Below are 72,089 nucleotides of genomic sequence, written 5' to 3' on the forward strand. Positions count from 1 at the left end.
GTAAATCAAATAGTATAAAAAAATATATAGTAAGATAAATTAAAATAAAATAAATCAACTCAAACAATATATATATATAATTAAAATGAATAAAATCTGATAATAAATATATATAAAAAAATCAAACCAAATCAAGATAAGATAAAATAATAATAATAATAATAATAATAATAATAATAATAATAATAATAATAATAAATCAATCAATTGAATTAATTACAAAATTAATGATAATAATTAATAATAATAATGAAATTAGTCAAATCAGATCAAATAATAATAATAATAATAATAATAATAATAATAATAATAATAATAATAGTGATAACAAAATAAATAAACAAATAGACAATAATAATATTAAAAATATATATATATATATATATATATATATATATATATATATATAAAATAAAAAAATCACCTGAGATAAAGATCATGTAAAAAAAATCATCGGTAAAAAAATTATATATATACATATTTAGTTCAGATAAATTTAATATAAATAATAACAATAATAATAATAATAATAATAATAATAATAATAATAATAATAATTTTAAAAAAATAAAATATTATTAATTAAAAAAAATGAATTGATTAAATGAATTTAAAAAAAAATTTTGTTGGACATGGATGGTGCTCGTCGTGGTTCTCCACGATCAATGTAACTGCCCACCTACTATTGACCATGACGAAGTTTGGTATGTCTTTAAAAAGGCAACCAATCGAACCAGCAAGAGCGAAGGAGGAAGAACGAGCGAGAGAAAGAAACAAGAAGAAGACGGTAAAAAGAAACGAAGGAAAAGAAAAGGAAGAAGACGAAGGAACAGAGAGAAAGAAAAGAGGAACGAACTAGAGTGAAGGAGAAAGAACAAAGGAGAGAAAGAAAGAAGCGAAGGAGAAGAAAGAAAAAAAAGAAGGTGCTCTCTCTAATAAATGTATATATATATATATATATATAAGGTTGTTGCATTCGCCTACACCGCTGCTGTCTGTTGTCGCTGTTGCCTGATGCCGTTACTGTCGCGGATGCCATCGTTGCTGCTGCTGCCTGATGCCGTTGTTGTCACTACTACTATATGATGTCGTCACTGCTGTTGCGTCTCCCAATCACCATAGATGGACAAAGAAACAAGAATCAAGGTTATCTTGCCGTCACAAGTGGTCGTTGATGGTGATGCGCATGGCTGGCTGGAGTAAGGAGGATGGAAATGCTACACCGGAAGGCCATCATGTTACTAGCCGTTAATAAGCCACTCGATTAGTGGATATTCCGACAAGCTATGCCGGTTCCAATGGTGCAACCAACTCTCACCGAACGTGGAGCGCCGCCTATTCACCCCTCATGAGGACATCATCACCGTCCTCGTTCATGCTCGATTTGGTGTCTGATGGGTGACGATCGCATGACTACTCTCTGGCCGAACTGTCGACGACGCCGGCGAGATGATGACATACCTATTTCTGCAGCCCCCAGAGAAAACATCGTTGGAGAGTGTGAAGAACGCCGCCGTGAAACGTGTGGAATTCACAAAGATGTATGGGAGAATGAGCTTTTAAAAGAGAATGACACCGGTGAAGAAGAGAATGCTCGAGCCACTTGTTTTTAATTGAGTTCTTCCCGTTGTCGACTCTACTCAAGTCCGAGGCCGGAAAGCGAAGAAATAAACAAGCAATGGAAATCTCTATGCCGACAACCAAGATGGGGATGATGGATTCAGTTTACTTCGTTGGAAGGAACAAGATCCTTGCCTGTATAAACGCCACCCTCCAACTCAATTTAATTATCCAAAGTCAAGGAGTCGTTATCGGAGTCTGTACACTACTGCCAAGCCTCATGAGTAAAAAAATTGGAACCAGAAGTGATGAAGTACCTTCTTCGTGCATGGGTGCAATTGTTGCAATATCAAGCGTACCAGCAAGTGGAATTGGAGGATACGGATTTGGAAGTGAAAGAATGAGGCAAAACATTCCAATATCTATATCTTGGGGTGCAATTGTGCTAGTTGAGGTGCATGAAAACAAAATATGATGAAGAGCATACTAATGAAGCCAACATCCGTTGTGTGGGTAAGTGCCTGTTAAAGTCATGCTAATGTGGATCTTAACGAGTTGCAACTAAACAGATTGATGGATCATATACACTGTTATAAGGTGTTGGATGAGTGTGAGGAAATTACACTGCATGATGTGAATATTGAGAAGGCTGAATAAGAAGATGACAGTGATCAAGATCTCATGAAATTTCAAAAGAAAGTGATGATGAGGATAATGATGGTGATGGTGATAATTTGCAAATACTGATGAACATCAACAATGGGCATGTCCATATACAATCTTCTCATATGCCACTCCTATTCGCTTCAGATGATATTTACCATATGAAGGAGCATAAAGATGTGAAAATTATGATTATTGATGTCACTTTTATTTTTATTTTTTATTTTTTTTGAGAAAAATCAATTTTAATTTCTGTTAAGATTTTCCATGGTTTGACATTTAAAACAAGAGTGCTTGAAGGAATATCATTGGAATTAATGAATTTTATAAAGAAATTTAGTTTGCCAAGTAACCATTAAGTTTACAGAAAGCTCTTTTATAGCCGGTTGCATTCATGCATAAATCGAGTAACTGATAAAAGGATTCGTGGCACCTTGTTAATTTTATTTATTAAAACAAATGGTATTTATGGCCATGCATAACATGGATTATGCAAGCCATGTACACACTACCATCCGCATGAAGTTATTACACTTTATGAAAAGTTAATGCTCAGAAAGTGTTATCTTTACCATCATTTAATCTTTAATACCTTGGAGAACATCTTCATGTTTCTTGGATTTTCATTCTATTTATGGATCTAAATTCTTGTTAAAAAAAAAGGGGGCCCACCATGAAAGAGATACAAATGGAATTTTCAAAATGAGATGCATGTATGTATGCATGCTCACGTACCTAAGAGGCCGGTCCCACCGAAAAAAATAAAAAAAATAAAAAAAAAATCATCATGTAATGATTTGCATGCATTGTCACGTGCATTGTTTATTTCGTAACAAGAAGCGGGTCTGGCCTTTTAAGCTTGGATGTTAATTTGATACATAGCATTTTACAAGGCATAAATATGTGGTTGATGAAGACTCGATAAAATATTCATTCTGAAGCCATGATAAGCATGTTCACACGAATCACACCAAAGCGATTATGAAGTAACCTTTAAACATGTTCATACCAAAGCAATGTCAAGAATGCATATTTTGGGGCAGTGACAAATTCTTTTAAAAAGTATACAAATTTCAAGGCAATAATGATGTATTAAAAAAATCGAATAAGGTTAAATGAACTAGATGGTGATAATGATGATGGTCATGCATGGCATATGGAGGGACCTGCCATTGCTTATTCATGGAAAAAATATATATATATATATATGAGAAGTATGCATACTCACCACTATTATGTATGATCATGTATACCTTTAGTCATGCATGGCATGTATGAAGCTGTGAGTTGAATCAAGGAACATGGGACCCACCATTGCCCATGCATGCATGTGAAAGGAAATAAAATGAAATAAAGAAAACCACGAAAATGAGGAGCATGCTATTGTGTATGCATGCGTACGTGAACTAAAGAGAAGAATTTAAAAGTGGGCTCCACCATTCAAAAGATGCACATGGGATAAGCATGAATTAATATATATATATATATATTGAGAAATGATAATCATTTTAGGATGTATGAACCGGTTGACTCTTTCATTTATATTCATGGACTACATTTAATGTTGCACATGCATTGCAACTTTCAAGCTTACCAAATATGGACCCAAATTAAGATTGGAGTTATGTAAAATGAATGCATCAATCCAATGCGGTGAATTCATTTCAAAGCAATGGCAGGAAACTTATCTCGAGGCAGCGGCAATTTCTAATGAGATATATATTTTATAGCGACAACAAGGCATGTAATGCAATGACAAGGCACATGCATCTACAGTGATATATATATATATATATATATATATTATATGTTTATATCTAAAGGATGTAATGAATATAAATATATATATTAAATAATAAAATTTATAATTCGCAAATTTTCTTGCCTTACTTGTACTTGAGCCCTTAATCGGAGGTTCCTAAGACTTCAGTCTAGGGTAATTAATAATGGAGGCTTGCCTCTATTAGGAATGCAAGAGCCTACAAAGATAAAAATAAAATGAAATAACATTTGTGATTCGACGTATCGCCTGGTGTCACTTCACCTACATGATGCCAGAGCGCGTATTTTCGATCCCACAAGGTACAAATCAAGACTCCCATTAGGCATGAATTCATAGACCAAAAGGAGGTCTTCATTCCGTTTGCACCACCCCTTGAAGATAAACCAAGTGTCTATGCCTTAGGCGGCCTAAACTCAATATCTCCTGGATGAACTCTCGTACACCTTGTTGAGAACTATTCGATATCCTTTTCACTGCAACTTCTTCACCGGTGACTCGGATGTTAGGAAAATCAGAGAAAAGCACACAAAGAACACTCAAAAAGAAGAGAATATTTTTTGACGCGGTCAACCAAAATTCACGTCCTTTCTATCTTTTATATTGATACTAATAACTGGATTCAAACTACATTTCTTCTCCACCAAGAAACTAAAATAATTTTAAACTAACAAGCTTATCTAAACATAATTCTAAATGCAAATGCAAATTTCAAAATAACAAGGGTTATAACTGCAAACATAAATGCATAAATGCAATAATATCTAAATGTAAAATATAAATAACATAGGGTCATATATGTACTAACAAGATTAATTCTATCATTTAATCCCTTAATCTTGTTGATTTTTCTTCACATCTCGCAACCCAATCTTCTGGCATATCTCCAAGAATTTGACACTCCCAAGTGACTTGGTCAGTATGTCGGCGAGCTGGTCATCTGAATTTACGTACTTTGCTGCTATTTTGCAACTCTTGACGCATTCCCGGATGAAATGGTATCGTGTATCAATGTGCTTGCTCCTATCATGATGGACAGGATTCTTGCAAAGGGAAATTGCAGATTTGTTGTCCACCTTAAGAACCACTGAGCTCAACTCTTGCTTCATCAAATCAGCTATTAAACGATTTAGCCATATACCTTGACAAGTAGCCGTTGTTGCAGCAATATACTCCGCCTCGCAAGATGATAGTGCTACTACCTTCTACTTCTGTGACACCCAAGTGATAAGATTTGAACCAAGAAAGTACACAACTCCAGTAGTACTCTTGCAATCATCAACATCGCCGGCCAAGTCACTATCACTATACCCAACTAGTTGCAGTTTCTCATCCTTTTTCTTTGTATAGTGACATCCAAAATTCAATGTACCACTCACATACCTAAGTATATGCACAGCAGCCATATGTTGAGTGGTAGGACCTTCCATGAATCGGCTTGCAATCCCGACAGCAGATGCTATGTCCGGCCTTGTATTAACAAGATACCTCAAACTCCCAACAATGCTCCTATATAGAGTAGCATCAACTGGTGGATTTGTACTCAGTTTGCTCAGCTTCAACCTAGATTCCATGGGAGTTTGGGTCAGATTACACCCACTCATGCCACATTTTCTAGTATCTTGGCTGCATAGGCTGATTGACACAGTGTTATTCCTTGAGATGTCTATTGAACTTCTATCCCCAAATAGTAACTCAATAGATCTAGATCACTCATATTGAATAATTTCTTCATCTGTGTCTTAAATTTGGCGATGTCAGCAGTACTGGAACCTGTAATGATCAAGTCATCGACATACACTCAAACCAAAAAACTTGACTCACCTAGCCTTCTTTTGTAGACGGCATGCTCAAGTGGACATCTCTCAAACCCAAGTGACAAAAGACTCTTATTAAGCTTGGAATTCCGTGCCTTAGGCACCTATCAAAGTCCATAATGTGTCTTCCTTAATTTCAGCACCTTATGCTCATGGTTCTTCTCAACAAAACCAGGCGGTTGCGACACATATACTTCCTCGCTAAGATCCCCATTGAGGAATGCCGATTTAACATCCATGTGATGCACCTCCCAACCATCTTGAGCAGCCATGGCAATGAGTAATCTCACTATCTCAAGCTTTGCAACAGGTGCAAAGACTTCATCAAAGTCCACTCCCTGTTTTTGCATATACCCCTTTGCAACAAGACGTGCTTTGTGTTTCACTATTGCACCTTGTGAATCCTTCTTCAGTTCTTCATTTTGTACACCCACTTCAATCCAATGGGTTTATTCCCACTTGGTAAGTTTACTAGCTCCCATGTGTCATTATCTTCAATAGCTTTTAACTCCTCTTGCATTGCACATCTCCAACTTTCTTCTTTCTAGGCTTCTTCAAAGCTTATTGGCACATCTCCAACTTTCTTCTTTCTATTCCAACATATTCTAGCTCCACCTCAAATGTGGCATCATACACCTCCTGGAGAGATCGAAAATGACTTGGCCCCTCCACAGAAGATGATGAAGAAGCACTCGATGAGATCGTTGTGGCCAAGGTGGGTGTTGCGCCCATTGTGAGTGACATTGGAATATCTAGTCCACGGCTCTCATCTTCTCCTACAACATGGTCAATTTCAAGCATTGCTATAAATGTGTTACCTTGATTAGACAAAGTGGTGTCATGTCCAAAACATGACTCCCAATCCCATTGCTTCTCCTCATTGAAAAACATAGCTAATGTGCAACTTTCTTGTCTTAGGATCATAAACGCGATAGGCCTTGGGCCTATGTTCATAGCCAAGAAACACCATGGGAGTACTCCGATCTTCTAACTTCTTGAGGTGTGTGTTCGCTGTTTTAACATGTACCACACAACCAAAGATACAAAGATGTTGCACCTTTGGTTTCTTCTGATACCAAGCTTCATACGGTGTCTTCCAGACTACACTTTATGTTGGGGCACGATTAAGAAGGTACACTGCCGTCGCCACTGCCTCTTCCCAGAATGTTCCTTGCACATTCTTGCTCTTGAGCAAACTCCTTGTCATTACCATAATGGTTTGGTTTCTCCACTCAACAACACCATTTTGCTGTGGAGAATATGGTGCAGTGAGAAACCGTTTTACCCCAAAGTCTTCATAATATTGGCTGAGCTTCTTAGACATGAACTCTCCTCCACTATCAGTTCGCAAGGCCTTCTTCATCTTGTGACCTACCTCCATCTCAGCACTCGTTTTGATTTTCTTAAAAACACTCAAAGCTTCATCTTTAGTCTTGAGCATCACTATCTACATGTATCTACTGAAATCATCAACAACCAGTAAAAAGAATTTATTACCTCCAGGGATTGTTGGTGAAATTGGTCCACACAAATCACCATGAACAAGTTGCAGTTGCTTCTATGCACGATAATTTGAGTCATGGAAAAATGGTGTACGCCGTTATTTACCCACCAAGCAACCATCACAAAGTTGGTCTACATGTTCCAGAACTGGCAGACCTTCCACCATCTTCTTGTGTGCCAGACTTCTCAATGCTTGGAAGTTCAGGTGCCCATATCGTGCATGCCACACCCATGCATCTTCTTTGTAGCTTGCCAACATGCTCACCGGCTGGGTTAGGCTGAGGTTAAGCATGTACAACTTATTTCTTGACCTCCTTACTTTCACCAGTAACTTTCCTTGCATGTCGAAAATACACATGTAGTACACATCATTCGATACCCTGTGCTCACCATTTTGGCATTTGAACAAAACCGATCCACGGCCACATATGTCAACAATCGTTCCATCTCCAAACTTCACCGTGCCTTTCACAATTCCATCAAGCTCGTTGAATTTATCTCTGCACCCGGTCATGTGATTGCCCGCCCCTATGTCCAAGTACCATACATCACTCTCATACTTCTCATCACTTGCCAAAGTTGGCTTCATCTTTTTATTCATTGAGCTTTACCTCTTCGGTTATCTCTTTAACAGATTGTAAGAGCTCACATGCCTCGACCATAAGCAATACTGGTTCATCATCTTTTTTCTTATTCGCAACAAGAACGCCATTCATAGGCAAAGTATCCAAAATAGTTACAATTGTAACACTTCACCTTTGACTTGTCGAACTTCTTCTCTTGATGATTGTTGTCACTCCCGCGGCCACCATCATTACACCCACGTCCACAACCATGGCCATAGACACGGCCACGCCAGTTGCTTCCTCCTCGTCCTCTTGATGAGTTTGATGTACCTTTGCCTTCTTCCTTCACCTTCCATCTGGCCTTTGTCAGTAGAACATGCTCATCGTCCTTATCGTCGTAACCCCACAGTCGCTCTTCATGGGCTTTAAGCGATCTGATGACCTCCTCCATGGTCATCGTTTGGAGATTGCCAAACTGCTAAATCGTCAATGCAATCTAAATAAACTTGGAAGGGACAGCGCGCAAGAGCTTCTTGACGACGTAGGCCTCATCTACCTTGTTGCCCAATGTACGAATTTTGTTAACAATTGTGGTCAACTTTATGGCAAAGTCATCAATCATCTCCGCTTCACGCATGCGTAGATCTTTAAACTCACTTCTCAGAGTCTGGATCTTTGCCTCCTTGACGTGCTCGGGGCCCATATGCATTGTCTTCAACATCTCCCATGCCTCCTTCGCCATCTCCTTCTCAGCCAACACAAGGAGCGTCTCCTCGCTAATACCCTGATAGATGGCAGCAAGGACCATCTGATCTACCCGCGTCTCTATCTTCTCATTCAGATTAATAAGCTCAATGGCATTCCACACGCCTTGCACATGCATGTACACCTTCATCTTGAGCGCCCATGCCGAGTAGTTGCTCTTCGTGAGCAACGGATACTGGAGGGTCACCGTCCCATCTTTTGTTGAAGCCTTCAATGTTACCGTGCCGACGGTAGTTTTACTCTTTTATGATGAACTTGACATGATCTTTGGTATCTACTCTGAACCTTGCTCTGGTACCAAATGTTAGGAAAATCAGAGAAAAACACACAAAGAACACTAAAAAAGAAGAGAATATTTTTGACGCAGTCAACCAAAACTCACGTCCTTTCTATCTTTTATATTAATATTAATAATTGAATTCAAACTACATTTCTACTCCACCAAGAAACTAAACAAATTTTAAACTAACAAGCTTACCTAAACATAATTCTAAATGCAAATGGAATTTTCAAAATAACAAAGAGTTATAACTGCAAACATAAATGTATAAATGCAATAATATCTAAATGTAAAATATAAATAACATAGGGTCATATATACACTAACAAGATTAATTCTACCATCGGAGAACACCTTTATAACATGACCAAAACCGCCTTTCCAAGTAATTCTGCTTCCATGAATATCTTGGTAGCTTTATTGTATAGCTCCTTGTAAGGGAACCTATGAGGGTAATACAGCTCCCATGCTTCAATTGTCTTTGCTAGTCTTGCTCTTTGCCTTAGGTACAAGATTACCATGGTTACTGTTGCCACAATAATGATTGTAATGGAGAAAGTGATGCTGATGATTGCAGCATTGCTTAGTTTTGAGCTCGATGAGCCTCCGGTGGAAAGTCACTGAGGGAATGGAAGCGAAGAGAGATCTAGAGCTTGTGCTTCTCCATTCACATGAAAACTCCAACCGGAGATATAATGCGAGTTCGGTTGTGTGCCGATGGAAGCAGAGAAGCCAACATACATATTTTCTTTGAAGACATTAGACAAATCGGTGGCATAAGATATCAACGGTTTTGAAGGTTTAGCGACATTCAATGAAGCTAACATCACATTTAAATCCTTCGAAACACCATCATATTCAATCCATGCTTCCAAAGGATCACCCTGCAAGAAATCAAGATTGACATTGCTATTGGTGGTGTTGTCATAGTAAGAAGGGCTAGCGGAGGAGACCGATACGATGCTGTTGATGTCGATGCCAACATGGATTTCATCAGTGAAGAAGCCAAAGCCACGGGCAGTGTTAAACTCGACTGCGAATACATGGTTGGAGAAGTTTCCATTGTTTTCCCTACCTGAACAAATATTATTGCATTACTCCACAAATTAACTCAGCTAAAATTCATGTTAAAATTAGAAACAAAGCAAGATATGTGATTTTGTAGCAATACCGAAAAGGCCAAGATAAGGGCAACAGCCGGGTGAGGGAGTGATTTTAGTAGGAGAGAAGGTGAAGCCGAGGCCGTGGCTGCCGCTGGAGCTGGTGGCGGACTTTAGGATTTGAAAGACGAGGGTAGTGCTAAAGGAGATGGTTTTGTTGACGGGTAGAAGAGAAGGAATGGAAGAAGGGAAAAACGCATGGCAGATGACGTTGGTGGAGGTGTTAGTTAGTTGGAGAACACCGAAGGTGGTGACTGCGGCGGCGCCCTCCATCGTTAAGTTGGAAACTCCGGCGAAGCCATTGAAGATGAAGTTAGTACTAGTGTTTTAAGCTATGACTTTGGTGATTATAAGAATGAGTGTTAGGTATAGTAAGAAAATAGTGGCCATGGATGAGAGCTTTGTCTAATTGTCTCTGGTGAAGGTAATAAGGATCAGAAAAACAAACATAAGAACAACTCAATCACACGAAGAAGAAGAACAGTAACACTACTTCTGCTGAGATTCATACATCCCATCATATCTCACCCACACCACACTCGTTCACTATATATTGATTCACCATATATCTCATCCCATCATATCTGGCAAGACTGTTAAGCGTAGCTCCGGTCTCGGCTATTCAACGAAAACCACGGCCATCGGACTTCAGGGAGATGCTCCCCATCCTCCTTCCGATGAACGGCTGTTCGCCGGCAATTCCGTGGTCCTGCAGACCGGGAATTCCGTGGCCCCGGTGGCCAGAATTTCCGTGGCCCCGCTGTCACCTTGTGAGAGTTCCGAGGTTGGAGACAAATTGTTGCCATGCAGTGGCGACATAGTAGCTGGACTCTCCTCAGCCGTCTCTCTGCCTCGTGATATGATTTCTCCTATCATCTTTGGCACCATGCATGCGTCCCTTATACATCGAGATAATAAATCCCTGGATTCCAGCAAAATCTCGAATGCTCAGTCTTTGCCTCATGATAACACCGCTGTTATTGATTCCTCTCCTCGTGATCAACATTCTAACATTTTACCTATCAATTGCACTGATAATTTGCACCGAGATAAACACTCATCTTCATCCATCTTAGCACATGATCAGATGCATCGTGATAAGAATTTGGCATTTATTTCAAATCCCTCTTATCTAAAGGATGATCTACATCGAGATAAGCCCACTCCTGATTCTCCTTCTGATGTTATTTTATTGCCTCAAGATAAGCATCATCAAGATTTATTTAATTCAACTCATGATAAGGTTCTCTTGCCTTGTGATGATCACCCTCCATCATCAAATTCTGAAATTGATCACCCTCCTTTAGATGCACCACCTGCATCTACTATTCAGGGGATCTTGCCTACACATCTCAAACCTCTCCCCCCGACAATCTCAATTCCAGATGGTTACAGCCGGATTTTCATTCATGGAGGGTGGACCTTGATCCCTAGTATTAACTCTGGAAAATTCTACTCTCTTGATCCTTCGCCCCAGAACACTCCATTAGATGATCACTCGGACGAAGAACTCCTAGACTGGGGTGAAGAGGATGATTTACTTGAGAACGAATTGGCAGATGACGAACCCTATCTTGCAGAAGATAGTCTCACTCTTTTTTATCAAGATCCATCTCCTGCAATTGAAGGAAATGCCCAGATGATCGATGCTATTCCGGACTCACCTACAACACACACCGCGGTGCTTGAAGAATCAAGTTCTTTGGAAAATATTCCTAAACAACTTCCCCCTGATATTAAACAAATCAGAAGAAGCGACAAGCCCAAAAAACCATCTGGACGATGGAATGAAGAAGCTGGATTGGTTTCTCTTCCTCCACGCTCCTCCAAGAAAAGAATACCAGAGGATCCTAGAGAAGGTACGCCTTTCCCCTCTAATTCTGTATTTTTTTTCTTGGAATGATGCTCAAATACTTAATTACAGTTATTCATGTGGCATTAAATTTCTAGATTCACCTACTCATAAATCTAAATGCCTAGATAAAATTCGCTCTCTTGAAGCTGAAAGAGCTTCCAAGGCTCCTCAATCCCATGGATCTCCCTCGAGATATAATTATTAGACCATAATTGTTTCTCATGAAAATTTTAAGTTGGAATGTTAGAGGTCTGGGCAGACCCTCTAAATGCCACCTTGTCAAAGATGTTATTTTAAATCCCCATGTAGACATTATTTGCCTTCAAGAATCTAAACTTCAAGAACTCCATCGTTCTTACTGGAGATTAATTGGAGGCAAATGATTTGATTCTTTCAAATATTTACCGGCACAAGGTACCGCAGGAGGCATTATCCTCGCCTGGGATAGTTCTCAAATCATTGGTACTTTAATTCATCTGGGATCCTTTTCCATCTCCATTAAATTCTCAAATAGATTTAACAGTTCTTCTTGGGCTTGCACTAATGTTTATGGCCCAAATACTCGGTCCATTAGACTTGATTTTTGGAACGAACTTAGACATTTAAGAAACCTCATCTCCATCCCATGGGTTATTTGTGGAGACTTCAACACCGTGTTTTCCTTAGAAGACAAAAATAATGGTTTATTTAATCCAAGAGATATTTCTACATCTCAAAACCATCTAAGTGAACTTGACCTAATTGATCCCCCTATTAGTGGGAGAAGATTTACTTGGACCAACGGTCAATCTAATCCAATTTGGGTACGCCTTGACCGTTTCCTTTATTCCCACAATTGGATCTCTTTATTCCCCAGATCTACTCAACTTGTCCTCGCAACATTTTGCTCGGACCATTCTCCCATTTGCCTTGATTTTGGAGATCATTCTTCACGTCCCCGTTCTTTTAAGTTTGAGAAATTTTGGTACAGCGACCCCCAACTTGTCTCCCTTATACAAGATTGGTGGACGGAAACTAATACTATTGGCTGTGGTGCCTTCATTTTCTCCAAAAAAACTTGCTTACCTGAAATCTAAACTTCGCTTTTGGTCCAAGAACACCTTTGGAGCATCCAAACTTCTTAAATCCAGTCTCCTCTCTGAACTTAATGCCATTGACGTCATTGGTGAATGTAGACCCCTCACTGAGGACAAATCCTCTCGTCTATCTCAAATCCGATCTGAGCTCTACACTATCTTAAATCAGGAGGAAATATATTGGAAGCAACGTTCTAGAATTACTTGGCTTAAAGAAAGGGATTCGAATACAAAATTTTTTCATCATGTTGCAAATGGCAGGAGAAATCTAAACCTTATTTCTCTCATCTTTCATAATGATAATTGGATTACTGGCAATGATCAAATTGGTAGGATCTTCACTGATCATTACCATTCTCTCTTTGGCTCTCCCTATCCTAACAGATTCCTTCTCGTCTGGCACTTTCTTTTTGACTATAAAGAAAGAGTTGACCTCTCCCATCTTGATTCACCTTTCACTCTTATTGAAATTAAACAAGCTGTTTTCGATCTCAACCCTGACAAAGCTCCTGGCTCGGATGGTTTCCCTATCCTCTTCTTCCAAATACACTGGACCATCCTTCAGGACACTATTGTTAAATTATGCGAAGATTTTTTTGCGGGATCTATTAACCTTGAACGTATTAACTGGATCAATATCATTCTTATCGCAAAAAATAACATGCCAGGAAATGTTGCTGATTTTCGACACATCAGTCTTATCAACTCTACCTGTATAATTATTTCTAAGATTCTTGCTAATCGGCTTAGCACAGTTATCAGTAACCTGGTGGACGAGTCTCAGTCTGGCTTTATTAAAGGGAGATACATCGCGGAAAACATTGTTGGCGCCCAAGAAGCATCTTTAATTTACAGAAACGGAAAATTCTAGGATATGCCTTCAAAGTGGACTTTGCTAAAGCCTTTGACTCCCTCGACTGGAACTTTCTCCTCAATATTCTTGCGGTTAGAGGATTTGGGCCTAAATGGATCTCTTGGATTCATACTATCCTTAGCTCTGCCAAGATTCAATTCCTCATTAATGGTACCACTCAAGGCTATGTCAGATGCAAAAGAGGTCTGAGGCAAGATGATCCTCTTTCCCCCTTACTCTTTGCCCTTGCTGCAGATGCCCTGAGCGCAATGTTCTTTCATGTACTAAGATCCAAAGTACTTGTGGGTGTACCTTTGAATCATTTGGTTAACTTTTGCCACTTTCAATACGCTGATGACCTCTTAATCTTCTCTGCTGGAGGTCAAGAAGATCTTCTTATCATTAAATTAATTCTGTCACTTTTTGAGGGGTCTTCTGGCTTATCCATAAATTACTCAAAAAAGTTGCTTGTACTCTACAAACTACAGATTCCAACCACACACTCTTCTGCCAGAATCCTAAACTGCTCTAGAAACTTTCTACCAATTACTTATTTAGGGATTCCTCTTTCTGGTCGAAGACCAAGGCGTATTGACTGGGCAAAACGCACTGGCATGGTCCGCTCTAGACTCACTTCTTAGAAAGCAAATTACTTATCTCTGGGTGGATGTCTAACCCTTGTGAACTCTGTACTTTCCACCATTCCAGTTTACTGGATGTCTGTCTTTTAGCTACCTATCTGGGTGATCAAAGATATTGATAAAATCCGAAGAGATTTCCTTTGGAAGGGCCCTGATCTGGGCCCTAAAGGAATCAGGCTGATCGCCTGGAATAGGATCAATAGACCACGTGACATGGGAGTCTGGGGAATTCTCAACCTTCAGGAATTTAATATAGCTTTACTTGGAAAGTGGTGGTGGAAATTATCTTGCAACCCTAACAGTGGGTGGGCTAAAATCATTCAATCAAACTACTCCTTCAACATTGCAAACAGTTTGTTGTACCACACTCCTCCTAGAAATAAATCCTTTTTTTGGGCCGGAGTGACCTCCACTTTATTACCCTTCTTCTCTTGCCTAAACAAAACTATCAGAAGTGGTTCTAACACATCCCTTTGGTTTGATAGTTGGCATGCTGGGCTTGTTCTTAAAGATATCTGGCCAACTCTCTTCTCGCAATGTACTTCTCCTGGGATAACCATTCGACAATTTTCTCAACATCTAAATAATCCTGAGACGATATTTGCTTCTGTCTCACGTGACATGTTATCTCCTCTTCTGGAAATTATCCCTGATTGATCCTCTATTCAGGACAACACTCCTACCTGGGCTCTAGAAAAAAATGGAAATTTCACGGTCAAATCTTTTTACAAATTTCTTATTGATGGTGGCTTGCGCAGCTTGCATCACTCTCTCTTCTGGAAAATTCGTTGTCCAAGAAAAATTACCCTTTTCTGTTGGCTTGCTGGAGAAGACAAAATTCTTACTCTCACAAATCTTTTCAAGAAAGGGTGCAATACTCTATTTTCCTCAGATACCTGTGTCCTTTGTCATAACGCCTCTGAGAGCCTGAATCATCTTTTTCTCAACTGTGATTATTCTAAGCGTATTTGGGCATTTTATTCTCAGACTTTAGATTTAAATCCTTCACCTCAGTCAATTACTTCAATTACTTTATTGTGGAACACTTGGTTACCAACCCTCACCCCTGAGCACCGTATCCTCTGGGACCTTATCTCCCATGCAATCTTGTGGAACATTTGGATTGAACGAAATACGCATATTTTTCGCTTGAATGCGTTACCGCCTTACAACATTATGTTTAAAAGTGCTAATATGCTTCTCTCTTGGTTCTCAACAGCTGCTGATAGCCACCAGCAATCTCTCAACGAAGCTTCTCTGAAGATCAAGCGCTCTCTCAACTTCCTCAGCGCTAGAGGTCCAAACCCTACAGGAGACTCCGACCCTGATGCTGCTCAGGAGTAGTTGCTCCTGATGTCTTTCTAGGAAGGCCTGAGATGCCAGACGGTGCCTTCCGCCTACCTAAATCTTTTTCCTCGTTTTCTTACTTCCTTTTGCTGTATTCCGTTTCTCCTCACCCCTGGTGAGAGGAGTTTCTTACTTTGTACTGTCTTTTCCTATTCAACAAATCTGTGGTTTATCCACATTTATTTTAAAAAAAATCATGAAATGATTAAAATTCATATATGTATTGGGCCCTGACCAAACAACCACTTCATGAATGGAGACAAAAACACTTTTTTTGTGTTTAATTATGAGGAGATTCAATGCACTTGCATTTGCTTTTATTTTAGGTGTTGAGACGGAGTAAAATTTAAAATAAATAAATAAAAATAAATAAAGAGAAACATGTAAAAAGGAACTGTAAGTGAGACATTTTCAAAAGATATATATATATATATATATTGGATGATAATATATAATTTTTCAATATTGTTGTGCCTTTGGTTAGAACCAGCCCCATATCATCAAGACTTTGAAGTACAGTATAGTTATTCAAAACTCAATTGATATATAGACACATTTTTCATTTATTAATATTATTTTACTATAACAATTTGTATTTTAGAATTACATTTTAGGGTTGAGATTTATAGTTTAGAGTTTATAAAAAGAACTAGCATTTCATTTAAGATTTATTGGATATATATTAAAAGAGTAAGTAGGGTTTAAGGTTTAGAGTTCATATTTTAGTAGATGCATAAAGACCTAGTTAGGTTTAGACTTTTTATACTTTATAATGAATTTGGATGTACATTTCCTGGTTACAGTTTAGGGTTTAGAGAAAATGGTTTAATATTTAGACTTTTAGAGTTAATAGTTAGGGTTCTTATTTAATAGACGATCAAAGGTTAAAGTATGTTGTGTAGTAAACGGTATAGGATAACCAAAATTATATGAGAGATTTTGTCAATTACCAATAAAAATAATTGAAGTTAATAGATTTTTTATATTTACAGTTTTATATAAAATTTTAAGAATAATGCTTTACTAATTATTAACTACATAAATACTAAAGTAGAGGTTAAAAAAAATAAATAAATGAATAAATAAAAACAATAAACTGAAAAAGAGACAATTTTAAAAATAGTTTTTTCCTCGAGAACTTTTGTTCTATGAATTTTATTTCAGTAAAAATATGGTAGATCATGAGCATTATAAGCAATATTGTTAATATTTAAAATATTTTGTCAATGGATATAAACACAAAAAAAGAAAGGGAAAAAAAAGAAAAGAAAGAAAGAGTCACCATCTTGTGAGTTGTTAGGTCAAAGTGACATGATACTCCTTTGAATATGAATGAAATAGTCTTTAATTTTGTGTGATTATTGTGGTCTTTAATTATCCTTCACTATGGTAGAATGTTTGGCTGCTATTTTTAATAATGCAAATGAACTAATCTTGCTCTTCTAGAAAGCTTTTAATGTTTAGGTTGACCATAATGCTATAAAATAGAAATACGAGAACTATTAGAGACATGCACACAAATTAAACGTTCAGCTTATGTGTCTCACCCAATAACATTGGATATAGGTTGCAAGTCAACACCAACAATTAAGGGTCTTAGAAAATATTACGATTATTTATACTTTCAAATAATTTGAGAAACATCTTACATACATAGCTCTTTGGTTGAGTGATCTAATATAAAACTAATAAAATAATTATAAATTTCATTAAAATTAGGAGAAAAAATATTTTAAATTTTAAACTAACTTATAATACGTAGATCAATATTGATTTGACTACGATGCATGAACAGGTTAATTTTGATATTTATAGTAATTTTATATTTAACAAATTAATTTAATTGGTGAAAAAGAGGGGTGTATGTATGAAAACAATTTGTTTTTGGCTCGTATTGATATAATTTTTTTTCTCTAAAATTTTTAAGCCAATCAAATACATAATGTTTTTTTTTCCTTAGAAATGTGTGTTTTCAAAAGTAAACAATTTTAGTGATTTTTTTAGATGCTATAAATTGGGGTTTTTTTTTTTGTAATAACACTAAAACACACAGAAGCATTTAAGAAAGTAAAAAAAGAAAACATTAATTCACCACTTATTTGCATAGATAAATCTAAACATGTTATAAAAAAATTTAGTTTTTCAAAAGAGAGGGAACTCTAGAGTCAAGGAGGAGGAGAAAGAGAGAAAAACATGAATTAATATCTTTTATTTTATAAAACTTTAGGTTAATTATTTATTATAAAAATAGTATAAACAAATACCATGGTTACTTGAATAAATTTAAAATATCTTTTAAAAAAAAGCCAAATAATTACTGCTATTATGTAGAGGGTGAAACTTCAATCAACATGTCTTAAACTTGTGAGGTGATCAAGACTAAATTGAGAGACATCTTTAAGGAATTCTAGTGACCTAAGCAGTAATGTAAGTTATATATATATATATATATATATAATTGGAAAACACCTAACAAGCTCCTAAATTCCAATTGTCTTGGAAAAATGATAATTGAAATAGTTACAAGGAGGGAAGAAAAATAAAAGATTAAAGCCAAAAGTCAATAAACTTGGATGAAATAAATCAAGCCAATAGGTTGGTTTGACACATGATAAACATTTGCAATGACCATGATCAAATAGATGACTTGTGAGAAAGATTGTTAATAATGGTTTAAGGATAGCTTAATAATAAATAAATACAAATGTTATACTCAGTAGCATTACATTAGAATAAGTAGCTTTCTTAAAGCATAAGCAATGTTATCATTTAATAAAACATTATATATGTGACTTAATTATATTAATAGGACATAACATTGATATCACATTCTTTCATGTGTCTATATTTGGTTGGTTAAGGCATGATTAAATTGCTAGGTAAAACATATAAGTTGACTTCCAAATACACATGATGATGTGAATGAAGGGAAAAATATAAAAATTAAAAAGAGAGAGAGAGAGAGAGAGAAAGAAAGAAAAGACAAGGTTTGCTCTTGTAAAATAAAGGAATGATAAATTTTAAAAATATGAGTTCTAAAAAAAGTTTTAGGCGAGAAACATGAATCTTAAGACTTTTATTATCTTGATTTATGACACATTTTATTAGTTCAAGATCAAACTAATGAATTGAGAAATGAGATTAGAAGAGTTTGATAATGATACCATTATGGTATTTGAATTAAAACAATCGATAGAAGAGAATTTATGATTTAATTAATTTGAATTTATATAAAATTTTAATAAAATTGATTTCTTAAATAAGACGACAAATTTATCAACATTTATTGTACTTTTAAAATTTACAATATAATCCATGTGCTTGAAAACAAGCAAGTAGGAAAGGTAAAGACATTTATTAAAAATTAAACATACTTTTGATAATAAGAGGTGAATAAATAAAAATCTAACTTAAATGAAAGATAATGGCTTTTTATATTAGACATGCTTTACAATTTTGGTAGACTTTCCACTTTCCTTTTGTGCAATTTTATTTTTATTTTATTTTTATTTTTATTTATTTATTTATTTATTTAGCCAATATGAGATTAAACCATTATAAAAGACAAAGCATGTACAAATCTCAGTGGAGTAAGTGAGGTAAAGACATTTATTAAAAAATAAACATACTTTTGATAATAAGAGGTGAATAAATAAAATAAATAAAAATCTAACTTAAATGAAAGATAATGGCTTTTTATATTAGACATGCTTTACAATTTTAGTAGACTTTCCACTTTCCTTTTGTGCAATTTTATTTTTATTTTATTTTTATTTTTATTTATTTATTTAGCCAATATGAGATTAAACCGTAATAAAAGACGAAGCATGTACAAATCTCAGCGGAGTAAGTGAAAACAAAACTCATCCATATGTAGATGCTGGAATCACTCTCCCACAATCATTATTAACAATGCTAGAAATGTGCGCTCACCCATTATTAGAACTCTCGCCACTCGAGAAAGATTCTAATAAGGACCGAAACTTATGAAGCTTCTTAGCTGTGCCATTTGTAGAAGAATCAAATCCTTCTATTATTGCTTCACTGCTTATATACAAGAAACCCAAACTCACAGCAGCATAAGAAAAAAAACAAGTGGATATCAAGAACAGCAATATAATGACATCCGGACATTAGGTTTGATACAAAGTCCAAAGAGAAAGATATATACAAAGGCATTTGCCAAGTTCTTTCTTCGATGCAATGCCTCTACTTAAGGTGCAGCAATTACCTTGCATATCAAGGACAAACAAAATCAAGCGTACATTCATGTTATTTGATACAACTGTAGAATTAAGACAGATAAATCACTTCAATTTCATTCAATTAGAATGCTTAAACAAATAATAATAATAATAATAACATTACATCATGATAAAGCAACATCATAATACAGAAATGGCAGCAGGCAGCCATTTTAATTGATTAATAAGAAAAAGCTACAACAATAGTCCAAGATTTTGTTTTAAACTACAGGTCACAGATCAAGTTTCAAACCCATAAAGGACAAATTTGTTTATTCAACCAAAGAAACCTTAGGGAGAAAATGATGTTCAAATCTTACAAAGTATGAGTGAAAAAATGGCATATCAATCTCAGAATAAAAGAAAAAAAAAAGTTTACGGGGAAAAATAAAAGAGAAACCCGAAATCTGATCAGGTTTATATTTGGTCACTATAGACCCCTTAATCTAGGAATCAGTAGAACAACAACCATCTATCTGAAAAGATCACAGATGTGCTGGTCAACAGTGTCTGTTGAACATTTGTATACTTGAGAACAAAGTACGTTAGTCAGATAGTAGGAAAAGATGTAAATTTTAGAATTTTGGTAGAGAATCATATGCTAAACTAAAATTTACATAAATTAGTACAAGGGATAACAAATCTGGCAGTATAAGCAGATTGTTTCTGAAAATTCCTTCTTTCTTTGGCCACAATAAAAAATAGTTCACTATTTCATAAAAATTTTACATGTTGATAATATGTGCAATACAAATTTTATTTGGTTTCATCAATCAATGATATAATATAAGAAAGGCAGACATAGGCATTAATAATTTTTGTTTCCAAATTCATCTTGAAAACTAAATGGCAATACCTGAGCTTGCAGCACTTTGATTTCCAGCAACAAGTTTAGCTGATTAAGCATTGGCTGCTGAATCATTCCTTATCCTTGTTTCAACCGAAAGCATTTTTAAAGAGATTTTCCTCAGATAGTCTTGCTGAAAAATTAGAAAGAAAAAATTATTTGCATATATAGAATAAAACAATTTTAAATTTTACTAATACTAGATAGCAAAATAAATAAGTTCTTAATGCTATTAGAAAAAAAAAGCCCAAGGAATAGATCGTACAGACTAATGGAGATAACAAAAGAAGTAAGTTCTTAATGCTATTAGAAAAAAAAAGAAAAGCCCAAGGAATAGATCGTACAGACTAATGGAGTACTAAGCAAACTGGTCGATAAATTTGAATATCAAAATAAGGGTACAAGTGAAAAAAATTCATTCCAAATGCTGTCTTGAGCAAGTAACCACTGGAAGAATTATTATGTAAGGAATCACCACAAACTCTGGAGAAGATCTAGAGCAACATTCAAATTCACAACTCACTGTTCTGAACTTTATTGAATTCTATGAAGAATAATGCAGTTTCAACTTTAAAAGCTTAATTACACTTCATGAAAATGTAATCCCACAAGATATACTATTATTGACTACCAATAAACCCAAGTATCACAGCATGTAATGAAATTCAAGTGAACATAAACAAAGGACAATAATCAGTGAAACAAATGCAAGCTAATTTGAGGATGAATGCACCCGGCTCATTGCACTTGTGTAAATTTTCTGCTCAAAACGTGAAGCGAAGTAGAAAATTTCAGAATAAGGGATTGGGAAATGCCGCCTCAGCGTCTCCACTCTGCTCAAAAACACAAATAACAGCAAAATAAATCAACTAGTCATGTAATCACACAGAACCCATATACAGTTATTCCTGACAAAAATCTAGACGACATTCCATGAAAAAAATGAGCTTTTGCATCTCATAAAAATATCTTCTCACAAGACAAATCTCAAAACAAAAACTAAATCAAGAAAATAAACAAAGGTCAATCTTGATCACACTATGAAAACAGAAAGGAGAACATACAACCACACAAGAACCCAAGAGATCAATCAGAAAGAAACCATTTTCCTGGCTAATTTCAGAAGAATTCCAACTAAACAAACGCAACATACTGCAATCCATTAACAAATAATTACCAGCAAAGGATCATGAACCATAGATCAAGCATCAAACATAACAGTATCCAAGAAAAACCAACAATTTAATCGAATTCGATCCAGAAAGGAAAAACCCTAGACTTACATCTTGTTGACGATTCGTTGGCGCACCTCTGGACGGAGATTGAATCGCCCGTTTTCCGGTCGATCCTCCGGCCTAGGGTTCCTCGCCGGAACTCTAACAATGGTGGTAGTCCGAGTTCGCAGAGCCGATGAGGAAGGCATCTTCAGGCGAGATCGAAAGAGGTCACGATTCTCAACGAACTCCCAATTTTGAGGCCTGATTGAGTTTTTAAGCATGAGCATTTGGTGTCCTTCTTGCACTTGGACCCCTGGAATCTTGTGTATTAAACAAAAGCCCCTAAATTATTGGGTATAGAGATTACCGATAGGAGGTTTTTTTTTTTAAATACATTTGGTGGCTATTTATTTAAATTATGCTAAAAATTTAATTAAATGGTCTGCTAGCCACAGTATGTGCTTCCTCCAATTTTTCACTTGAAACGAATGTAATGCTCAATAAGATCCAAGAAACAAATTATGTGTGAAATTTCTACTGACTTATCATATATAAAACTAATAAAAATTTAATTAAATGATACATGGGAAATACGTTACGTATTTAACTTATATCTGTTTGTCATACACAACCTATTAAAAAATTAAATAAGTATTGATGCATGAGGAATAAGGTTTGTACCTAACTTATGTTAATTTTTTGCATAAAATATTTATAAAAAAATTAGATAATACAGGAGAAACAAGGTATGTACTTAAGTCCTACCAGCTTGTTGTACATAAACTATTAAAATATTTATTTATATGATGCATGAGGAACACGGTATGTACCTAACTTTTGTTAGCTTGCCATACATACACTGTTAAAAATTAATTAAACGATGTATAAGGAACATTTTATGTGATAACCTTGTTGTATGTTGATTTTTTATATTACTTTACAAGAGGACTTAAATATAGATACACAAAGTTGGTGTAACAAATTGTCATAAAAATTTCAAAATGCCTAACATTCAGGCTATTTGAAAGACCTAGTCTTGTGGTTTATCATCATCCATCAAGTTAACTAGGAGAACGTTAAACGGTCAACTTGCTTTTGATATTTAGGAAGCGAGCTTTAGATAATAGTTTTGTAAACATGTCGACTAACTAGTACACTATTGAAACATTAGACACATAAAGTTCTTACTTGGCCACCTTATCAAGAGCGAAGTGGAAATCAATCTATAGGTGTTTGGAGCAAGCATGGAATATCAAGTTTAAAAATTAAGTGGCTGATATGTTATCAAACCACAAATGGAGAATTGTAATTGAATAATCTAGTTTACCAAGAAAGACTGTATCCATCTCAATTGCCTAGGATGCCAATATCGAATATCCAGCATCAGTGGTTGGATAGCCAACTGTTCATTGCTTTCTTAAGGACCATGACACCAAATCAAATCCTAAAATAAATAGTAAAGGCAGATGTGCTCTTGTGGTCTAACAAATCATTTCGCCAGTTGGCATTATTGTAACTATATAGATGAAGAGGCTTTCCTCCTTATAGCGATAATCCATAATGAGTTATTCTACATAAGTAATGCAATATGCATTTTAGCGACCCTAATCCTACAACAATTGGATTGTGCATTCTCTATGTTGGTTTGTTAATAGAATAAGACACATTAGGCCAAGTAAACATAAGGTAATATAGGCTACTAGTACGTGGTACTTTAATATAAGATTAGATCACGAAAGACCTCTATATGAGTCCCAACTATTCTAATACAAGCCAATGTTGTTATTGGGTTTGTAGCAGCCATTCAAACATGTCGTAATAGGTTTGTGATGTCTTTCCTTTGAGAAAGGAAAAGCCCTCCTTGCTTTCAAGCCACATCGATTCCCAAAGAGTAATGAACACTACCAATGATTTTCACTGGGAACTTTGCCTGCGATTCCAATCATTAAGTGTAATAATAATTTCATCAACATATATCAAACAATTAATTCATTTTGTCACCTTGCCTATAGATGTAAAAGAAGGTGTCTACCTTGGAGCCTATAAAGCTGAAACTAACTAAAGTTGCCATCAAAGCTTTGAATAATTATCATGGAGCTTATCAGAGGTTATATAATGCTTTATGTAGGTGTTGGACATGAGTTGGAAAATTTAGATCAATTAAACATTGTAGGTGTTCCATAAATACTGGTTCTTCAAAGGGCTTATGAGGGAAGGCATTAGAGATATCCAATTGTGTCATTTTCCAATTGAACCTCACTACAAGGAAAAAATAATAATTGCCTTATAGTTAATTTAATCACAGGGTTGAACGTTTTATTGAAATCAATACCTGGGCAATGATGAAAACCCTTTGCAACTAGCCTTACCTTGTATCAATCAATGTCATTATTTTGCAGTCGTTCGATTTTTTATAGCCATTTAGTTCCAAGGATATTTGTTGCTTGTTGCTAAGGCATTAAGTCCCATGTTTCGCTCTTCACATGAGTATCAATTTCGATCCCCATCACTTCTCTTCATACCCTGTGCTTTGCAACTTCAAAATAGCAAGTGAATTCAGATTCCTATAGGATTGTAATGAAAATATTGGGTTGCATGTTCTTATCATGGGGTGAGTATTGACAAAGGACACCGATTGCTATGCTTTTGTTCTCGTTGTACTTTGAGGATGATCTAGAGGCATAGTCGCTTTAAATCTTTATCATTGTGATGGCAAGGATGGTGGATTTGAGGAGGTAGAAGATTGATGTACTACAGTCAAAGCATGAGTGGTTTGATGGTGTTCGACTTGGAACCAATAATTCTACAGCTTCTAGATTAAGGATAGTAGCACTACTCGTGGTTATGTGGGCTTTAACAATATTCTCGGGAGGCATGTGTGTACCACTAGGCTTTGGTGATACAATGTGCATTGGAGAACCTAAAGTTTTTTTGCTATTGAGAGTGGTTTATAATGCTGAATGACACCATTTTATATGAAATTTGTAGAAAAGATTACGACATAATTAGACTTGTCTTCTTAAACAGATTATTTTGAGGATTCACCATCTCCAGTGAAAGGTAGAACCTGCTTATTACAATACTGTGAGATATAGATTTTATTTGTAAGTAAATCAAGGCATTGGTATCTTTTATGTTGGACATTATATCCCAAGAAGACACATGGCCTTGATCTTGGGTGTAGTTTGTAGACCTTGTAAGGACAAAGACATTAGTAGTAAAGGCAGTTGAATACATATAAAAAAAATTAATATCTAGTTATTTTTCCATGGAACACTTATGATGAGTGCATTTCATATCATATTTTTGTGCCCTCCATTCATTCTTTTACTCGTCTTTTAGCATAATTTTGTGAATATTCGGTTCTATTATGGGTATATTTGTTCTTTGTGCATGATATAAAGGCTCAAAGTAATTTGGAGTGAAATCGGGAATGAAACGAGCAAAGAATGAAGATTTTTGTTAAGTGCTCAAGCTGAACACGGGCAGAGCAAGATCGTGCTCTATCCCACTGATTATCCCAGCCTGAGGGATGAGCTAGTGATTATTTAAGCTAGGGGGTGTTCTCAAGCCAAACATAGTCTTGGCACGACTGTGCTTTTTCCCCTAATTATTCTCGTCTGAAGATAGTTTCTGTCAAACGGGGGAAGCATGATCAGGATTCTCTTAGCACAATCATGTACTAGCGAAACACCGGCGTTGCACGACCGTACTCCTCCGTCTGATTTTTCCAGCCGAGCACTTAGCCGATTCACTCAGAAATCTCAACGAGATAGCACGGTCTAAGCACGACCATGCTTAGATTGTGCCAAACCTGAAATCAGCCTTTTTAACTCGAGCTTCTAGGGTTTCAAGCTCATCTTTGTTTGGGGATTTTCTTCTTCACCGGGAAGATTTTGATGAGGGCGAAGATCAAGGTTCACCACACCATCTAAGGGGATCAAGGACGAGTCAGAGGCACAAGGGAAGTGGGGCTAGCATACAGAGCTCAACTAGGAAAAATATCATGAGAAGGAGGGAGTCATGTCTTCTTCCCTTAAATCTTTATTTGTTTTTTCCATGTTGTACCTATCCATGAGGGGCTAACCACCCACGGTGCCCCGAGATGTTGAACTAGGATGCTTTGTATGCTTTGAATACTTTCTTCTAATGTTCTACAGAGTTCTTTTGGTTTCTTATGTTTAATCTTGTGTTTGCATAACTTGATGTGTTTGATTTGCACAGTTGCTTAGGTAAAACTTAGTGTGTGGATTGCCACAGTTGTAGTTACCTTGTGTGATTAAAAAACTTGATGTGTATGAAACCACAGTTACCTTAGCAAATTTTGGTGTATTTGAGAACCATAGATGTAACATTGCTCTTGAGCACACATGAGAACCATACCTGGTAGGCATTAGAAGTCAGTCAGCATGCTATAGCTCATAGGAATCGTCCTGGGGCATTGCTCTCTTGCTGTTGAAACACTCGATCCTAATCTTCCTGTAATTCCACCTGTCCTATCCTTTATTTGTTTTATTTTCTCGTTGTTAACCAAATCCTACTCTTGTCAACTAGAGATTAGAAGAAGAATTAGTACTTTAAGTCCAGTCCTTGTGGTTCGACAACCCTACCCCTCACAGTGTACCACTGTAGTACTTGTGGGCGACCCGTACACTTGCGGATAATGCATTAACTTCAAAGGATGACTTTTTTCAGACTTGATTGAGGAAGTCTACTGATTGTGTAAATTGCAGCTACAACTACAAAATTTCAATACTTGATGGGTATTGAAGCATGTGATAACAAGACCTTGGTAGTTTCAATAACATTTCCATGTTGCTTTTCACCAAACCCATTTTGTATAATGTGTATAGGCATGAAATGCAGTGTGTAATGCCATTATCTACTAAATAAGCTTTAGTGCCTGAAATTTTCCTCCTCCATCCAAATGTAACTATTTTATTGGCCTGCCAAAAAGTGTATCCAATGGTTTCCAAAATTTAGTGAAGCAATTTAATGCCTCTAATTTATATTTAATAAAAAAGAACCAACAAAACTTAGTGGAATAATCAACAAAAATTATGTAATAGCGGTGGCTCAAATTAGAAATTTTAGGAACAAACCCAATACATTTGTGTATACTAATTCTTGAGGTTTTCTAGCATGTAGCTCAGATTGTGTAAAGGGAAGCTTATGTGCTTTACTGACACACTAAAAGCAACATAATTACTCACTTTATTGTGAGCATCAAGGTTATTTGATTGTTGATGTACAATAGCTATCATCCTTGGATTTGTATGAACATGTCTCGCATATGCCACTCCGAAAAACTACAAAAATAAGCTGAGGGAAAGACACTTTATTTTTGAATTATTGAGAGTAAACTCTTTTGTCAAGTTGCCCTTGGCATAAAACCTCCTATGTGCCTATCCCCTTCACCTCAAAATAATCCCGAAAGAATTCCAGAGAAAGACCTTTGGCTCTTGTGAATTCCCTTTTTGAAATCAAATTTTGACATGACTTAAACACATGAATTTTTGTCAATTTGAGTAATCTAACATTTAATGAAATAGTATAAGAACCAATATGATAAATTGAAATAGCATTAGCACTGTTAATGGAAATCTCTTCTAGAATGAAATACTTTGAATGAATTGCAAAATCACAATATCCTTTGTTAAATGATGAGTTGCTCCACTATTTAGGATACATGTCTGGTTGTGTTGATGCTAAGAAGGACTATTCGAAGTGGAAGTGTAATTGGAGCATGGATTTACAAAGAGATTGTTGTCTGCATGAGGTGAGGGAAGTTATTGTGCCAAATGTTTGTACCCACTGCAACTGAATGATTATATTGTAGTTGGGTGGGTGTGTTGATTTGAATACCCAATTGGATGTGATGAAGTGAAGGAATTCCTGTCTTTACCTCTCCCTCTAGAATATTCATGTCCTCAACCTTTCTATGCGTAGTGAGCTGTTAAAAAATATCATAGGTTGAATCTTGTTCTTCTTCAAATAAATCTCTTCAAATAGAAGCAATATAAACAAATCTTTATAAGATATAGTAGAAATGTACCTCAATATTCCACATAAAAAGGCAATATGTTGGTCCTAGTCCTTTTAAATTACATTCACAAGATCATCCTCTGAGATTAGCTTTTGAAGGGCTTAGAGTTAATTACACAATTGCTTGGATCTTACCATAAATGTTGGTATGGCATCAATATTCCATCTGTAGCACTTAAGTATGTGATCTAGATGCATAAGAAGTTGCAAATTTTTGCTATGCTTATTTGGCCGTGGTAACTTCGATAACTTATTGCATAACCAATTCCAATTGTGAATTCACAATCTATGATAACACCAGTTGTTCACGTGTTGTCCATTGATGGTATGTTAGATTAGGATGATTTATAATAGTAGAAGGTAGAATACCTCCGGTATCATCTATAAATTGAATTAGGTTATAATCTTTGAGTATGGGAATTAATTAAGTGACGTACTATAAATAGTTTTTGGGATAAGCTTAATGGAGGTTGGCAGTTGAAGTACAAGAAGAATTTGCGTATGCCTCTATGAAAACAAGGTAGAAACTAAACTAGAGTTGGTGGTTGTCATCTAGACAAAATGATATCATGATAAGGCTATTGTGTATTGATTTTTGATATTGCTTCACAAGAGGACTTACATAGATATATATATATATATATATATATATATATATATATATATATATATATATAATTGTTGTAACAAATTGTGATACAAATTTCAAAATACCCAAAGCTTAAGGTCATACAAAAAAGACCTAGTCTTATGGTTTATCAATATGTATCTAACTTATGCCAGCTTGTACATAAACTATTAAAAATTAGTTAGATAATGCATGAGAAACATGGTAAGTACCTAATTTCTGCCAGCTTGCCATACATAAACTATTAAAAAGTTAATTAAATGATGCGTGAGGAACACAATATGTACTTAACTTCTGCTAGCGTGGCGTACATAACCTACTGACAAATTAATTGAGATGTACTTAACATGCTTTGTCCCTGATTTCCAATAATTTATATTTATAAAAATTTATTAAAGTCAACTAAATATTGTCTAAGGAGTCAACACTTGACCATTCTCTCAAGATTAAATCCTTATTTGATAAGCTCATATCTACTATGTGAAAAATCACATAATTTGGATGAGTAATAGTGAACAAATCATGAATTAATTATATTTCTAGGGTTCGAAACTAAATCCCAATTCATAGATAAATTTACTATTCCAAAAATAAAAAAATAATAATAAGATCCAACAAATACCAAATAAAGATCTTAAATAGTCTAGGTTTAAATTATGAACACTACAAGAAATTTGGGTATTCTCTATGTTATTGTTCGCTACGCTGTAACTTTCGTAGATAAATATGTACCATTATCTACGATTTATATATTTTGTAGGGCAAAATATACATTATGAGGCGCCAAATATTTTCCATCCGCGGGAAGATCATGGCCTACGAATGACTTTTAGTAGCTACAATTACTTTTTGTAGATAAAACAAAACACTTTTATCTATGAAATATATCGTAGCCAAAAGATATTATAATTTTGGCCACGAATTTTGAAACATAGGTAATAGTTTTGCTTTCATCTACGCATGAAACCGTAGGTACAAGTATATTCTAGTATCTACGATTTGTAGATTTCGTAGGGCAAAATAAATGTTATGAGGCGCCAAATATTTCTAATTCGCGGGAAGATAATGGGCAATGAATGATTTTTAGTAGCTACAATTATATTTTGTAAGTAAAGAAAAACCCTTCGTTCTATGAAATATATTGTAGAGAAAAGTGATTCTAATTTTGACCACGAATTTTAAAACGTAGGTAATAATTTTTTGTTTTTCATCTACACACGAGCTGTAAGTACAAGCATGTTCCATCATCTACGATTTTTTTAGTTTTTCGTAGGGAAAAAAATAAACATTATAAGGCGCCAAAAGTATTTGCCATTCATGGGGAAAATCATGGGCTACAAATGATTTTTAGTAGCTACAATTAGTTTTGTGTAAGTAAATAAAAACACATTTTACTACGAAATATATCGTAGAGAAAAGATATTCTAATTTCATGTACATTAATTTTTAAGTATTTTTTATACACATTTAATTCTACAAATAATTAGTATTAAATCAACATGACATGTGGAAGATGGCCAACCAATTATAGAAACATTAAAATAAAAATTGAATGAACAATTTGACATCCCCAGCAATATATTGAGAAAAGGTTAACATCGTATTCATTAAATCAAAGTTTATTGCAACCTTAAATGATAATAATAAATTATAAGAAATGTTAAATATCCAATCAAACATATAATGTGGTTAAACATAAATATATATATATATATATAAAAGTCCTACCTAACAAACCAATGGGTAGAGTTGGGTGTATATGAACTTATCTGGAACCAAGAGAAATCTATTGGGCATTAATAATAATAATAATAATAATAATAATAATAAGGTATACACATCATCATCATCATCATCATCATCATCATCATAAGGTATACTAAAGAATAGATCTAGTAACACCATGAGTTAATATTATAATGAAAAGATGTTTGTTATATGTTGAACAACCTCATCATCATTAATATATTTTTATGCTTTTCAAAATTTTCATTTTCATTATTCTAAATTTATAACAACCTAATTTATTATAAATTTTGACATTTATTTTTGTAGTATGCTATATTGAATTAAATATAATTATATCAATCAATAATTTAATATTATAATTAAAAAATAGTTTAATATAATATAAATTTATAAACTATACTAAAATATTTAAATAAAGTTGCATGCCCATGATCTAGTTTTTAAAGAATTCATATCTTTTTTTTTAAAAAAAAATTAAATCTAACAAATAGCAAAAATATATACCCAAATTATTTATATTATGCTCTTCCAAATAATATAAAAAGTCTTATTTCACTTAAAAAAATAATGTATAAAAAGTTAAAATAAATAAATTTCCTTTTTTAAATTTTGGCCCTCTTTAGATATTTGTTCTTCTCTTGCTCATTGTTCTCCAAAATCTAGGGTTTTCAATCTCTCATCCCTATTGTACTCATTTTGCTCTTCAAAGGTTTTCAATCTCTCATCCCTTTGTGCTCCTTTTGGTCTCCAAGGATTTTATCATTACATCTCTTACTAGTGAGTGGTTACATTTATGAATATCTATTTTGTTTTAGCCCAAAATCAGATTTGATTTCATCTCTTTTAGGGTTTCTTTAGGTTTTGGAGTTTGCTTGGCATGGGAAGCTCTTGGCTGCAGTAACCAATTCCGATTTCATCTCTTTTATGCTGATTTTAATTGCTTGCTTAGGTATGCAATGCTTCTCGTTTTAATCCTATTTTGTTGATGCTAATGAGGTCCCACTTCTCAAGTTTATTTTGTTGCTTGGTTTATTAGATTACTTTAGTGGAAGTGATAGGTATGGTCTTCCATGTTGGCATTGTTCTTGATTATTTACATGTTTTAGTCAAAAGTCTAAGTGCAGGGTCTTGTCCGTGCTAAGCTTGGCTGAATTTATATTTTTATGTCCTTGGTTTGTGATAGTATAAGATACTTCCAGTTGTCTTCCACATGCTTCTGTCAAGTAACATAGATGCTATAATGTGGACCCTAGTTCTTTAATAATAATCTTGAAGCCTTTTAGTTCTCTTCTATCTCTATATCTCTATGAGGACCACAATTCATTACATTAAAAGCTTTTTGATTTAGTTAAGGATGAGGCCTTGTGTGAATCAATGAAACAATGCATCTCTCTTTCTCTCACTCCCACTCTCTCTCACTGTAGAAAGAGAAATAAATGAATACTTATTTATGAGCAAAGAGAAATTGAGCATCAATGCATGCATGCGTGAATAGAAGCATTTAAAGCAATGGACCTTATCAATGAGAATTCCAAACATATGAAATTCGTATGTGCATGAGTTTAGATGAGACAAATTTGTCACCTGTTTTCCCATGCTTTCAAATCATTGGGAGTTTTATAGACTATGTTGGAGTTTGAATTCTCAAGAATGTCTTTTCCATTAATCATTAGTTAGAATAGAGAAATGCTCACATATTAAATTTTTTTTAATTCTCTAGTTTATACTAGTATTTTAATATTTCAGTATTGGTTGATGTGTTATCTAACAATGATTTTATATGTACATATAGTTAACATAGCCATTTTCTATTCTAAAATCTTGCAAATCTTCATATCTGTCATTTTCCTTTGAGTAATATGATAAGTTTGCTTAATTGATTAGTGTGACATTGACTGAGATTGGAATTGGTTTTGTAGATATTGGTTTTGAGTAATATGATAAGTTTGCTTAATTTTCTATTCTATAATCTTCAAATCTTCATATTTCGCTACGAATTGCTTTTGTAGATATTGGTCACATTTCTTGTCTTCGAAGTAACTTCTTGCGTAAAAGACGAAATCTAACTGACTAGAATGACTAAAATATTAATAGTGTCTTAAAAAGCTAAATTTAGAGCAATCCCCACCAAAACCTAAGGTGGGTTTACTAGCGATTAAATGATATGATTGACCTAAATTAAATTTCTTAATTATCCCATACCTATCTCCTCTACTGCTAAAGAAACTCAACTTGGATTTGATATCTATACACAAAAGCTCATTTGATAAATAAAAAACTTACAATTTTGAAAATTAAATGTCTTCGAAATCCCCCAAACATTTGACAAATCAATGACATGAGCATTGTCTTTGATCTTTTTAAATACTTTGTATGTTCTATACTTCTTTTGTTGCAACTTATGGTAAGTGCTAATTAGAAACCTTTTCCTGCCAAAGAACATCATAAGCATGTCCCCTTCTTTGAACACTTGCTCTCTTTAGCTCTTATCTGTAGTAGCCTTGCACTCAACATCAGTTTACTCCAACTTTTGCTTGACTAACTCTTTCACTAATTGAGTTTGTTCTGCTATTTCCTCAATTGTAATGCTTAAGTCTAAAATTCTTAAAAGCTTTAGCAAGTCCACTATTTAATTTAGGTTTCCCACATAAACAACAGAAAACAATGACAGACCCGTAGCATTATGAGTTGTATTATTGTAAGTAATTTCCACTAGGACAAAGCCAAATCCTACTATCTTGCCTATCTCCACAAATGCTCCTAGTCAAGCCCCTCAAGAACCGAGTATCACGATCTGGAGTAATAGACTTTAGAATACCATGCAATCTAACCACCTTACAAAAGAACAACTTTGTCACTCTAGATGCATTAGATGTCTTCCTACAAGGAATGAAATGGCCCATCTTTAATAATTTGTCAACAATAATAAATACAAAATCTATACCTCATTGAACTATTGTAAACCCAACATGAAATCTATGGATAAGTTCTCCCAAATATGCTCATGCATTGGTAAAGGTATATGAAAGCGAGGGTTTATGGTATTGGTCCTTTGACATTTAACACACATAGTACGATCTCACAAGTATCCCATATCTTGCTCGAGTTGAGTCCAATAGTATTTATTTGGCAATGTTGCAATGGTCTTAGCTCTACCCAAATATTCAACTAAGCCTCACTATGTAAATCTCAGATTAACATCTCTCTGAATGAAGTATGAGGGATACACAATTGTTATTTTTCATTAAGTACCTATCAATGATATAAAATCATATACAAGTTATTTAAGTTAACAAGCATGCCTAATTTTCTTAAAATCATCATCGCCAACATACAACTCTTTCAAGAAAATGCTACTTTTCTTAACTAGACTGCATGATAAATCAGTAGATAACTCACTGCACTGTTGACGTGCAAGTCATGCACTAAACACAGTGCAATGAACATAGCTGCATTGATGGATTTCATAGCATTATACTTTAACACGCTCCCCATGCTCAGAAATCCACAACACCCAGCAGACGCCTTAGTTCTTCATGCTTGGGTCCTGATAGAGCTTTCTTGAGTATGTCAGCCAGTTGATCATGTGTACTGCAGTGGACGACATTGATCACTCCATCAGTTATTAAACTCCGAATAAAGTGAAAGCGTGCGTCAATGTGTTTAGTCCTCCCGTGCTGTGCTGGATTTCTGGAGATAGCTATAGCTACAAGATTGTCACAATGTATGGTGGTTTCTTTGCTTTGAGAGAATCCCCTGTCACCCAACAGTCGGTGCATCCACACGGCTTGACAGGTCGCCGAGGTTGCAGCCACGTACTCAGCCTCTGTGCTTGAGAGTGCAATAATCTCCTATCATTTCGAAGCCCAGGCCACTGCACCAGAACCCAGATGGAATTAATACCCAACCAGTGGTGCTTCTCCGGTTATCAATAGAGCCTCCCCAATCACTATCAACATATCCCTCTAGGCAAAAATCCTCAACACACTCAAACTTCAGTCCCATGTTAATAGTTCCTGATACATAATGAAGAACCCTTTTCACTATCCCAAGATGATGCTTTGTAGGACTTTGCACAAACTTAGAAATTAATCCCATAGTGAACATGAGATCAGGATGTGTGTGTGTGTGAGGTATAACAGGCTCCTAACAATGCTTCAGAATCTATTTTCATCAGCTTTCCCTGAACTGTCTCCCAACTGAAGCTTTTCATTAGGATTTAGTGGAGTAGAATGAGTCTTGCAATTCAGCATCCCAAACTTCTTCAACAAACCCTCTGCATATCTCTTCTGGGAGACGAATATCAATCCTGGTTGCTGCTTTACCTCGAGTCCAAGAAAGTAGTGCAAGAGCCCGAGGTCCGTCATCTCGAACGTATGTATCATGTTCTCCTTGAACTCATTCACCATTGGTATCGATAAGCCCATGACAAGTATGTCATCAACATACAGGGAAAGAAGTAGAATGTTTGAGCTTTCATCAATTCGTGTATACACAGTAGGTTCATTCTGACTTCTTATAAACCCAAGTTTGGCAAAGTGAATGTCGATTTTAGTGTACCAAGCTCGTAGAGCTTGACGGAGCCTGTACAAGGCCTTGTTGAATTTATACACAAGAGCTTCATTTCCCTGTTGAACATACTATTGTGGCTGATTCACATACACCTCTTCTTGAAGATCACCGTTGAGAAATGCTGACTTCACGTCGAGTTGAAACACAAGCCAGTGCTTTCGAGCAGCTATAGCGAGAAACACTCTTATTGTCTCTAGTCTGATGATGGGAGAGAAGACTTTATCAAAGTCTATACCGCATACTTGCGAGTAGCCTTTCACTACTAGTCGTCCTTTCCTTCTATGAAGAGTGCCATTCGGCATGAACTTGGACTTGAAGATCCATTTTAATCCAATGGGCTTCTTTTCTTTTGGTAGAGTGGTGAGGCTCCAGGTATTATTCTTCACAATGGTGGTGATCTCTTCATCCATGGCAGACTTCCACTCATCGTGTATACATGCTTCTTCAAATGAACCTGGATCACCAGCTGCAAGGGCAAAGGAACATGAGTTATAGATTTCATGTAATGTTTTATACTTAGAATTTTGAATCTCGGGTGAGTTTTCAATGGATGAGGATGGAGTGTTAGGTTGAGGTTGTGAAGAAGTTTGAACTTCTTCTGTTGGCGTGTCATCATCATTGTGGTTCGTTGCCTCTTCCAAGATAGATGAAATTTGTGAGGTCCAGTAGTATGTTGCCAGATCTACCCTTTGTTTTCGTGAAATAACACCTCCCTACTTACTTGGACCTTTCCAGTCAATGGGTTAAAGAGTTTATACCCCTTTGACTCTCCACTATATCCTATAAACACCCTTTTTTCTGACTTGCTTTTAAACTTCTCATGCTGCTGAGTTGGACTAAGAACAAAAGCCAAACACTTGAATGTCTTGAAGTGCTCGACGGTCCACTTTACTCCAATCAGTGCTTCATACGGTGTGGTGTTTCCCAAGCTTCTAGTGGGACTTCAGTTAAGAGTATATACTACTGCTGCTACAGCTTCTCCCCAGAGGTTTATAGGAAGATCTTGTTGCTTCAACATGCAATGACTCATTTCAACCACTGTTCTATTCCTCCTTTCAACTACACCGTTCTGTTGAGGCGAGTGCGGAGTTGTCAATTGACACTTTATCCCATGTGCCTCACAATAGGACTGAAACTCTCTGGATATGAATTCTCCTCCGCGATCGGTCCTTAGAGCTTTTACAGGAAGGTTATACTGCTTCTCCACATGGTTCTTGAAGACTTTGAAGAACTCCAAAGCCTGTGACTTCACTTGAAGAAAGTACACCCATGCATACCTGGTGCAGTCATCAATAAGTAGCATAAAATATAAATTACCTCCTAGAGACTTGGTTTGCATGGGGCCACAGAGATCACCATGGATTAGCTCCAACGGCTTGCTTGCTCTCCTCGTATTCTTTTTGGGAAATGGAAGCCTAGTTTGCTTCCCATATGCACAACCCTCACATGGATGTGCTGAGATATTGTCGAGAAGCCCATGAACAAGTTTCCCTCTTAACAACTGCTGCAAACTATCAAAGTTGATGTGCCCGTATTGCTCATGCCAGAGAAAAGATGCATCTGGCTTGTTTGATGCTACTTGAGTTGTTCCAACTTCGTAGATGGTGAGAGGAAACAAGTTATGCTCAGACATTCGAACTCGTGCAAGCTCCACTGCTATTTGTTTATGTCGAATGATACACTCTTGATTATCAAAGATGAGAGTGTAACCTCCTGCAAGCAATTTCCCGACGCTCAAAAGATTATGAGCAAGCTTTGGCACATACTGAACTTTCTCAAGTTCTTTTGCTTGGCCTCCTTTTGTATTGAACCTCACTATTCCCACTCCTTCAACATTCATTACTTGGTTATCTCCCAATCTGACTACCTGATGAATAGACTCATCTAAGGTTTGAAATAGGGCTTTAATACCTGTCATATGGTTGCTGCACCCACTGTCCAGCAACCATACATCTTCATGTTGGTCTTCTGAACAACCTCCAGCCATAAACAAGTGAGTGATCTCAATGTCTTCCTCCATGACATTTGCTACACCCTCCTTGTGCCAACACTGTGATTTGTAGTGGCCGTACTTCTTACAATTATAGCATTGGATGTGGGCCTTATTTTTTTGACCATCAACATAAGCATCCTTCTTCTCAAACCACGGCCTCTTCTTCTTCCTCTCCCTCTTCCTCTGAAACCTCCATGGCCTTTGCCTCTACCTGCATTATCAGTGGAGTTACTTGAAGAACCTTCTCCTTTGATGTGGAAGGCTTTCACCTCTACTTGGTCAGACTCCATGTCAAGTCTCCCTTCATGCCCTTTTAGAGATCTGCTGAGCTCGTCGACCGTGAGTATTGAAAGGTCGTTAGCTTCTATAATGGATGAAACAACGTGACGAAACTTTAGTGAGAGGCTACGAAGGATCTTACCAACAATAGCCTTCTCATCAAGTTCTTCACCAAGTGCTTGAATGTGATAAGCAGTAGTTAATACTCTGCTTATGTAGTCTTGCACTGATTCCCCATTCTTCATCCGAAGATTCTCGTACTCCTGTCGATAGGAATGAAGCTTTGCAGCTGAGCTTTTGGAACATCCTTGATACTCCTTTTTGAGAATGTCCCATGCCTTCTTTGCCACTCTTGTTCCTGAAATCCTAATCAAGATTCTTTCTTCCAATGCCTGTTGCATTAGAAATAGTGCTTTGGCATTCTTTTGGACATTGTCTTCTAGACTCTGAACATCATCATCTTCTTCATCAAAACCTTTGTCAACTACTCCCCAAAGCTTCCTTGAGAGGAGTAAGGTCTCCATTTTTAAGCTCCATAGGTTGTAACCTTCACCATTAAAATAAGGAGCGGTAGTGGAGGAGGAAGAGTTCCCTGTATTTCCAGCCATCAGTCATCATAGGGAGAGGTTTTGTCTTTGATACCACTGTAGACTTAGCTGAGAAGTATTGATGCAATGAAAGTATACACAAGGAGAAGTCAATGAGAAATTTAGAAGTAAACAACTGAACTTGACTTGAATAACAAAGCATACAACATGACATTTTATACTACTACAACCCATGTGAATAAAGTAACTAAAGGACAAAGCTAAACAAGAAACCATGATATTAAACTATAACTAGACTGCATGATAAATCAGTAGATAACTCACTGCACTATTGACGTGCAAGTCATGCACTAAACACAGTGCAATGAATAGAGCTGCATTGATGGATTTCAAAGCATTATACTTTAACATGTTGGCCCTCGCAAGCTTTCAAGATTCTGGCCCTCGCCGTCTCCGTGAACCTCAGTGCCATCACCTTCATCGCCGGCACCTTGTAAACCCTCTTATCATCCGTCACAAAGTCCCCACAATCGCCACGATGTTGTCATTCTAAAAATTCCACCAAAAATCACAAACAAACACCAAATCACACAAAAATTCGAAACAAAAAGATCCAAACCTTCCCATCAATGAACTTAATCAACCTACAAAAAGAGATCGGCGGCCGATTGGTCTTGCTCATGAAAAGCTGTTTCAACACAACGGCATTGAACTTACTCCCTGTCCTCCGCACAAGAAATGATAAAGATAATATGAAACAACCACATTGATATCAAACACACCAAATCAACCCAAAAAAAAGCCATCAAGAAATCAATACTAATCTCACCTTAACAAGAAGCTTGAGATTTGTGAGCCGTGCGCTTTACCCTCTTGTTACGACCATCGACGACGAGATCAATGCCCTACAAGATACGGTGGAGAAGAAGAAGCCATTAGAGAAAGAGAGATGCATGAGATCTAGGGTTTGAAGAAGCTTTCCACGGGCAAGAAGACTACCATTTTGTCGGAGCTCCGGCAGTGGATAGGTTTTTGACAATGCTGAATGAGCATCTTTTTATAGTGAGAGTTTTGGGCTAGGGTAATCAACGTTCGAGAACTTACAAAGGAGTGCCAACCCGACTTCCCCGAACTTCTTGGCGACAAGGACAGTGGGTGAAGAGACTCTGTGATTCACGCTATCGGAGATATCGCAGGGAGATGCACGGCGGAAACATCGGCACAAGGATAAGACGGTTGAACGGTGAGAGTTTTATAACCTTTATCCGGGTAAATCGGCGGATCTGAAAAATCCGCTATCAACTTGAGTCGATGCATTCCATGTTTCTTTGTAGTGGATATTTTAAATTTTAATAGCGGCAACTTTACCCAAGCCACCATATAGATCTGTCCTAAACCTTAAGGCTTTTAAAGGTTTTTATTTTTATTTTATACTTTCGGTGTCTATTTGGCATGTAACCCCTTGAAATATTATTTATTTAAATATAACTTCATAAAATAATATATTAGTTGTATAGCATGTGCCCCGCTCAAAAAATTTAGTGAAAATTAATTAAATGAAGTTTGAAAAACATGGTATGCATTTAAATGAAGTCTAAAACTATTAAAAGTTGATTAAATGATACATGAACAACTTGGTATATACCTAACTTCTCCAAGTTAATATTATTAAAAAATCAATTAAATGATGTATGAGAAGCACGGTATATACAAACTTGCTGTACATAAACTATTAAAAAATTAACTAGATGATACATGAGAAATATGTATCGTATGTATGTTACTTCTGACAGCTCGTAGTACATAAACTATTGAAAAAATTAATTAAATGGTGTATATATCTAGCTTCCATTAGCTTAGTGTATATAAACTATTAAAAAATAATTAGATGATGCATGTGAATCTAGCTTAGTGTATATAAACTATTAAAAAATAATTAGCTTAGTGTATATATCTAGCTTCCATTAGCTTCCATTAGCTTAGTGTATATCTAGCTTCCGTTAGTCTGGGTATGTACCTAATTACTTTTGCCAGTTTGTAATATATAAACTATTGAAACATTTATTATTTTTTTTAAAAGATTTTAGAGATTCAATCAGATTGCTCAACGAGGATGACATTAGACTGGAATGAAGGAGGGTGCAACCACTCCTTATGCGTCTCAAAAGATAAAGATGAAACATCGATAGCATGAGCTAGAATGAGGTAGTTTTGTTGGTGTTAGTGCAACCGCACTATAATTGGTTTGATTTGACACCAAGACAAGATGACGTGGCAACCTTTGTGATGTGGCAAAATTGATGACATGGCAAGGTATGGTGACATGACAAGGAGTCTTGGATTGGAATCAAACATCTTGGAAGATCTTGGAGAAGCTATTTTTGGTAATGTGTTACAACTTTAAGACAAGATCATATCAAGACCATATTTAAGTGATTTGATTAAAGACTAAATATGGATGGAGCTTAATTGAAGAAATACTTAACAATGGTATGATTGAAGACTATTGAAGGTATGATTTGAAGAACCTTAATAGGTATGATTGAAGACTATTAAGGGTATGATTGAAGACATGCCTATTGTTGGAATAATTGAGATGATTGATTGAAGATCTATTCTTGGGAAGATTTGAATACCAAACTTGGATGAATTGAAGATCAAGTTTGATAAGTTTCATGAAGACGCACAAAGTTGTGCACCCATTGCGAGGGGACTGTGTGGCGAGGAACTGAGAAGGTAGCTAGTTGACGGTGGTGGAGATCGCGAGATCGGGCTGCACCGACTCAGACATAACATGACCGGAAGGTTGATGGGCCTTGAGGTCATTTGCAATGTAATCAGAATTCAGTCAAGTCAGCAATTAGAGCCATGTTACAATTCATGCTACAACAGGAGTTGCAATAGCTAATTTTGGAAAGTTTTTTAAATTAGTAACCGCAGAGATTCTAAAAAAGGTATGAATTATATTTGGGATGTTGAGGCATCTATATAAGCTACTTTGCTCTGATATTAGGTGTGACTCTTGAGGAGGAAACTGTGTGAGGCCACTAGACAATCTAAAGAGGGTAGTGGTCTTTATTTGTGAGAGTAAGTGACAAGTCTTTGTGCTCTATTATTTTCACCTCTTTTAGTGGATTGTTTATCTCTTGGCTTGGCCCCCAGACGTAGGCGGTGGACGTCGAACTGGGTTACCAATCTTGTGTGTCTCTTTCTTGTTTGGTTTGTGTGAGCTTTTCAATGAATGTTTGAGTGTTATCTAAACCACAAACCACATCGGCGGAACTAACAGTTGGCAAATTGTCTGATGTGATGGAGATGTAAATCAGAGAAAGAATAAAAGAGCGTGTGACAATTGACTAGTACAACTGATAAGATTGAACCAATCGGAGGAGGGGATGAAGCTCTGCGCTTAAGAGGGGATGAAACCTTTATTTAATTGAGACATAAAGAACCCATCATATACTTAATTTTGACTAGCTTGCAATACATAAAATAATAAAAAAAATTAAAAGCCGCAGAGATATTGTCCTTAGGATATTGCTAAGTGTGGAGTCAAAAACTTTTTTTAAGGGGTGCCAAATTTTTTTTGTTTTTTTTATGACAAGTAAAAGTGAAAGAGGCAACAATAGACCGTAACAAATATTTTCTCAACAATATTTATTTATATTCTATATATACTAATTTGTAATAAATCAAGCGGCAAAATAATAAACTTTTATAATAAAAAAAAGTTATCCTATTACCCAATTTATAATGTGGAGGCAAACAACAAAGCTTTGTAAATTTTTTTTTTAGAGTATATAAGCTAATTTATAAAAAATAAAAAATAAATGGCTAAATAATAGCTTTTAAAAAAAATTATAAATCAATTTCTAAAATATCACATAACCAAACCATTAATTTTAACAAGTATTTGTTTTTAAACATATTTTTTTATATTATTTGTATCAATTTGTAAAAAAATATATATTAAAAAAAGGTGGTGCCCGGGGTGGGCCATGACCCTTTTCGCCCCTAGTCCCGCCTTTGGATCTCGCCATTCATAAAAGTTTATTAAAATAATTAAATAAAGTGGAAGAGAGGCCTATTGATTGATTTTTAGAACAAATATTATAATTAAAATAAAAAATTCGTTTGGGTGAAGGTATTTTAAAGAAGATCTAAAAAAAAACTCATTTGTAGAAAATTTTTAAAAATAATTTTTGAAAACAAAAAAAAATACAAAAACTTGTTTGATTGAATTGTTGTATGTAATAATATTCCTATATGTTTTTACAAAACATATAATTTAATAACTATATGATTTTAATGAACTAATATAATAACATATTATATATAAAATGAACTTAAAATAAATATAAATAGAACTCAAGATAACATTATAACACATATGTTTAATGTTCAATAACATTTGTATAAATAGTTCAAGCATAAATTTAACATTCAGAATTATTATCATGTAGGCATATCTAGTTTGTAATGTAATCACAACGTCTTGTTATTTTAGCTGCACAAATTTTCCATATCATAACTTGAGTTCTTGAAGCCTTCCACTTATGTATGCCTAGTTAAATCATATCACTAGTTAGAATCATAGAACAATATATAAAAGAGAGAGTAAGCTCACTGAAACAAATAATTATCAATGTTTACCTAAGCTAGAGATGAACCTTGATTTTTAAAACCGACATTCGTAGGTCAACAGAGATGGTGGCGTAAAGTGAGCCTAGCTCCAATAGTAATGGGTGAAATGCATAACGCCTCCATTTAAAGTGACACAAAAATAAAGAAATCCTACCTGGGATTAGAATTGAAGTTGTTTTATTTTCTTTTCATTGTTTGCATATAATATAATAGATTTAAACATTTTTAAATTTGTTCTCGATTTTCTGAGTTATTTTTAAAAAACAAAAATTTTGAAAACATCTAAACGCTGTTCTTCATTTTTGGTTTTTAAAAACATGTTTTTGATTTTGATTTTTTAAAACAATAAAAAAAAGCATATTATCAAACAAGTTTATAATTTTTTGTTTTCAAAAACTGAAAACTGTTCTCAAAAACAATAATCAACCATTACCATGGGTACAATTTTATGAAGCCCACTAAATAAGGCTAAAGGAATCAACAATTGGCAATTATCTCAAGATTAAATCTTTATTTGATGAGAACTTAAAATTACACAACTTATAGTAGCATATAGAAAGAATCATTGTAGTTCTATAAATGCCTTATTTCATTATCCAAATTCCTTTTAAATAAGTACCAAGATTGCACTTATAACCTAAAAGAAAAACCTCTCTCCAGTTATGCCAAGAACCTCTCTCCAATGTTCCGCGGGGCGGGGCTGAAATGGCCTCCTCTTCTCCATCACACCAAAAACCTCCTTCCCCTTCCCCTCAAGCTTCGCCTCTTTTAGGTCCGAAATTGGGAGTTTCCTAGGCCAACGTGGTTAGCTCAGACAATCAATCGTCCTCCTCGGAACCTATCTTGCACCTCTAGAAAGATCAATTCATAAAACTCAAAAACTCCATTCATTCTTGTGTTACCATTGATAATGATCTTTGGATTTAGGTGAGAGACAGCATGCATACCTCTCTTTACGCCAAGTTTTTGGGTAAAGTTCTTCCTTTAGATCAAGCCAAATTTGCCCTTATTGACACCTGGAGAGTTTTGGGTGGTTTACGGTGGCCGATCTCCCAAACAGTTTCTACTACATTTGTTGTGAATCTTCGGAGATGCAAAACCGACTCCTATGGGAAGGACCGTGGATGATTGCCAGCTGAATTCTACAGCTTTCAATTTGGAAAGAATTCTTTAAACCAGCCTTCGAGAAGCTTTCGATAGCGACCATTTGGATACAACTTTACCACTTGCCGATGACGCTCTGAGGTGGTGACCTCCTGGAAACTATTGCCTCCCAATTCGGTCATGTTCTTAAAATCTATGAACACAACATAACTAGTTCGAGAGCTAAGTTTGCTCGTGTTTGAATGGAACTGAATCTCAATCAACCTCTTTAAAGAGGAACCTGGGTTCAGTATGGTGACAATTTGGTTTTCATCCTAGCTCTCTATGAAAATTTTCCAACATTTTATTTCAGGTGTGGACATGTTGGCCATGGGGAAGCACACTACTCCTTCATTAGCAGTCAGTCACATAGAACTACCCATCTTGTGCCCTCTGTGCCTTCAGCCCAAGAGATCGCACCAAATGAGCAAGCTATGGAGCTTGAGGAGGCAAACAAGGAGCTGGATGGCATCCCCAACGATAGTCCAAATGACCTTGAAGATGATGAGGCTTTTTCCAAGGATTTTGGACCTTGGCTAATCCCTCAGATGCGGAGGTTCGGAGGTCAGGACAATTGTGGCTGTGGTTGGAACCCTAATTCTCGTGATCCTCACCAAGATGACTCTTGTGATCTTGACACGTGGCCTACAGTAGTAAAAATCAACTAAAGAAATGGCCAAATCATCTAGCATGCTAGCTATATGTTGGTCTCGCTCGTCATGTTAAAAGGGGTAGGAGCCACTCTTTGCCTTCGTCCCATCAAGTTCTTCATCCTGAAGCAGATCTAGCCGTTAATCCCAGTCTTGAAGATGGAGAACATTTTTCTTCTAATTTGATTGAAAGCAGTCAGCTGGCAAACCCAAGTGCTTCCATTAATCCCCTTGTTTCCTTTGATTTTCCTCTTAACTTCCCAAAACCTCATACAGATCTCTCCAAATCCAAGTTTATTGCAAATCTCCTTATTCCCAAGACCCACCTCTTGAGCTCCTCAACAGGCCTCTATCACTCTAGTTCCCATGCTCCCTTGTCAGACCCTCTCCTTATCATCTCAATACAAAACAAACATCCTCTCCTGCTAGCCCCTGGTGACCCTAACGGTGATGCTGATCATAGTATGGTTGTTGACAAAGTGGTGGAAGCCCTTTCTCATCCTTCATCCAAAGATTAAAACATGGAGGATTCTGCTTTAGAGCCTCAAACTGATTTCGATAACTCTAAGTCCAACATGAAACCAAATGACAATATGGTCCTCATTCAATATAAAAAAGATATCAAAATGGAAGCTTTAGCCTATAGAAATCCAAGCAAAAGCAGCTCTCAGCTCAAGAAGGGACGCCAAACCACTCTTTCCTAGTTCTTCTTTCCCTTTTCTAGTGTCTTTATGATTTCGTCCAAAATTCTTTGTTGGAATTGCTTTGGGGTTTCTAATTACAGTATTGTTGACTATATTAATCATTATATGTTTCATTTGAAACTTGATTTTATCTGCTTAGTTGAAACAAAATCCAACACTAATTGTATCTTTCGTTTATGTAATAGATTCATAACTCACTGGGAATGGGCGCCAATCCCGGCTAAAGGATTGTCTGGTGATATCATCTTCCTTTTGGTCCTGTTCTGTGGGTAAGGTCACTTTAGTTGTCACCACCAAAATGTCTCTTTATTTGGTTATCTCCACTGGGAATGCAAACTGGATTCTTTCAGTCAATTACAACTCTCAGGTGATTTATGACCATAAAACTCTCTGGAAGACTCGTTCTGAAATCCCCTCTCTTAACCTCCCTTGGATTTTAACAGTGGATTTTAATGCTATTCTTTTATCCTGAGCATAAAGGGGGATCTTTAAGACACTATGCTGCTAAAGCCAATCTTTTTTCATATTTTACATCTAATAAACTTCTTGATTTGGGTTTTGTCGGTTCTAATTTCACTTGGTGTAATGGTCAAGTTGGTCTTGCCCATCACTATGCATGGTTTGATTGTTTCCTCGCTAACTCTGCTTGGTGTTCTAGTTTTACTTCTCTTTATAATAGATACCTTGTCCATACTAACTCCGACCATTGTCCTCTTTTTCTCAATGCACACTCCGTGACTTCTCATAAATCTCGTGTTTTTCACTTTGATAATTTCTGGCTTGAGTATGAGGGTTGTCACACTAGTATCTCTAATGCTTAAAATATTCAGAGCACCTTTTCTCCTATGCATTCCTTCACTCATTCTATTTATCGTACTAAAAATAATCCTATTAGGTGGAGAGTCTTAGGTCTGCACTCCAATAATCTGGAAATTCGTAGCATTGAACAAGAAATCAACAACATTGAGTCTTCAGATTCTTCTGCATCCAATTCCTGGAATTCAACGTAGCTCAGAGCCCTGTACAATAGACACAACGTGCTTTCTTTGTCAGAACTCCATTTTCTGGGCTCAAAGGGTCAGGCTGCAATGGCTTACCAATGATGACCAGAACATTAGTTTCTTCCACAATGCGGCCAAAATTTGTAAGCACCGGAATAACATCTGCGCTCTGAAAGACAATGCTGGTAACATCTTTACTACTCATTCAGATTTTGAAAATTGTTTTGTTGATTTTTATAAAAATCATTGGACCCCTTCTTCTTCTCTTAATCTTGATCAAGTATTTTATGCTCTCCTAGATGATTTCTCCACTTTGTTTGAGTTGGATAAGGATGCCTTAACTAAACCCATCTCCAAGGGTGTGGTTTATCGCATTCTTAGATCCATACCACGGGGTAAAGGCCCGGGTCCAGATGGATTAGGGTTGGAGTTTTATCTCTTTTATTGGAGTATCATTGGTGATCAATTGTTCAATGATGTCTCTTATTTTTTCCAAACTTCTAAAATCCCTAAAGCTTGGGGGAAAACCTTTGTTGTTCTTATTCCTAAAAAAGATTCCCCTCAAATTTGTTACTGATTTCCACCTAATTTTGCTCTACAATGTGTGTTACATAGTCATCTCGAATATCTTGGTTAACTACCAAAAATAGGTTCTTCCTACTTTAATTTTCCCTAAGCAGAGTAGTTTTCTCCCTGGCCATTCGACTTTTGAAAATATTTTAGCTGCCCAGGAAGTTGCTCATTCTATTGAGACTGAGACTAATGTCCCTCTTAGGATGATAACTAAGATAGATATTGAAAAAATTTTGATATTGTTGAATGAAAAGCTATTCTTGATATCCTCCAGAGGATGAATTTCCTTGAGCACTAGATTTCTTGGATCCATTCTTTCCTTTCTTCTGTCTCTTTCTCCTTTCTCATCAATGGCCAACCTAGCCCTTGGATTTCTAGTAGTAGAGGCGTTAGACAAAGGGACCAAATTCCCCCCTCTTTTTTCTTCTTGTTACTCAGAATCTTTCAACTATTCTAAACCACGTTCTCATGATTAATCTAGTTCCTTGTTTTGATGACAAACTCATTAGAAACTTCAATCATCTCATGTTTGCTGATTTATCTAATAAAATGAATACTTGTCCCTTTTTAAGATTTCTATTACTTAGTTGATTCTGGATATACAAATTTCCCTGGATTTCTTGGGCTGATGGCCATTAACCAGTTACAACACAAGAGTTCTTTAATATGAAACATGTTGGAGCTAGAAATGTAATTGAGAGGACATTTGGTCTTCTAAAAATTCGTTGGAAAATTTTGTCTAGTGCATGCTTCTATAACTTAACCACTCAAAGGCGTATTATTAATGCATGTTGCATGCTATATAATTTTATTAGAAGAGAGATTACAGAAGACCCTGCAGAAAATGAAATGGACAATTTAACACTAGAGCCAAACATAGAGGAAGACATTGAGACCATTGTAGCTGTTGCGCAGACAAATGAGTGGACCTAGTTTAGGCATACTATGGCTGCGGACATGTTTAACGCATGACAGTCAAATTAATTTTTGCAATTGATATCCATGTACTCAATGTGAATGCTTTTATGTATTAAATTTTTGTAAGTTTGTGTTTGTTATTATAATCATGTACTTGAATGTTGACATTAAACATGTGTGTTTGAGAACTATATAAATTTGAAGTACTTTCCGTATGTATTATTTTTTTGTTAATGATATCTTTGTCCTTAACATGAATACCTCATATGTGTTTGATTGTCTACTTTTTATAGAATGGATCAAGAATCACAACCTAGGGTAGAGGATTGAACTAGCACTTTTGGACAGTTGAAGAAGACAAAGCCCTAATTGAAGCCTTGGTTAAGTTATCTACAAATACCATGTGGAGGGCTAAGAAAGAATTTCAAAATGGATATCTACATCAGCTAGAAAGAATGATAAAAGAAAAGTTTCCCCAAACCACACTTAAGGTAGTGCCAAACATTGAGTCAAGGGTGAAACTCTTCAGAAGTAAAACCATTGTAATCGCTAATTTATTGTGTATTAGAGGTTTTGTTTGGAATCATGAAAATAACACAATCGATTGTGCAAAAAACGCATATGATGAATATATTAAGGTAATATAATTATCTTTGCCAAATGTGTGAAGAATTTGATATGTTATTTTTTTTAATTAACTTTTCTTTTGTAATAAAATAACTCACAAGGAGGCAGCTGGTCTTTATGGAAAAAGTTTTCTTTTCTTTAATGATCTCACCCCAGTTTTTACAAAGGATAGAGTGCATGGAAATGAAAGAGGTGATCTTGAAGATGATGCGGATCAATATATGCATGAAAATGTTAGCTTAGATGAGGATGTGGGCTTCTCTCAAATGGCAGGTGAAGATTTTTCTATGCTTATTCAAGAACCCATCAAGACCTCATCACCTATATTAGCAGATACTAGTACCTCGAGAGCATCTAGAGGTCGTAAAAGGAAAAGTCTTTCTAGTGAAAAGAACATGGAGGAAATATCTGAAAATCTTCACCAATTTATGGAAATGGCTGGCCCAGGATTCAAGATGATGGTTGAATGTGCAATTCGTAATGCTGAAACCAATGCTCGCAATGTTGAAGTTAATGTTTGTAAAGAAGCAGGACGTAGAGAAGTTGAAGAAAGGAAGAAATTTCTAAATGAAGTAATTTTCAACACAGATGGGCTTTTGGAAAATGAAGCATTAGCCATAATGCAAGTTTTACGAAAAGATGAAGAGCAATTGAACATGTTTTGGGAGTTGCTGGATGATAGAAAGCTATGATTTTTTCATTTAATTTTATCAAGGATGCCGTATTATCCCTCTATGTAGATCATCTCAGAATGCCTTTTCAAGGTATGTGTGCTAGACACTTTGGAAACTTTCCTATTTTATGGTGTTTGATGTTTTAGCTATTTGTTGAATTGAACCTTTTGTTAAATCATGCTGTATTGTAAGCTATATCATGATGTTATGAATTAGAATTTGGTATATCCTTGCATGCTCTATCATAATGTTTTGTTATGGTTTGGTATATCCTTACATGCTATATTAGGATGCCATGCACTATGATGACACTACAGAGAAGGATGAGTTCATGGACAAGTTTAGAAAATGAACAAGGAAAAGCTTTAAGAAATACTGTGCTGCATGACAAGCTATATCCTTGGATGGTTGTAATTAGTTTTCTAAAGTAACCTTGAGCTATGATGCACATTCAATAAGATAATGTTTGATGAATACCGCTTGAGAATTAAGACAACGTTGGCAAACTAATCCATGCAAGATGTTTTATTTAATAATATTATCATCAATGATACACTTCTAACTTTTTTGTTGTCGTTAAATCAGGTACTTGGTTGATGATTGAGTATGAAGCCTTTGTAATTGAGCATGACTAGCTCTTTGTTGTTTTTATAGACCTTGGATCTATTCCTCTTTGAACTATTATTGTTTAGTTGTGTGTTTGTGTTTTATGGTGTAATTAAGCTGTGATGCTTACCATCTTTTGGACATCAACTTTAAATTAAGACAATGTTTGCCAAACTAATCCATGTAAGATGTTTTATTTAATAATATTATCATCACTAATACACTTCCAACTTTGTTTTTATTTTTCCTTTCTTTTTATCTGTTAAATCAGGTACTTGGTTGATGATTGAGCATGAAAGCTTTGTAATTGAGCATGACTAGCTCTTTGTTGTTTATATAGACCTTGGATATATTCCTCTTTAAAAATTATTAGCCTTCATGAGATGTTATTGTATCTTCATGAGATAATGTTGTTATGTAAGAAATATATCTCTTGTTTTTTGAATTGGATAATACTCACTTATATTTTATTGTTAATTATCTAAATAAAATGAATTATTTAATTAAACTATTTACTCATAACAATTAAAATATATAATAGTTATATGAATTAGTTTATTTAAAATTTTTTATATGATAATTAAAAAGGTATAAAATTAATTTAATTAAGATATATAATTATAATCATTATTCAAATTATTTTATAATCTAATAAATTTAATTATAATTAAATATCATCCATTATTTTATATAATATAATTTATTTATTGTAAAGGGCATACAAGTAATTTTATCACAATTCTCTTTAATACTTTTTCCTATTCCACACTCTCATTCCTTCCAACCAAACAATGTTTTATTACTATTCTTATTCCCCTCATTTTAATTCCTCATAACCCCATAATCCCATTCCCTTTCTTTCCATTCCGCAAACCAAACGCGGTCTAAAATAGAATCCACCAATTTGCCTACACTAATATGCAGTCACTGATATTAGCAACACTTAATTTAATTGTAGTCTTTGTGACATTACTACTTCAATAGCTTAAAGAAATTAGCAACATAATTTGCATTATTATATAATTGTCATATCTATTTATATATTTAATACCTATCTGGTTTCTTTCTCTTTCTAATTCAATAAATAAGAATAAATCAATAAAAATGCTTTCTTATGTAATAAAGGAACAAATAAAAATAAACACTGAAATATGACAATCATACAGGAATTGAGGGTGTAATTAATTATATCCTAATTTGGGATGAGCCTATATTTTATTTTTTATTTTTTTTTGTGTATAGGAGTACAAGGTTTTTTTCCGCTAGAAGAAATTTAAGCATTCGTTTGACTAACTTCAGCAAGGAGTATATGCATGAGAAAAAGAGGGGGAGTGGAAAACCAATCCACTAGATTTGTGGTGCAATCTACCGCCTTTGCTAGAGCATGAGTGATATTTGCAGACGTTCTTACAAACTAGAAATGGGTGTCTTTAAATGAAGAGAAGAGGGCTTTGCAGTTAGCCAAGATTATATAACAAGGATGGAGCCCGATGGAAAAGCATTATTGGCCATCCTCTTAACTAAGTTCAACGAGTCATGATTCTATCACTAGTTCTTCAAAACCATGGCTAAGTAACCATTGGAGAGTTGCTATACAGGCTAGGCCTTTAGCTAGGTTTGAGACCGAAACGAATGGGAGAGATCCATGTGTTGCTACTATGAAACAGCCAGTCTTATTCCTGATAATTGTACCAAACGAGGCATGGGAGCGTCTTCCATCAATAGTTGTATCAATAATGCATTTTAGGTGACTTTTTGAGGTGTGGACCGACAACAGACTTCGGGAGCCAGGGTAGGCGAGGGGAGGAAGGAGGGTTATGAATGTGTTGCCACTAATCTAGAAACATTGTAGCATGACGGATGAGGAAAGAAGGTAAAGTATGTTTGTGAGACCACAAGAGGGAGTTTCGTTGTTCCAAACGCTCCATAGGATGGTTGCAGCTTGGGCTTTTTCCATTTGTGATAGGCAAGTTGAGTAAAAGACCCATCGGTCTTTAAAGTTGGAGGGTTCATGGTTCATAAGTGGAAGAGCAAAAATAGATCAAGTTCTCTGAGCAAACATGCACTCACCAGCACATCTTGATCATCTAAGAGAGACAGTAGTTTGCTAACATATATCTCACTAACGAGCCTCAGTTGAGATTAAGTCATTAATACAAAGATGTTCAGATCAGTTACTTGCGTAGTATGTACTCAAGTACAAGGTACTTGATAGTGGTTTAAAGTGTTCATATCGTAATTTTTTAATAGCATGCAAGACTTCATTAAAAAAATAGCTAAAAATTCCATTATGCCTAATGAAGTTGCGATAAAGAATTATAGTTATTAATAAAGATTGTAAATGTTGAAGATATCTTCATACAACAGTTTCTAATTATTTAAAAATTATAAAATAAATCTATTCTAATCTCAGTGATAATTTTTATTTAAATTCCAGATTTTTTTTTATAAACCACGTCAAGGTCCGTCATAAACCAATTATATACTTTAAATATGAAGAAAATATAACTTTAGAAACTTCATACATTATTTTTAATAACCATAATCCTAATAAATAAACTGATTTACAAAAAAAATTCAACGCAAGTTATTTTGAATAACCATATTTAAAATAAAACTTAAATGTTCAAACAAATTGAGGTGTTGCTAAATATCAAATAAACAATTATATTTCTTTCTTGAACTTAAAAAAATATTTTAAAAAATTTTTAGCAATAACATATAAATTGAGAAATTATTTAAATTATGGTATTAAAGTAACCGGGTTGAAGATTTACATATGACAACTACTAGATAGCCTAGTGGAAGCCACTATGAGTGGTGGATGAGTGGTGCAAGGTCGAATTCTTTGTGCCGGAGTACTATACAGTATTATAGGGATACTATAGGAATATTGTATCAATAATAATCACCCACTGTTCACAAGATCTTCTATGAGAGGAGCCGTATTCTCCACCCCTTAAGAGTTGCAAGGCAGTGAGGATTTACCATTGTATAATTGTGGTCTTTGATATATCATCTTGGGAGCATGTGACAAGCCCTAATTGCCCCGAATGTTAGACTGCCCCACATGGTAAATCCCTAAGGGGTCATTAAGCAATCTTAACTGGTGCACGATAGTACCCGCCAGTCCCTTTGACTCTCAGTTGTGGGGTGGCGTTTGTCGCCTTCATAAAAAAACATATAATAATAACAATAATAATTAAGTCAAGATTATAATTAAAACAAATATATATATAAAGAGCAAAGATCTTCTATGAACGTTCGTATATTTAAAATCTATGAATGTTCGTATCAACCATTGGATTTAAATCCAACAGTTGTGTACTCTTTATTCAACAGTATTATCATGCTTATGAATAGTAGCACGTGGAAAGCGGGATGCATAGTGTTTTAATCAATTCTATTTTTACTAGGAGAAATGCTATTTGGTCCGATATTCCAGTCCGAAATAATGAGCCGAATGACATGGATGTCTATGTGGCATCCACGTCATCCCACACACTCCCTCTCTCTTTCTTGTCTTAAAGAGAAAAATAAATATTTTGCACTTCTCTTTCCCAAATTTTTATCTCCCTCTCTGTCTTTCCTGAGGCCACCGGCACACATCACCGCTGCGAAGACCTTCCTCGTCGTCTCACCTGACGCAACCGGCACACCGTCGCCACTGCGAAGACCTTCCTCGCCGTCTTTCCTGACGCCACAGGCACACTGTTGCTGTCGCGAGAAATGACGCCACCGGCACACCATCACCGTCGTGAAGCCCTTCCTTTCTGTCTCACCTGCACAATGTCGTAGCCGTGAAGACCTGCTCACCAGATGAGTTGTCCGTGACACCCAAGTCCCTCTAGGGTTTGCCCTTCCCCAGTGATGCCCGGTGTTTCATCATTGAGGAGTCACTCTCCAAGGGACAGGTGGTCAGTATTTCAAATAAAGTTTTCCATTCTGTGTCAATTTGAGAGTCTATTCTTGTTGCTGGATTTTTTTTGTAGGTTCTGTAAACTCTCTAATCTTGGTATGATATATATATATATATATATTCCTTTTTGATTATATGATATATGAGGAAATATTTTTTTGATTCAAGTTAATATTATTAACAATCAGGTTCTTAGGAAGGGAGTTGGAGCTCAGTGGGCACTGGACATTCTCATACCAAGGAAGAGGTTTCTCATGTTTCAAGGTATGATTTTGAGAACTTTAGTTGATCCATTCACAATGGTTTCATTTTCTGAATCTTGCATTTGGATGCATTGAAAAAATAATTCAAGACATTCTCTGTCTGATTGTTATTGTTTACTGATAATAGTGTTTATAATTAGAGGGGTTTTCTTTTGGTGTTGTTTATGTTTGTGTTCTCCACCTTTCATGGATTATATGCAGTTTAGATAGAAAATAAACCAATGACACTTAAGGAACAATGATATGTATATATATCAGGACAATGTCTCATGGTTACTTCACTAGTATCTAATGTTTGCATTATGCATTTTCGAGTAATTTGATTATCGTCATTCAACTTGGAAAATTTTTAGTTTCCACAGAATCAATGTTCAAATATTTCATTCAATTTTTTTATCATTAACTCATGAAGATGTATTATTGAATTTCTTGTTAGATCTTCAATCAGACAACATTGTGATGTCTTTTACTCCTTAAATAATGTGAAGTTGCTTGTCTCAATTGCTACTTCTTTATGAATCTGTGAATAATTTGATAATCTTTGTTCATCTAGGAAAACATTCGGTTTCCACAGAAAACTATACGAAAATTCTTTTTCTTTTTTTGATTCAAGTTAATGTTATTAACAAGGTGAAAAGGAAATTATGAATACAAAGGCTGAGATTTCTATTGAAAAGGTTGCTCATACAAAGAGTGCAGAGGATGTTGAGGCAAAGAGTGCAGAGGATGTTGTGGATACGAAGAGATTTCTGTTGGCCAAGTTTTGAGATTTCTATGGACAAAGTTTCTAATACTGATTAATAAATTCCAGGAGTTCAGTTGCAGAGTGTCTCTTTTCGTACGCGGAGTATTGTTGTGAAATTTTTATCTTGTATTCATGATCATTGGGAAACTTTTGTGGATGGTCACTACTCTGAAATTTTGCTCTCCTATTTTTCATATTTTATTTCCTTGTACATGTAATTTCCAAGCACATCTCAAGAAGGACATCTCAATGATTAACAAAAAAAAACATTATTAACAAAAAATCTCAACAAGCACATCTGAACATGATTGCCAATGTTATTTCCCTGCACATCTCAACAAGAAAAAAAAAACATGATTAACAAAAAAAAAAAAAAATCTCAACAAGCACATTTGAACAAGGCCATCTCAAGAAGCACATCTCAACATGATTGCCAATGTTATTTCCCTACACAACTCAACAAGCACATCTCACATGATTAACAAACAATCTCAACAAGCACATCTCAACAACATGAAAATGAAAGGGCTTCACTAGGGATCACTAGGGAAGGGCAAACCCTGGAGAGGCTCGGGTGTCGCGGATAACTCATCTGGTGAGCATGTCTTCACGGCGGCTACATTGTGCAGGCAAGACAGAGGAAGGGCTTCACGACGGTGACGGTGTGCCGAAGGCGTCGTTTTCGTGGCGGCGACAGTGTGCCTGTGGCATCAGGCGAGACGGCGAGACGGCGAGGAAGGTCTTCCCGGTGTGCCGGTGGCATCAGGCAAGACGGTGAGGAAGGTCTTCACGGTGGCGATGATATGCCGGTGGCTTAAGGGGAGACGAAAGGGAGATGAAAATTTTGGAAGGATAAGTACAAAATATTTATTCTCTCTTTAAAACAAGAAAGAGAGAGTATGTGGGATGACGTGGATGCCACACAGGTATCCAGTTCATTCGGTCCATTATTTCAGACTGGAATATCGGACCAAATAGCATTTCTCTTTTACTAGACCTTTAGTTAACTAAAACTAAAACCCAACAACACTAGACCAACCTGTTCGAGGATGGTACCATGCTTCGGTTACTGTTTAAGTAACTATTCATCAAACCTTTCTTCCTATCTCTCCCATTTGGATTCTCTTTCTAACTTTTAAAAATATGGAGACATTCCTATGAACATCCCCGGATGATGTATTGGTATATGAAAACCAGTGAAATTATATATTAGAAATACTAAATTTTAAGTAGTTTTTCTCTTACGCAGCATTTACTTGATATTAATGTATTCTAAATCTTTAAATTTATTAATCTCATTATATTGAGGCGCTTGGACAAGTAATATAGTGTTTGGTGTGTTTGATATTATTGAAAATTCCATAAAGATTCATATGTTATGACCAGTGGAACCAAGGAGGATGGCTAGCGGGTCTTCAGTCCCCCCTAGCTAGTCGGCGGCAAAACCCTCCTTGGCCGGTTGTCGGCTCGTCAGAGTTTGATGGAGAATGCTCAGAACGATGAAGATGCTGCTGCGTGCTGATGTGGTGAAGCCCTTTGACCCTGGCCATGGGCCCATGACAATGAGCAAGTTAATGAGGTGTTTAAATGCTTGATTATAGATTTAATTAAATAGTTTCATGGACAAAGAACATGCGTAATTGCATCTTGAAACTCACGCCATTAATCTCTGAAACCAATCACAAATTAATCTCTGATACTAACCCAAGCCATTAAACGGTTTCAGACTTTCAGTGACATGTTCATATGCCCACACATGGGGTGGGGACAAGCACAAATATTTTAATTATAATTACATTTAAAGGCACATATCATTCCTTGATTATATATCTCAAGATACTTATTAGCTAATAAATTATATTTTTTTTAATTTTCTCACATATTTGCATTCGGTATCGGCATTGGCCGTGACAGCAGTTCCAGTTCATGTATAAGAATAGTTGTTTTACGTTTTTTATCGATATCTGTATTTGAATTATGGTTGTTTTAATTAAAAATTATATTATCGTATTATTTTATATTGCAGACAATTGCTTTGTTGGACAATTTTTTGTTAATATTTGCCTTTAACTCCTCTTATCAGTGCATTCTGGCTTCGCCACTGTTTATGACAAACGGCCAGTATCATACATGAGCTGATTGATGAGTTTTTCATTTAAATGGAAAGGTTTTTTTTTAAATCAGGTGCATTCATGTATAACATATTATTTTGAATATTTGTTTTATTATTATTATTTGGTAAATATGAATAATTCACAAACACTGAACTATTCCATTGAAAGAAAGTCAAACTCTCAACTTTTTATTTTGAACAAAAATATACTTTTAGTCTTTTATTATAAATATGCTTCTAAATACTCATTAAAAATATATATAGTTTAGTATGCACCTACAAAATTAATATATGAAATTTATTTTTAAAAATTATTAAAATTTCAAAATATAAATATATTATTTTTAAATTCTTTGGTTTTCTTACTATTTTATTTATTTATTTCATACAATGAAGGGCTAGGATTTAGGGTTTTAATGTAATCATTATTTTATTTTTTAAAATAATCTTCTAATGACCAAGGGTTCGTTTATATTTCTGTGAATATATAGAAAATTAGACAACAATTTTTTTTAACAATACCTAACAAAATAAAATAAAAAAGAACTCATAGGTTTTTTTTTTATTTTTTTATTTTACGGTGTGATTAGTTATCATATACACTCCTACACTATTTATGTTAACCTAATTCAATGGAAGTCAAATGCTTAATTGCTACAGTTTGCCCTGGTGGTAGGTCAAATTATTATAGTTCTAAAAACAAATGTTATTTTGAAATTCATTAAAGTTTAAAATTCCTCCATGCAACCTAATAAACAACTCACAAAAACATATCATAAGAAAAACTATTCTCAAAGTCAATTTCTTCATATGTATTATATCTTCTCCAAATACACTCCTTCCTTTCTTTACTGAAACTTGCTTGCTATCAAGTATCAACTATAGAACAAGTAAGTCTACAAAAGTTAAGCCAAACCTAACAAGCCTTCTTTCCATGAGAATAGCTTTTGTATTTCCCTCAAAGCAATCCTTTTCATCTCATCTCCTCCCTTCCAAATCAACAAATCCATTACTTTATATGTATATATTCTCTTATATAGCTCCATAATCAAATCACATCTCTTCTAATTCTCGCAATAAGACAAAAAAACTAAGTCCCTCACGCATTATCATGTCTTCAAACCGTTTCTTCATCCATGGACCAAGAAGAGTTTGCCGTCTCTTTTGGTGCTATCAATGCCATTGCATGGTTCGCATAATTTCATCAAGCTCCATCGATGCCTTCTGTCCTCGTTGCTACGGCCAGTTCATCCATGAAGTACCCATGCCTCGACCTCAATATCTCGTCGACTTCTCCGGCTTTCATCCTCCTCCAACATGGCCTCGGGGACCTGTCATTTCCAGACGTCCTATTGCTCCACTTGAAGAACCATCTCTTCCTCCGGCTCCTCTTCCTGCAGTGAATCCTGCTGATGTCTACACCGGCCCTGGCCTTAATGAGCTCATTGAGGAGCTAACTCAGAATGATCGGCCCGGGTTGCCACCAGCTACAACATCGGCTATCGAATCAATGCCAACTGTTTATATTAGTGAAGCTCATCTTCTTGATGGCTCACAATGTCCTGTTTGCAAGGAAGAGTTTGTTTTAGGAGAGTCAGCGAGGGAGATGCCTTGCAAGCATGTTTATCATTCCGATTGCATTGTTCCTTGGCTTCGGATACACAATTCGTGTCCCGTGTGTCGATATCAGCTTCCCGGCGGAACCGAGGCTCCGGCATCAAGTAATCTGATTTCATTATGTCACAATGAAGATAAAACCCTGAAGATATATATACAGAAGGAAAAAGAAATAGTAAATTATTTTTTCTTATCTATAACTCTACCATGGATTTAATTTCATGACAGATAATCGAAGAATTAGAGAGAGTGATAGAGATGGTGGTCAAGGTCGAAGACAATGGGCGGCATGGCGGAATCCTATCTCTTTGCTATGGCCGGCTCGTGGTGGTTTATCAGACAATGGTTGGGATTATCCTTACGTTCATCGTCCTCATCATCCTCCTCCTCCTCCTTTGGAGAGTGATGGGTTGCAAGGGACTCCAAGTGGTAGTACTCGCTTAATCACTGCTCATCTTCTCGCATTTCTTGTTGTTTATTGTGCTCTTCTTTTATTTGGATTCAGGTTCAATTAATTTGTCCATATAATTTATGTTTTTATATATATACATAAATGTGGTGATATATATATAATTTGATTGAGATTGAGATTGAGATTGAATAACAAAATCTTAATCAGGTCATGTGGTTTTCAGCATTTTATGCATGGTGGCGCTCGTTGTTTCTTCTCTGACTCTTTGCATGGGTGTCTCTACGTTATGGAATAGTTCTCATTTGCCCTCGAGGAGCTACTGATGCAGTTGAGTTTTTTATTTTATTTTTTTTTTTGTGGGAGGTTTTCTCTTCTCTTCCATAATTTGTTATTGTTTTTGAACTCGTTTAAGAAGATTTTAGATTAATTAAAATCACTGAAGTTAAGATCATTATTTGTTTGCATCTATTAAATAATATTTATTTTTAGGTAAAAATATACAAATGTGTTAGTTTTAATGAATAAAATAATGCTTGGTTCAAAAACTAAAACGGAATGCTTAAATTAATGATTACCTCAACATGAGACTATGAGAGACGAACATTGTTTTTTTATCTAAGATTTTCATTTGAACCAACCTAGGTCATTCATATTTTCTGGTGAAATGTAGTACTATATATTTTTTAATTAATTTAAGGTTCTTTTTTAATAAGTATACCTTGATTACTTCTTCTTGAATAAGATAATTTTTAATTTTTAAATAAAAAATAAAAATAAGTGATTAATAACTTACATTATAGGAAAAAAAAAATTGACAACGAAATTAAAAAAAAAAATTGGTTTAGCAAGTAAACAAACATATACTACAAATAATCACTTTTCAAAGTGATATATAAGAAAAATATATATATATATATATATATTTTAAAGTGATAATTAAAAATATGCTGTTTGTTCCAGGAATGCATTATATATGCAGTGATAAATAAAAATATGCTATTTGTTCCAGGAATGTATACATACATACATACATAAATATTCGAAAAAAGAATTGTATAGAACATTAGATATATTTTTATTTGGAATTATCTGATCATTATGATATATGGCATTATGATAGAATGAAGGCAATATATATTTTTCTTGTCTATATTTCAGGTTAAACAGAAGACTTTGAACAAACCAATCAGTTGTTGATCCATGAAGGTTATCGGAAATTACCAAAAAGTCCACAAGCTCTCCATGTGTGAAAAATATAGCTTGGATTATTGAAGGAACTGCAAGGAGTCTTCAATCATAGTTCATTTATGGATTTTTTGGTGGAGTAATTGAGGACATGAACATGTGAATAAAGCGAATGTTAAGATATAGAAAATGAATTAATTATAGTTGTAAATATATGAAACAAAAAAACTATTTGGTTTGTTCATGTCTTATGTTGCTAATCTGCCTTTCCATCATCTGATTTAAAGAATCAAATTATTCACATAATTATAGTTTCTCACGTCGAATAAATTAGTTAAGTTCACTAAAGAACTTTTATGTGTAAATAGTAAATTTAAAATGGCATTCAAAATTGATGATTTAAGTTTGAAAAATATATATTAAAATGTCGATTTTTATGTGAGCCCCACCCTCAAATTAGATCCTAGCCGTCAATGCAAACTTTTTCAATCAGAGCAATTGATTTATAAGATTTTAAAACCCTTGTTCTTATCCTTGCGGTTACCAAATATCACGATCTGATTGCAACTCCACGGCCTACAATCTCCAGTTGTTGTAGGAAAAAAAACCCTAGCCCTCGTTTCCTTTACTTCAAGGTGGTGCCGGCAGCAAGGACGAGTGGATCTTCTTATTGAGAGTTGTTTTGCTTCTTTCAACGCAGGATCTTTGAGCTTTGTGCATAATATTAATGATTATTATTAATGCCGGTTGTCTCTAGATTTCTTTCTTTCTGAAACCCTAAAATTCGTTCCTATTTGTGATTCACCTTTAATCCTTAGATTTAGCCCTTGAGTTTCTAGGGTTTGTTTCCAATTTGTAGTTTGAAGGAGTTTTGTTTCTCTTTTGATGTGTGCACCTAAGCATATTCTTAGGATCTTGATCATGATGTTTTTATGGATTAATTCACATCCCAAGGATGAGATCTTGCAGGATATGTTTGATGTAATGTGAAGTATAGTTGATTGGGATACAATCTTTCGCCATGTGAAAGGAATTGTTAGCTGTTTTAGTTTGATAGGTTTCAGATTTTCATTTTTGACAATAGTAGAAATTCCTCTCCAATTTTAGGGATCTTAGAGGAATAATTTGGAGGAGAGTAAAATATAAAAGTTGTAGATTTTGATATTACCTAAATATTTGCAAAATTTTAGATTTTATGCATCTGTAGTTTTTGAGATATAGCCTTATTAGTATAATTATCTCGGATGATATTTCTGTGCAGAACTTGAAGAATCATGGCCAATTTTGATGATCAGGAAGATTGAATTAGATAAGTTGAAAAATAATAAACCTGTTCATTTTTGAGTTTTCTGATTGTCAGTAAAATTTCATTACTTTTGGAGCTGTAGGTTGAGAGATATACATATTTTAAAGTATATATCTGAAATATAAGTTTGCAGAAATAGTTGGAGATTCAATTGAATGTTATAAATTGAGTAGTACTCTAAATTATGTAAATTTCGGCTATGTCATAGTGTTAGGTGTCTATTATTCCCAGAATTTTGAAATTTGTGATTTGGAAAAGTGTAAGTGAAGTTATGAGGGTTTTAGTACTCATTGATCATGTTGGAATTATTGATATGGCTTTTAGAGTGGGTAATTGCTATTGTACCCTCACAATAATCAATATTTGGGAGTGTAGAACAATACTTTGAATTTTTTGCATTTGTACCTTTCTAAATTTTTTTTTTATACCATTGCTTGTAAGCCTCGATTTTGTTATTTAAAGTTAATAGGATTTCTTCCCAAATATAGGACATGCCAAAGGTGTAAGGTTTGGTAGTATTTTTGGGTGTTAATCAGGTAAGTATCCCACACATAAACCCTATTATATGTATATACTTGAAAATTCAAGTTTTGTTAACTTTTGGAATTTTTAAAGAAAATTATTGATTATTTTGACATATATATATTTTGAATTATTTATTTATTATTATTTTTGGAATTACTTTAAATTATTTGAAATTTTGAGTTAATGATATTTTATTTGGGATTAGAATTATCTGAAGATATATATTTTAAATTTGGATTATTTAATTTGTAAAATTTTAAATAGTTTATCTAAATATGTATTATTCCAATTATGAATTTCAGATATGTTTTAGTTAATTTCTGATTAATTATTATTATTATTTTTTTAAAATTATATGTTCATGTTTGAATTCAAGTAAGTGGTTTATTTTGCTATGATAAAATGGGATTATGCGACTGCTAAAAATTTTGTTTCGCAAATTATTCGTCTTATGCCCAATGCGAATTTTGTTAGTTTATTGTTTTGTGAACATGCAGTATTTTGACATAGAAACTAGTCCCCAATCAACTATGCAAGAACCCTGTCACTGGGGGTTAAACACTGACCTTGTCGACACGTATTTTGATCTAGAAACTATAGTTTCCCATCGCTTGCCATCGGTGAAGAATATCGGCCTTTGATAATTTTGGCTAGCGGTCACCGAGGGTAAAAATATGACTTTTGATAAATTTTGTCTCGGGTCACCGAGGGTAAATATATGAATTCTATGATTTTGTTTTGGCAATAGTTGCTTGGGGGACCTATATGCTTAAATTTTTGACATCTATGTTTATGTGAAACAAATTTGTTTTGGTGATTTTGCAATTTGATAAATTATGATTTTGTATAAGTGATCCCTATATTTTAGTGGGTGCTTACTGGGCTGTCAAGCTCATAAATTTTGTTGATATTTTTTTTTTTCAGATCAGGAGTAGAGGTCAGTGGTAGATATCTTAGCAAGGATCGTTGGGCCATCGCCGTTTTATTTAGTTTGTAATAAGTCCCGATTGTTGTGGGCCTAAGTTTTATTTGAATAAGTTTATATTGTTTTTGCAATCCATTGAGTTTGATTCTTTGTTCTGTTTTGGATCAGGATTTGAGGCCTTGTATGCCTACTTGGTTTCGACCTTTTAGGTGTACGACCGTTTGTCAGCGTCCTGGGTCCATAAAGCTGGGTTCGGGGCGTGACATTTTATATTAAAAAAAAAAAGAAATTATATAAAGTAAAAATAATACAAAAGATGAAGGACAATGTAACGAGTAATCAACTAAAATTTGCTATGAGATCTAAGGCCTCACAGCAATTGACAGAGAGAATTATCAATATCCGATTTAGTGTTCATTCATTCACCAATAAGATTGGAAATATATTTAAGCAACCACTCTGTTACTATATAGCATTCAAGCCAAGTTCCAGATCTATACTTCCAGACTAATTAAGAATCATACGAATAGATAAAAAGAACAAACTCATATGGAAAGCAGGAAAATATATCTAACATTCACTTATTATACTACTAATAAAAGTCATTAGTAGCCATGACACCTCCGATGATCTCGGCGGAACCCATGAATTGCAATATCCCAGCTTTCTCACCAGAAAAGACCAAGCCTTACTCCATTCACAGCATACCCTTCGATACTTTTTTCCCTCCTTTTTATAGTCCCTCCCACCTAGGCCATAATAACCTCCTTATACCATTTGCTGCCCTTTTTCACTCTTTGGCTCCTCTTTTGCATACCACATGTCACGTCTTTATTAATTAGCAATGTTTTCAGAACCGGACCGGACAAGCAGAACCAGGAACCGGCTGGCAGTCTGGTCCGGTTCTATAAAACTGGTTGACTGGGAGTCAATCCTATCAAACCTAGTCAAATCCGGTGAACCTGCAGGTTTAACCAGAACAGGGTTGACCCATGTTCTCAATTTTTACACATTTGAATGTGCCACGGCCAAAGCAAAGAACGGTGTCACGGTGAAGAGTGCAGTAGCTGGATGTGGCTAGGATTTGGCAGTTGACCTTGGAATCGAGATCGAACTCCTTCCCAGTGAGACACTCGGCAATCTTGCCCCGACACTCCGATTTGGGTGGGATCCAGTCGAGATTGTGGCCGAAAACAGAAGCGCCGATGATGAGGAGAAGGAAGAGAAGGAGAAGAGAGATGAAGGAACGATGGAATCCTTCCGCCATTGAAGAGAGGGTTGGAGAGATGCTAGTGTTTCTCTCTCTATAAGAAGGTTTGGGTTTAGACTTTAGAGAGAGAGAGAGAGAGAGAGAGAGAGGAGCGTGAATGGAAGGGGTCACATAGAGAGATGGGGAAAAGGGTTTGGGAAAGGACCACGGAGTTTGGGTTTATTAATATATATATTATATATATTAATATTATGTAATATATATAATACTAATATAATTATTACATCATCCGGTTCAACCAAACTGGGTCATCCGGTCTAACCAATTGACCCATGACCCAATTGTTTGGCCGGTTCACTTTCCAGTCTGGTACTGAAAACATTGTTAATTAGATACTTCCTTGGATTGAACCACACGTCCCACCTTTGACTTGTCTTCCTTGATATTCTCGTGCCCTGACTAGCTCCCCTCTCTAGAATATTCTCCTTTCCCTTGGGTGCTTGTTGACTTATCAACATTCTCTGGAAAACCCTTAATCTTATTCACCTTTGACCAGTCCAAGTCACTAGCCATTTTGATCATCATGTATGGAAATGATACCATAGTCATTACATTACCCTCCTTGTCAAGATAGACCTTGTCCTTAAGGTCGGAAAAAAAGGATATTGTTGATGAAGAAGGTGAACATCCTCCTAAGTATTGTCATATGAGGGTAAGCCCTCCCACTGCACTAACATTTGTAAGAGCTTCTGCATGTTATGAATCACTTGACGAACTCCAAAAATAGACTATGGTTGAAGGTATGACCCTTCCTTTGTGATGAGCAATGAAGTGGAACTAGAGAATGTGTAAGATCTCCAAGACATTTCTTCAATAAGGAAGCATGGAATACTAAGTAAATATGGACTAGTGGAGGTAACTATAATTTATATGCCATTGATCCCAGTTTCTGAATAATTTGGAATGGACCAAAATACTTCATGTGAAGTTTTTGGTGTCGCTTCAGAGCTACCAAATGCTGCTGGTAAGGTCATAACTTCATGAACACCAAATCACCAATGTTATATGATACTTCAACATGCTTCTCATTGGCAAAGAGATTTATACGCTCTTTCGCCCAAACAAGATTTTGCTTCAATTACTGCAACGGGGGGATTCTTCTTATTGGAGTAATATGTTAGAAGTGGTGGAGAATCATGACCATACATGACCTTAAATGGTGGTATGCTAGTGCTGCTATGATTGGTTATGTTATACTAGAATTTAACCCAAGGAAGTAAGTACAACAAACTCAGAGGGTTGTCCCTAATAATACAACACAAATACTATTCCAAGCATTTGTTTAATGCCTCAGTTTGGCCATCCGATTGAGGATGGTAGGCTAGTGAAAGGCTAGAGTGGTATCCATACTTTGGAACAAATGTAGCATAAACCTACTGGTTAAAGCCTTATCCCTATTACTAACTATGTTCTTTGGGACCCCATGTAGTTTAGCAACATGGTGGATGAAAGCTTCAGCCGCAGAGCTGCTTGTAAAATCATTGCAAAGAGTGATAAAATGACCATACTTGGAAAGGCGGGCAATGACAACCATTATCACCAAATAACCCTTGGCGCATGGTAAACCCGAATAACCCTTTCTAATTCCTTGCTAGTGAAATTGTTGCGCAAGACATGCGTATGTGCGAGTATATCTAGCATGCCCACCTATCAAGAATGCATAAAATATGTGTAATAATTTTGTCTCGCAGATGTGGATCAATAGGTACAATTATTTTGCCCTTACACCAGAAGAGATTATTTTTTCAACAATATTGTGAATCACCAGTAGAGTTTGCTTGGATAGCCTGTATGATTGGACCCAGTAGTAAATCTATTTTTTGTAAGCACTGAATGGACTTAATCATATCGTAGTATGGTTGAGAAACTGATAATGAGAAACACCAAGACAACACATCAACCGCCAGATTGTCCCTGCGAGGTTTATATTCAATGGTGAAGTTGGAACCCAATAGCTTAGGTAACCATTGTTGTTGTTCTGACTTTTGGATAGCTTGGGAAGTCAAGTTCTTGAGTTCTTACTAGTTAGTTCTATTACAATAAAAGGATGTTAAGGTTATTAAGTTGCAGGTGAACCAGTTCTCTGTATTGACGAAGAAATATTCTTACTTCATTAAAGAAACAAAGTTGGGTTCATACACCCTTTTAGTACAAGGAAAGCAACTTTTGAAAAGGTCTTCATCATCTCGTGTTAAGTCTCGAGATACAAAACATCCGCTCCCTTAACCTCGTACATAAAGTAGAGAATATTCTAGTCCATCAAAACATAATAAATGAAAAGACAAAACACTGTAAGATCATAAAAGGTCTTCTCTCATTGGGTAGAGAGAAATAAGGCTTTTGTAGTGGAGGATTCGTGTATACATTAGCTGTTTGAAAAGTCAAAGTCTCTTTTTTGCTTCCTTAATCACAAATGACCAATCCTCTCTCTCTTGCATGATATTTTCAAGCATCTTACAACACCCTTCCTTGCTTGAAAATTCTCCTAAACCTAACAACATCCTTAGATAATTATACTTCTTGAAAATTCTCAGTAGTCTCACTTTTCATATTGGTGATTCATCACTTGGGACATTCTTAGCACTTGCATACAAGGGTGTTGCAACATCATCATCAGTATGAATAGTCATTGACGATCTTGATGCTAAGTTAGTTTCATGTGTCGGGTTGCTTATCTCCTCAGTTGGACCTTTGTACATTATCAATAGTGCATCTTCTATCTTGATTCTCCAATTCCACCCTGCACCTTCCTTAAATACTACACCCTTGCTCAGTGTCACCTTACAAGTAATTGGGTTATACAAACAATATGCCTTAGTGTATGAGCAGTATTCTATAAGTACACATTTTTCAAATCTTGTGTCTAATTTTTGAAGTTTATGAGATGGAATTAAGGAGTATGCAATACAACCAAATACTCTTAGATGACTCACCGTGGGCTTGTATCAATACCATGATTCAAAGGGGGTTTTGTTCCTTACAACACTAGTAGGTGTAATATTGATGAGGTATACTGCTGCAGTCACAATTTCTACCCAAAGGTTGTTTGGTAGCCCCTTGTGTCTTATGATGTGAGCTTTGAGCTGCCTTATGATGCAGCGCTTTTCACAAAATGAGTTGAATTCGGCACTTGTAAATTCTCCACCGTTATTTGTGCCCAACACTTTGATTCTAAACCTTGATTATTTCTCCACCATTGACTTGAACTTCTAAAACTTTTAACATGCTTATGACTTTTGTTTTAGGCAAAAAACCTAGTACATACGGCTATGATCATCTACAAACAATAGGTAATATTTGCTTCCTGCCAAAGAATTTGTCTGCTTAGGTCCACAAATGTCCACATGTCTCAACTACTGACGAGCACGTGTATTCCTAATTTTCTTGGTTTGAAATGGCTTTCTCACTTGCTACTCCATCACACATGTTTCATATTGATGAAATTTTGTGATATTAGGCAGCCCCAACACCATCTTGTTGCAGTTCAAACTCTTTAATGCTTCAACCTGTATCTTCTTGTCATCACCCAGTCTTACTGTAATCTTTGAAGACTCATCAAGATCTTTGAACAACTCCTTGATGCCAGACATGTGATTTGAGCAGCCACTGTCCACCAGTGAGAGTGAGGTTGCTCTCTCTTCACCTTCAAGTTGAACCATAAACAGGTTGCTCACTTCCTTTTCCTCTACAACTAGAGTAGTGCCCTTCTTTGCATTTCTATCTCTATACCAGCAGTCTATCTTCTTGTGGCCAAATTTCATACACAAATGACACTGTAGATTCCCTCTGTAGGTTCTTTGTTCACAGTGATGTTGTTTGTAATCAGTTCCTTTGCCATTTCCTCTTCCACGTGCTATGCCCTAAGATGAATCTCTCCTCGCCCTCTAAATGAATGCTTACAATTGTCCTTCAACCCAGATGTTTCTCCTTTGATGTGCAGAGCCTTCACCTCCTTTTCTACATGTTCATGAGCTTGACTTTTAAGTCTAGCATCATGAGCCATATGCGATCCATTGACTTCATCCATAGTAACTACATGATTGAACTTCAGACCCAATCTCCTTAGTAAGTTCTCAACAGCTATAGCTTCAGGTATAGTGTCTCCTAAGACCTTTATTTGATTCACTAGATCCATAACGCTAGTGATATAGTCCTGAACTCTTTCACTACTTCCAATTCAAAGAGTCTCAAATGATTGTCTTAGTGTTTGGAGTTTTACAGCAACAATTTTAGGATTCCCTTAACACATCCTTTGCAGGATGATCCACACTTCTTTTGTTGTGTTTGCAGATACTATATGGGAGATCAACGGCCGGGTGTGTGTGCTTGTTGAATAAAGTACAAGACCTTTGCATCCTTCTTCCTATTTTCTCTCACCCTAGCTTCATCCCCATGCTTCAAAAATCCTTTATAACCTAGCTCCCAGATATCTTGTGATCTGAATAGTGTTTTTATCATTATGCTCTAGTGATCATACCTTTCTCCATCAAAGGCTAGCATAACTGGTCTAGAGACTCGTATTGAGTTATTGTTTAATGCCATTCTGCTAGTCTTAATCTCAACTGTAAGCTATGATACCACTGTTACGATAAAAAGATGTCGAGGTTATTGAGGTGCAGATGAACCAGCTTTCTATATTGAAGAAGAAACAATAATAAAGAGAGAACAAATGTAGCAAGCTTGACTTTCTTACTTCATTAAAGAAACAAAGCTGGGTTTATACACCTTTTTAATACAAGGAAAGCACCTTTTGAAAAGATCTTCATCATCTCATGTTAAGTCTTGAGATACAAAACATCCATTCCCTTAACCTCGTACATAAAGTAGAGAATCTAGTACATCAAAACATAATAAATGACAAGACAAAATACTGTAAGATCATAAAAGATCTTCTCTCATTGGGTAGAGAAAAGTAAGGCTCTTGTTGTGGAGGATTCTTGCATACATTGGCTGTTAGAAAGTCAAAGTCTCTCTTTTGTTTCCTTAATCGCAGATGATCAATCCTCTCTCTCTTGCATGATATTTTCAAGAATCTTGTAACAAATTCTAATGGTGAAAGTATGACCAATTAAATAAAGCATGAACTTGCCAATAACTTCTATAATAGCATACAATTCCCAAACATACACCGATTGTTGTTGTATCCTAATAGTCATCCTTTTGGAGAAATAAGAAATGGGATGATCATATTGGGTTAGTACTGCACCAATGCCAAACCCGAAGGTGTCATTCTTTAGAACAAAAGTTTGTGAGAAGTTGGGCAATTTTAAAACTGGTGTTGAAGTGATCGCCATCTTAAGATAATGAAATGCTTCTTCAGCTTGAGATGTCCAATGGAAATCATCCTTCTTGAGAAGGTTTGTTAGTGGCTTAGAAATATGAGCATAACGATCTATAAAGTGGCGATAATAACCACTCAGGCATAAGAACTCCCTCAACTGCTTCAATGATGATGCTAATGGCCACTGTAAAATAGCTTTAACATTTGTCTTATCCATCTAAACGTACCATGCTCTGAAAGAAAATGTCCTATATAATCCACCTCCATAATGCCAAATGAACATTTTGAGAATTTGGTGAGCAGATGATGGTGATATAATGTAGCTAAGATAATCTCCAAGTCTTGCAAATGAAAACCCATGATGCACTATAAACTAAAATGTCATCGAAAAAAATAAGGAAGTGCAAAGTGAAATATCTTGTTCATTAATGATTGGAAGGTAGCCGGAGCATTGGAAAGGCCTAATGACATTATGAGTTATTGGATGTGGCCATGATGAGTGACACGTCCGAATATGCGTGTAAACCGCAAGTGCACGGGTGTCGAAGTAATAATTACCCGGTGAGTCGGGTAGTCAAATCCACAGGGAACAAGGCTACTAGTACTAACTTCTCCTCTGCTCTCTAGCCTAATGATAATGGGATAGTGTGGTGATTTAATGTGTGAAGAAATGAATACCGGAGATAAATATACAAGGGTAAAATAGAGGAAGATCTCAATCAGTAAAATTTGGGTATTCAGGCAATGATTCCCCTAGGATTCAGGTATTAGGTACCAGATATGCAAAGTGTTTCTATGATGAGTAAGTTAAGTCACGAAAATCCAAATATAATGGGATTTGTCTCCAGATCACCGATACTAGCCACCTACGAGGTCCCGGTGGAGAAATCGCTCAATCTTAAAACCTCACACCACATATGACCGCAAAGCACTCTAGGGATTCTGAAAGGTGTAACCGATTTCTAAAGATTAATCCAACCCCAATTCTCGGAGAAGGATCCTAACCCCCTACAAGGTCCCGGCGGAGAAATCGAGCAATCTCAGGCCTCCCACCAAATATGGTTACTTAGAGTCTAGGGAATGGAGATAGAATACACCAATCGGAGGGGAAAGGAGATACTTCACTATCTCATGTCTCACCCTCTCAACCCTCTTCAATCTTGAGGTTCTAACCCTAATGGAGATCTCTCTCCCACCAAGGCAACAAATCATGTAAACCAAATAACCACAAGATCAACAAGGCAAGCAAGCATTAAACAATCAAGAATGAAACTTAATCAAACTCGGATTAAATAGAAACACAAAGAAAATCCACACAAGATGAGAATCCTAGGGTTCACAAGCCCAAATACCCTCTAGGGTTTTAGTTCTCCATGGAGCAACATACAAAACACACCATCAATGAATGAAAGTACATTAAAACCATAGAAATAAACCCCCTTATATATGAACTGATGGCCCTGATGGAGAGCTTCGATGTCTTGAAGGACCCTCTCCGAAGCTAGGTTCATCGGTGGCTTCCATGATGCTATGACGGAGGAGGAATCGATCAAAGTTGGTGACAAAGCGCCTCCCAAGCCGCAAAGACCTTCTCTCCAAACCCTAGCCGTCTCACCCTTCGAGAGTCGTGATAAGTGCTTGTGCGATAAGAATACGAAGTGCTCTTTCGTTGTGTTGAGCATAACTTTTCTCGGGTTTTAACACTAATATGTGTGTATTTATGTTACTTTCATGCAGATAGGGTTGTGAGGCCAATTATGATAGAAAGAAGCCAATATGGGCCGTAATGCACCAATTTGGAGGAAATCTTGCTAAGGTTCAAACGCGAAGACATAGGTCGGGTTCGAGATGCGGGAATGTGTGCCAACCTCCTCGTATTCGAGTTAGCACAATTATTTGAAGGGGCACAAGGGCAGTCACATTCAAGCATTCTGACTTGTGCATATTGAACAAGATCTCCACCAACATGTCCGTTACTGAAGAAGCAAAGTGATCCACGATGTAAACGTGTGCCCGATTGCGTTACCTAGATGAAAGCATGGATTCGGGAGTATTTCGGGCTGGTACTATAGCAAAAACTGTAGCAAAATACTATAGTAGCACTGTTTACAGACGGCCGAGAAAACAGAAAAACAGAGAATCCACACGGGCGCGTGGAAATTCTACACACCCATGTGAAAAATCCATAGGGGCGCCCACACGGGCGTGTGGATTCTCGATTCCAGCTCTTTAAAAGCCGATTTCAGCCCCGATATCAGTATTCTTTTCTCCATCTTTTCCTGAACTTGAGAGAGGGCGGCGGCTAGGGTTTTGAGAGGTATTGACTAGGGCTTTGGAGAGGTTCTAGGCCGGACAAAGGGACCCTTGCGACGAGTAGAGGACTCTCCACGAGACCATCGCCACGACTAACGAGGGGGTTTCCTATGGATGCTTTGTTTTTACATTCGATTTCATTGATTGTATCTAGCTCCATGGAGAGCGAAACCCCTAGTGGGTACTTGGGTATTTGTGAACCCTAGGATGTTTTCATTTCATTGAAGTTCTTTATTATGCTTTCAATTAATTGATGTTTTTGTGACTTCTAATCTTGGAGACTTGATTGTATGAATACTCCCCTAGAGTGACACTAGGGTTGAGAGTTCTTGTTGGTAACTCTTGTGAGTGAGTGACACACCATGAGAGTTAGACAAAGCTAGATTGGAGAGGGTTGAGAGGGTGAGTCGAGATGTAGCGTGGCTGGGGCTTAGTTGCGAATGCAACGGAGTGAAGCGTTGAAGTGATTTTAGCACCTAGGGCTTAATTGTGGCTAGGGATCTTCCACCTAGACCAAAGGGTTAGATCTATACACAAGAATAGGGTTATCACTTGGAGTCCCTAGAGCTCATTGCAATTCTATGCGAGTGTGAGGTTGAGAGGTTATTTAATCTCTCTTCCGGGACATGTATAGAGTTAGGCATGTTTGACCTTAGATTTGGGATCATGTAATTAAGGATTTCCACG

The 72,089-nt window shown here is 35.8% G+C and overlaps 4 protein-coding genes and 1 pseudogene across 5 annotated transcripts; 1 reads left to right on the plus strand and 4 right to left on the minus strand.

Moving 5' to 3' along the window:
• Positions 1-9,551: 9,551 nt before the first annotated feature.
• On the minus strand, positions 9,552-10,367 carry LOC120282717 (L-type lectin-domain containing receptor kinase V.9-like). The gene is made up of 2 exons (XM_039289570.1): positions 10,106-10,367; positions 9,552-10,009 (listed from the first exon to the last, which is right to left on the minus strand). The coding sequence occupies exons 1-2, from the start codon at positions 10,365-10,367 to the stop codon at positions 9,552-9,554; spliced, it is 720 nt and encodes a 239-aa protein (XP_039145504.1).
• A 9,423-nt stretch (positions 10,368-19,790) lies between these two features.
• On the minus strand, positions 19,791-22,458 carry LOC120281650 (mediator of RNA polymerase II transcription subunit 15a-like). The gene is made up of 4 exons (XM_039288341.1): positions 22,241-22,458; positions 21,691-21,790; positions 20,967-21,090; positions 19,791-20,097 (listed from the first exon to the last, which is right to left on the minus strand). Exons 1-3 carry the CDS (start codon positions 22,453-22,455, stop codon positions 21,010-21,012), a joined length of 396 nt encoding a protein of 131 aa, XP_039144275.1. The 5' UTR covers positions 22,456-22,458; the 3' UTR covers positions 19,791-20,097; positions 20,967-21,009.
• Positions 22,459-37,196: 14,738 nt separating this feature from the next.
• Positions 37,197-38,048, minus strand: LOC120282718. Its single transcript, XM_039289571.1, has one exon. It carries the CDS (start codon positions 38,046-38,048, stop codon positions 37,197-37,199), a length of 852 nt encoding a protein of 283 aa, XP_039145505.1.
• A 337-nt stretch (positions 38,049-38,385) lies between these two features.
• LOC120282719 lies at positions 38,386-43,918 on the minus strand (annotated as a pseudogene).
• A 13,731-nt stretch (positions 43,919-57,649) lies between these two features.
• LOC120282516 (probable E3 ubiquitin-protein ligase RHC2A) lies at positions 57,650-60,002 on the plus strand. Of its 2 annotated transcripts, none has more exons than XR_005542977.1 (4): positions 57,650-58,289; positions 58,414-58,614; positions 58,821-58,925; positions 59,756-60,002. XR_005542977.1 is itself a non-coding variant. In XM_039289339.1 (4 exons), the coding sequence occupies exons 1-3, from the start codon at positions 57,680-57,682 to the stop codon at positions 58,918-58,920; spliced, it is 927 nt and encodes a 308-aa protein (XP_039145273.1). In that variant the 5' UTR covers positions 57,650-57,679; the 3' UTR covers positions 58,921-58,925; positions 59,756-60,002. The 2 variants fall into 2 exon arrangements, 1 of the variants encoding a protein (XP_039145273.1); XM_039289339.1 differs by having other exon boundaries at positions 58,805-58,925.
• Positions 60,003-72,089: the final 12,087 nt, after the last annotated feature.

This window comes from Dioscorea cayenensis, chromosome 18, assembly GCF_009730915.1.
Source record: "Dioscorea cayenensis subsp. rotundata cultivar TDr96_F1 chromosome 18, TDr96_F1_v2_PseudoChromosome.rev07_lg8_w22 25.fasta, whole genome shotgun sequence".
Taxonomy (NCBI): Eukaryota; Viridiplantae; Streptophyta; class Magnoliopsida; order Dioscoreales; family Dioscoreaceae; genus Dioscorea; species Dioscorea cayenensis.

Coding starts and splice junctions, on each gene's coding strand:
- LOC120282717 (XM_039289570.1), bottom strand. CDS start 10,367: ATGGAGGGCGCCGCCGCAGTCACCACCTTCGGTGTTCTCCAACTAACT. Junction 10,010..10,105: donor CCCTTATCTTGGCCTTTTCG/GTATTGCTACAA, acceptor ATATTTGTTCAG/GTAGGGAAAACAATGGAAAC.
- LOC120281650 (XM_039288341.1), bottom strand. CDS start 22,455: ATGCTTAAAAACTCAATCAGGCCTCAAAATTGGGAGTTCGTTGAGAAT. Junction 21,791..22,240: donor CAACGAATCGTCAACAAGAT/GTAAGTCTAGGG, acceptor GTTTTTGAGCAG/AGTGGAGACGCTGAGGCGGC. Junction 21,091..21,690: donor ACACAAGTGCAATGAGCCGG/GTGCATTCATCC, acceptor CTAATTTTTCAG/CAAGACTATCTGAGGAAAAT.
- LOC120282718 (XM_039289571.1), bottom strand. CDS start 38,048: ATGGCTGGAAATACAGGGAACTCTTCCTCCTCCACTACCGCTCCTTAT.
- LOC120282516 (XM_039289339.1), top strand. CDS start 57,680: ATGTCTTCAAACCGTTTCTTCATCCATGGACCAAGAAGAGTTTGCCGT. Junction 58,290..58,413: donor AACCGAGGCTCCGGCATCAA/GTAATCTGATTT, acceptor ATTTCATGACAG/ATAATCGAAGAATTAGAGAG. Junction 58,615..58,804: donor GTTGCAAGGGACTCCAAGTG/GTAGTACTCGCT, acceptor AATCTTAATCAG/GTCATGTGGTTTTCAGCATT.